Source organism: Aedes albopictus, chromosome 1 (assembly GCF_035046485.1).
Source record: "Aedes albopictus strain Foshan chromosome 1, AalbF5, whole genome shotgun sequence".
NCBI lineage: Eukaryota > Metazoa > Arthropoda > Insecta > Diptera > Culicidae > Aedes > Aedes albopictus.
Window position 1 is genome coordinate 76,591,685 of NC_085136.1, and position 65,741 is coordinate 76,657,425.

Genomic DNA, 65,741 nt, shown 5'->3' on the forward strand with positions numbered 1-65,741 from the left:
TACTCCCGGAAACAAGCTCAGTAACATGAAACCCCTCAAGCTGGGTCTCAGGGCCGGCATGCTACTCGGTAATCGGAGGGGCTTCGCGGACTACGTATGAAGACCAAAGAAGATTCACATTCTTAAAACATTTATTGGTTCCTAGTGTGTCGTGTGGGTGTTGTTCTGAGTTATACAGTGTGTTATTTGTTAAGTGTGGCCTAATCTAATTCGTACCGGTACATACCGCTGCCTTGGGTGGTTGTGGGTGCGATGGCCGACACAGTGTCTTGGATCCTACTGTGCGGCCGGAACTCTCGCCGGAATGGCGAACGATGGCGGATTTTCGGCCCGGTACTTGGCCGACGGGACCAGCGGGCATTGCTGGGTGGTGTTCGGGTGGCAGGCGTCTTCCTTCGTTGTCGGGATCGGCACGGCCCGACTGGGGCCGGAACGACCGTGCCGAGAAGGGTCCCTCCTTGGCGATTAAGGCCAACGGCCTGAGGGAATCGTCCTGAATGGGACGATGGTGGTTCCTTTGCTGTTAGGCTCGGAAGCCATCTTGACTTCCGAGCCGCCGTGTGTGACCGTTTTTTATAAACGGATATGAGGTCCTGAACGGAGGTAATCCGGATATATAGCGCCAAGCCCTTCCCAAGGGGGGGGGGATGGTTAACACAATTCTACGGAACTACACAGCACTGGAAACTTGGTCTAACCACACGGACGCCTGTTAATTATCTGACCAACCTTCTTAAAAGGAAGATGACCGCCCCCATGAGCACTCATCTCAAAACCTATTTCTTCTTTGCGCCATCCATCTTAACACCCTTTTGAGAGCAACGGTTTATTTACAGCGGTGAAGTTTCTCGCTAGGGTGCGTCCTACTGTATTTTTGCTTACATTCAAAAACGTGAATTTTCCCAAAACAATCACTAATACAAACGAAAATCTTTAAATTGGAACCAACCGGTTACATTAGGGAGGAATCTATGGAGGAATTCTTGGAGGAATTCCTAGAGGTAATCTGGGTGTAATTCTGGCAGAAATTCCTAGAGAATTTTCTGGAGAAATACCTGGAAGAATCCCTGGAGAAATTCCTGGTGGAATTACGGGAGGAACTCATTGAGGAATTTATTGAGGAATTTTTGGATAAATAATTTTGGCTTCCTGAAGGAGTTCTTGGAGGAATGTCTGGAGAAACTACTCGAGGAATTTCGGAAGCAAGTCCTGGAGAAAATGGGGAGGAATTTCTGAAGAAATTCATTAATGAATCCCTGGAAAAATTCCTGAAGAAATTCCTGGAAGAATCCCTCAAGAAATTTTTCGAGGAATTCCTGGAAGAGTTCTGGGAGAAGCTCCTTCAGGATTTTCTGGACGAATCCGTGGAGGCGTGGAAGAAATTTCTAGAAATTTTTCTGGGGTCATCCATGGGGGAATTTCAGGAGCAATCCCTGGAGGAATTCCTGGAGGTAATTCTGGAGGAATTTATCAAGGTATTTCTACTGTAACCTTTCAGGAATTCCTCGAGGAATTCCTCCAAGAATACCTCCAAAACCTCCTTCAGGAATTTATCAAGGAATTCCTCCATAAACTACTCCAAAAGTTCCTTCAGAAATTCCTGCAGAAATACAATCAGGAACTCCTCCAGGGGTTCCTCCAGAAAATTTTCTAAAACTAAATCGTCCAGTAATTCCTTCGGGATCATCTTTAAATTCTTCCAAAAGTTCCTTCAGAAACTCCTCCAGAAATTTGTCCAGGAATTCCTTCAGGTTTTCCTCCAAAAAATCCTCTAAAGATGTCTGCCAGAATCCCTTCAGAAAGCATTTGAAGGAATTTTTTGAGGGGTTTATGGAGGGTCCCGAAGAAATTACTTAACGAATTTTTTTAGAAAATTTTCTGAAGGAATCCCTGGAGGAGCTCCTGGTGGTGTTTCTGCTGGAATTTCTGAAGAATCTTTTGGAGGGGTTTATGAAGAAATTCCTTGATAAATTCCTGAAGGAGTTTTTCGAGGAATTACTAGAGGTATACCTTCCCAGGTTTATTTGGATTCGTTACGGCTCCGAACGGTAGAAACTAAACCCTCAAAGCGTCCGCTGTCTGCAGATCTTTCGATGTGCATAACCTTTGTCGTTGTATTCCTTTATTTTTCAACTCATGTTTCTTTTCAGAGCTGGCTGACGCTCCATCCTAGGTTGAAGGCACTGATGTCTTCGTAACACCGGTATAGCGCATTCCCGGCTTTATTGGCTTTCGCACAGTTCCAAGCTCGATGACGTGCATTGACATCCCCTATTACAAACAAAGGATCGTTCGTGTGAAACAATTTACGTGTGTCTCGGCGGAACAGTTCGATCTGCGGTTTTGTCGAACCTCCAGGATAGTATGATGCGTGTGAATTACAATACCAACTGCTTCAATGCATTTAACACCTAGGTTGTCAATACGTTCGTATGGGATCCATTTGCGAACCACTATCATTACCCCTACTCCACGTTGTGCTACTCTCGGGTCTCTATCAAATCCAATGCAGGAAAAAGAACCGTGGGAAAAAGACATGTTTGATTGCAGCCAAGTTTCCGTCACTTTTGCCAGGTCTATACGGTGTAGTACCATGAAATCGAACAATTCGGGTATTTTGTTACGCAGGGATATGCCGTTCCTAATCATGACATTGAGTGAAGTTAGGTTATCCATCGCACACATATTTGGCCATCAGTTCCGAAAGGGCGAGAAATTGCATAGCCTTCGAAGTGCATGCTGAAAGCCTGATGTAGAGCTCACGGGCCAGGCTTAGGAATTCGGTCATAGTGAACAGATTCGAATCTTGAGCTGCGATCTCTCCCCTAACTGCTTGCGCGAAGGAAACTCCTGGTCGTACAGGAGCTGGCGGGGGACGTCGCGGTTGAGACGATGTAGAATGACGATTACGAGCTTATTTTTTCCTTTCTACCAGTTGTTTCAAGTAGGCCAGTCTTGTGGGGCATCCACTGAAGCTAGCTGCGTGATTTCGGCTGCAATACGCGCACTTTATCAGATGGCGATCGTCGTTCTCACTTTCAAGTGTATTTCCTGGTTTCACCACTTTTTTCGGGATAGCGCAGGTTTTCGTGAAATGCAATTCCCCGCTTTTCACGCACTTTGGTTGTAGATTACAGTGGCTCATACCGTGTCCAAACTGCTGACAACGGAAACACTGTACGATATCGGCGGCTCTTTTCGCATATGGACGCCAGTTTACGACGACACTGAACAGGTAACAGCACTCCTTACACAACCTTCCGAATGAAATTTGTTCTTGCCTGGATGTCTGTTCTCTGTGGTATTACACTCCACTATGATTGCAAATGGCCTCAAGCCACCTCGCCAATTTGTATCATACTAGACTTTATTTCAAATTATAAATAACCTAATCCTAGAAAGTATTCAACCTATATTTACACGTGTCGCCATCAATGAAGAATGTTGGAAACTGTTGCCTAAACAACTACTGTTTTTCTCTAGTTGTGTTGTTATGAGAGATTTGGATGTGACTATGGGATCATCATGTTAGTCATGTTTGTGCAATGGCAAAAAATCTATCTAGCACTAACACTTCCAGTTACCAGCTGAGGTCCACACACATACATTAGAGAATATTCTGTCCCCGATACTGGGGGCTGAACAGAGGTGGGAGCTGGTTCACTGGCGGTTCGTTTACGTCCTTCGCCGGCAGGTACTGGTTGGATGGCGGCAGATAGCCGTTGGTGGGTGGCAGATAGCCATTCGTGGGACGCTCGTACGAGTACCCCGGATGTTCGGTGGTCGTGGTCGTAGTGGTCGTCGTAGCCTTCGGTTTGAACGTGAAGGGTTTGATGGGAGCTGGTGCGGCTGCGCCGGGTCTGCGGGAGATTCAGAAGTTAAAGTGACTATTTGAAATGGGAATTTTCCGAGGAAATCTTACTCCGGAATATCGATGTCCAGCTCAGTGATAGGATGATAGCCAAACTCGTCAGCAGTGTATCGGACACGATATCGCTTGCCGTTGGCTCCCGTGTAGGTGTACGATCCCATGACCACGAAAGTTTTATTGTCATTCCTCAGCTTGCCAATCTGTTCGATTTCGATGCCGTTCGCGGTTTCCACGCTGGAAATAAACATACAAAAGGACATGTAAAAGTGTTCAGATTAGAATCGACCAATGGGAGTAAACGGAGGATCCCGAAAATCCAGTGAAGATCTTTTTTTCGATACTCACGCATATTTGAACTTGCCCTTGCCCTGGTTCTTGACTTCGGCCATCAGAATCCCGGCCTTCATCACGTCCCCCTTGAAAATGGTGGGATCCTTGTTGTCCTCCACCGGGAAGGTGAACTCGTCCTCCGAGAACAGGTCATCGTTCCGGTTCTTCGACGGGATCTTTATCTTGGCGGCATACGTAACGCCCAGGAAGCCACACACGATCACCAGCACCTGTAGAGAAGGAGTAGATGGAGAAGACAGAAAAAAAAAGATCATTATCAATTAGCTGCAGGTTTTACGGGAAGCAAGTCAGCGGTCGCCCATTTGGCGCAACATCCCCAACAGGTGCCATTTGATTTTTCGGGGGGACAAGACCCCCGGCCAGGTTTTGGCTTATAATGCAATAATGTAGGTGAGTTATGCTGTTCTCGAAACCGGTTTTCGCTGCACGTTTCGTTTAATCCCACTCGAAAGTCGTGTTTGGAGCTTTTGTAGCAGATTTTCCACTCCCAAATGATGATCTTATCGGAGTCGGTCAGATGGTGGGTTCTATAATGTTTGTTTCACAGATTTTCGAGTAAAGTTTATGGTTATAAACATTTTACGACTTTTTACGACCATATGCACAGGGTATTGGAACGAATCGAATGGGGGTCGACTAATTGAAAGATTTCGGGATGGAAAAGAACAGAATCGGATTCGGATTTGTAACGCTTGAACTTTATTATTGGGCGATTTGTAGTTTTATTTTATTTATTTCTTAAATCAATGCTTTTATGTAAGAGATTTTTCGTTCTTTATGGCTTGAGAATCGTTTGGAAAAAAACATAGTTTACTATTTTAAAATTTTCCTTCCGACGACGCTATTCTTTAAGGCATAACAAAGTATCACCCTCATTCTTGTCCACACCCGATGATCATTAGATCACGTTCTACCTGATCCATCCATCTTACCCACTGCGCTTCTCGCCATCTTGTACCAACAGGATTAGTGCTGAACACAAATTTTGCAGAGTTGTTGTCCGGAATTAATACAAGATGCCCTACCCAACGTATCGTTCCAGCTCCAGCTTTGACAACATTCCGGATGCTGAACTAAAGTTGCGACTAGCTTCTAAGAACGTGTATTGAGGAATGGCAAATTACAATAAAAGGGGTATTCACTAAACAGATTAAATATCTGCGGTATGCACTTCAAACGGAATCGTTCAAGTAATTTTCGTTCAGTACATTATATTTCCGTGACCGAAATGGTCAAGAAATTTAACACAGCAAGCCCCATTTGATTTGACATTTCGTTTCAGCTCCGTACTAGGATCCGGAATAAAGCGACGCTTTCTCATTTCTTGAGCGATTCCTTGCCTGAATTTCCAACGCATCGTGATAGGCCAAGAAATTTCTTGCGATCAGCGTACTACCGTACTACCCATAAGCCATGATTATCCTAGGGACAAGACACTGTGAAAACGAGTGCAACGCAGAGAAATTCTGAGTAACTCTATCTGCTCGAATTCACAAGAATTCATTCAAATCAGTTCATTTTCATTCAGCACACGTAACACTTTACCGTTTGACATTAGTGCCAGATCACACTTTAGCATAAACGGGAGAAAATCTGAGGAATCGTGAAGAATTCTGAGCAACACTTTGAGCGTCATTCTTTGGAGAGACAGCAACGAGGACGCACGTGGTTTTTTGACTAGTTGCATTTTTTCGGAGTATTTTTCGCTTTTTTGAGTAATTTTTCGAGTTATTTCGTGTAAAGTACTTTGCAGAAGAGCGCGGTGAATAGAAGTTGCAGAGAAATGGCGGGGCCAGATAATCCGGATCCGGGAGGCGGATTGCCGAAAGTTGGAGACAGACAATGGCAGACCTACGAATATGAGGAAACGGACGCGGCACCGTACAGGGTGATCGTGCAATATAAGGAGCAACGCGACGACACTCACATCAACAAACTTGCCGTCGGGAAACTCCTGGCGAAAACAAAGGACTACAAGGCGAACGTTATTAACCTCAAAACTATGGGACGAAACAAGGTGCTGGTGCTGGTGAAAACCGCTAAAACAGCCAACAACATCCAAGCAGACAAGGCGCTTCAGGCCCAAAACTACAAGGCTTACATTCCGAAACACTTCTTGACAGTTTCCGGAGTAGTAACTGGCGTTCCCCTGGAATTTACACCTGACGAAACCCTCGAGAGCATAACGTGCAATGTCCCAATCCTGGGCGTGACTCGGCTGCACAAGTACGAAAAGGATCAACAAATTCCAACAACAAGGATCGGTGTGACATTCCGAACCAATCAACTACCGGCAGAAGTTCGAATGTTTTGTTGCACGAATGCGGTAAAGCCATTCATCAGCAAGGTAGTTTTTTGCCAAAACTGCCTACGCTACAAACATCGTACCAACAACTGTCGCTCCCGGCAGAGATGTGAAACATGCGGAAGGAATCACGAGGAGTAAGGCTACTGACAATGCAAATCCCCACCACGATGTATGCACTGCAGAGAAGAAGGACATATGTCGGGTGATGCCAAGTGCCCCGAACGTGCCCGTCAAAACAATCTCAAGGTTATTCTGGCGAAAACAAATCTGACCACACTCGAAGCGCAGGAGCAATACCCGATATACACACAGAACCGATTCAGCTTGTTGGAAAACATCGAGGAGTTCCCAACGTTGATCCAGTCATACGCGAGGACGTCACACAATACGAGCAACACGGGCAATCGAGTCAGCCAACCGGAAAGGGCGAGACTGGCCGAACGAATGAAGAAACAGCAAACACCAAAACGTACTTCGGAGGATAATGTTAGCGCAATCATCGGCAATCAAGTGGAGGTATTCAGCGATAAAAAGCGCAAAAAAGATAACGACGAAGCAGCGAACGGAGTGGCTCTTTTCAACCGCTACAAAACTGACGAGTTCGAGAAGTTTCAGTGGAAAATCAACCAAATGCGAGAGGCAGCACAGAAAGCACACGACACGACGCAGCAGCACAAAGCAACAATGGACGTCTCCAGTGACAGCGAGGACAACGGGGCATACAGTCTCGCTTGTAGTAACCTGCCAGGACCGTCACAGGTAAGCCAGTCGGTTGGGGGGAACAGTTCGAGGTCAAGAGTGGATTTCAAATAAAGTAAAATGACATGTAAGATTTTTCAGTGCAATATTCAGAGCGTAGAAAAAAACAAAGCAGAATTAGCAAGAGTTCTGAATAAAGAGGAATACACAATAGGAATAATATCAGAATGTTGGACGAAAGAGGAATTCGAAAATAGAAAATACAAAATCTCACAGTACAATAATTACTACTGCTCAAGGTTTGATGGGTACGGAGGAGCAATGATTACAGTTCATGAATCAGTGCAAAGCAGAACAATCGAGGTTGACACGACGGACACTATATTATCAATTCGTTTGGAAATCAAAAAACTTTTTTTGAGAAAAATATTTTTGCTAATTTTGAGTTGTTTACAACATACATCGGAAGTGACGTATATGATAGTGCATCATTGAACGCACACAGCGCACCCCACCCGGTACTGAAAAAAAGTGTCGCTAGTCGAAAAGTGTCGCTAGTCAAAACGTCGCTATTCGGTTTGGTGCTGGCGCCATAATACAATGTGTCGGCAGATACAGGGGATGGCCAAAATGTTTGGGATAGGCAACTTTTTTTCTCCCACAAAAAAATTCAACAAGCTGTAACTTTTCATAGAGTGCATCAAAAAATCTGAAATTTTGACTGTTTATCAACCTGTTATATGTGCATCATTGGTACAAATTTGGGCCCGATTGAATCATTTTTCGTGAAGTTAGAACCGTTCGGGTAAAACACTAATTTTTGAACAACTCATTTTTGAGCTGTCATATCTCGGAAATCAGTGAACCGAATTGAATGAATTTTTTAACGCTTATCAACATTATATTGATACTTAATACAGCGATATAAAATGTAATATTTTCTCACGGCGAATTAAATTATACCGGGTTGAAATTTTTACCCATATAGAGGAAAATAAGTCAAATTTACAATACCACACAAAAATTACTAAATGTGTTCTTCCTTTAATCTAAAAAGGCTCCAATATATCTGATTAAAGGTAACTTGAGAACAGAAGTGGAAAATCTTTGGACATCAACACTAAAATTTATTGACATTGATTTAAAAAAAATACATTTTTTCGAGCAAAATCCCAAAAGTGTCAATCCATGATAACTTTTTTCAACGTTAAAAAAATATCCATGTTTTTATAGTTTGTGAAGCATTTGTATATTGTTGGTGTACGTTCAAAATTTTATATAATTCGGTTCACTGGTTTCCGAGATATGACAGCTCAAAAATGTGTTGTCTAAAAAATAGTGTTTTACCCGAACCGTTCTAACTTTGCGAAAGATTAATCAATCGAGCCCAAATTTGTACCAATGATGCACATATAGTGGGTTGACAAACAGTCAAAATTGGAGTTTTTTTGATCCACTCTATGAAAAGTTATAGCATGTTGAACTTTTTGTGAGAGAAGAAAAAGTTGCCTATCCCAAACATTTTGGCCATCCCCTGTACGTAAGCAAGTTTGACCTAGCAGTTCTATCAGTGTATGTGTCACCAAACACGCTGGCCAATGAGTTCAAAACCTTCTTGTTGGGGATGATAAAGAGGGTTGAGGGCTTCAAAAAGGTGCTAATCGGTGGGGACATGAATTCCCACCACAGACTATGGGACCAATTCCATTCGGACGCGAGAGGTGCGGTTCTCTTCGATGTCATCAACGAAGAGGACCTCATTTTGATGAACACGGGAGAACCTACTTTTGTACCAGCGGAACTCAACAAAAAACCTTCTACGATTGATCTGGTTATGGTGTCCCCGGGACTGTATCAGGATACGAGTTTGGAGATTCTACAGTATGGGATAGGCAGCAGACACTTAGTTCTACACATCGTAATCTCGAACGTAAGTCCAACGACCCAGAAGTTCTTCGTGAACCGTAAAAAGGTGAAGGAAGAATTGGAAAAGCTGGATGGAGCACAAGTGGATGGACTGGCAACACTTCAACAGGTAACGAAAAGGATAATGAAGAAAGCTAAGCAGAAGAACCGTTTTGAACCAAAATACTAGTGGAGTGCAGAGGTCGAAGAAGCATGGAAGAATAAAAACGAAGCTAGGGCTAAATTCAACAGAAGCGGCAGGTTAGAAGATTTGATGGAGATGAAACGGCTAGAGGGATTGTTCAAAAGGAGCAGAAACGAAGCTATGAGGGAGAAGTTCCGAGAATATGTCGAAGAGATTGAGCCGAGCACGAGCAGTACGGAGTTGTGGATGAAGATTAACAATCTAACAGGAAAAAGAAGAAAGCGAAACCAGGTCACTATTGTTCACGAGGACGAAGAAGCAGCTAACAAGTTCCTGGATGCGAATTTTCCATTCGGGGATCACTACGACGGGCGAATTTGTGCGGCAGTTAACTACGATATCCTAAACGTGGAGTTGTGGAACAGCATCCTGAGTAAGAAGCGAAAATCAACAGCACCAGGACCTGATGGTATCAGCTATGAGTTGCTGAAGAGTCTGAAGCCAGAGATACGCGACAACATAATCCAGGACCTAAATCGAATGTGGAAGGCAGGGCATGTTGACACCGACATGAAGAAAATCAAGGTAATTGCAATACCAAAACCTGGAAAGAATCCAGAGGAGATTGGAAATTTGCGTCCAATATCCATGCTGAACTGTTCTCTAAAAATTGTCAATGCGGCAGTTTTGGGACAGCTAAATCGTTTTGTGCACGAAAACGCCATCCTACCAGTGACGTCGTTTGGGTTTAGAAAGCACAGTTCAACGACAACCTGTCTAAACTACGTTATCAACACCATAAATGCCACCAAACGAGAAGGAAAGATTGCCGGAGCAGTCTTCATAGACCTTTCCAGCGCATATAACACGGTTAGAACAGATACACTGGAGACGATACCACAGACAAACAGACATATTACTTTGAAGAAAATTGCTTCAAAAACATCGTTTTGCATCTCACTAGCACCCTCTATAATGCTCAGTCCGAAGCATTCATTTGCAGGTGTTGTTTCCCTCGGCTCGATGTAACAGTTTTGCAGGTGACGACTCCCCCGATGAGTCATCCATTCATAAAACATGAGTGAAGGTTCATGATTGAGTCATTTTATGTAAACATTGACCGGCGTCGCGTTCATTTCTCTCCAAAATTGAGAGGTGACGGTGGCACAGCAGCGCCACCATGACACTTGCGAGCACAGTCCGAACCACACTATATTTTCAAAATGACCGTTAAATCGTGCGATGATTTCGATTTGAGTAGTATGTCTGTTTGTCTGTGACGATACTGTGCCAGTATGGATCACCAGTAGAGTTGACAAGCTGGATTTGTAACTTTCTTCGTGAGAGGACTGTGCAAATTCAAGTAGGGGACAAGCTCGTGGAAAGGAGTATATGTGATGGATTACCTCAGGGGGACGTTCTGTCGCCCTTGCTATTCAACATTTATACTGCTCAATTACACGACATCCAAATCGATGGAGTCGTACTAGTACAATTTGCGGATGATTTCATGGCAGTTGTGGCTGGCAACAGTAGAGAACAAGTTCAATTTCGCACGCAGAGATTTCTAGATGTCTTCAAAGTTAAATCGGAAAAGCTGAACCTAAAAATAAATGAAAATAAAACAAAAGTTATGCTTTTTCAGCGAAACCAAAAAAACTCTAGATTTGAAGATTGGAGATATGGCTTTGGAGACGGTAAACACACACAAATATCTTGGACTGATTGTGGACCGCTCCCTCACTTTTGGAGCACACATCAGAGAAGTGAAGAGAAGTGCCAACGATAGAGTCAATATGCTTAAGGTCATCAGTGCTACAAAAAGTGGAGGACACCCTCAAACGTTGAGTCTGCTGTATAATGCAATCGTAAGGAGCTACATGGACTACGGTGCGTCCGTCTACGCCAACTCGTCAAAAAGCAATTTGGAAAAGCTCACGGTTACAAACAACGCGTGCCTTAGAAAGATCACTGGGTGCTCCAAAACGACACCCATCAATACGTTGTGCGCCATAGCTAGTCAGCCTCCTCTAGAGTACCGCAGGAAGCTGACTACAGCGAAGGAAATAGTCAGACATGCACAATATCAGTCACCGATTTGGACGCAACTGCAGGTGTTGAACCAGAACAATATTGTGGATGCAGAAAAACTGACCTTCCAAGAAGCAATTTTTCAAAAATACAAGCACATATTCAACAACATAGCTTGTTCAGTTCATGTTCCGAACAACTCCCCTCTCGTAAGGGTTGAGACAGAACTTGACGACCGGCCATGGCACAAAAAGATCACCGCTACGAAAACCCTCAAACAGCTTGCCTGGGAAGAATACATGGGCAATATAAAAACTGCAGAAAGATCTACACAGATGCATCGAAGGACAATGACCACTGTGGAGTGGGCATCTACGACGAGAGCAACAACTTCAAACTGAGCCTAAGACTTGAAAAAACGGTGTGCACGATGTCTGCGGAGCTGGAAGCTATTTTAATAGCACTAAAATATTTGGAGAGGAATCAAATAGAAGGAGCGGTAATCCTTACGGATTCGAAATCGGGATGTGAAGTCATCAGGAGCCAGCTACTAGAAGTGGAAAGAGACGAACCGATAGAAATTATCATAGAGAAAGCTACCTCGCAACATACCTGCATCCAGTGGATCCCGGGGCATGTAGGGCTGGCTGGTAACGAGATTGCCGACAACCTGGCCAAGGCTGGACTCCATTCAGACGAAATTGTGAGCAACCGGATTCTACCTCATGACGCCGTCAACTTGGTAAAAAACGACATTACAGGTGAAGTGCAACAGTGGTATGTCAACTATACTCAGGAGCAAGGAAAAGGCAGAAAGTTCTTTAAAATCCAAACTGGAATCAACCCAAAATCGTGGTTCCATAATCTACCCTTCAGCAACACCGAAACGAGGACACTGAATCGGCTGCTAGCCGGACATGATTTTTCGCCATTCTGGCTCAGCAAGATGAAGATCCAGGATGAGATGTACTGTGATTTTTGCGATTGCCTGAATACCTCCGAACACATAATTTTCGAATGTATCAAACATTTAATTCCTAGAGATAGTCACAACCTCGACAAATTCTACTCGATCCAACAAGCTTTCGAAGATAAAAATATCGAAACGCTGAAAAATGTGTGTAAATTCCTCAAAACAATCAAGCTAATGCCGTTTTTCTTTTTTAACCTGGGTTGGAACTGGATTGGCGGAAAATGTGTAAACAAACAACGTCAAACAAACTTTAGTACAAGCGAAACCCAAGTCGGGTTGGGGTTGAAACTGTGATCTGATCCAGTTCCAACCCAGGTTGGATCTTCAGTGCTACTGCTATTTTAACACCCGCTCCCGGTTGATTATGTGTCAAATTTTTCGTTTCAACTCCAGGAATAAAGGTGCAGCTGACGATTTGGTCAGGATGTCCGCCTCTTGTTGTTAAGAATGGATGTAAACTAGCTGGATTCGGCAACAGAATCCCAGATGAAATGGAACTTCACATCGATGTGTTTCATTCTTTTGGTTTCTTCCTTTTGGCCATTGAGATAGCTCTCTGGTTATCCTTGAATACTAGAACAGGGTAAAGATTATTGGATTTGAACCGGTCAATCATCATGCCGCCCTTCCATAGTATCTCCACAGACAAACAGACGTAACACTTGCGAAATTTCCATCGACCACGCTTTTAACGATCATTTTAAATTTTCATAGTTGTGGCTTTCACAACCAGAGGCGCGCGCGTCGTTTTTGTATGCGTTTGACGTTTCACACTAGCGCCTTCTGTTGACGATATTGCACAACACAGTGGTTCGTGCAACTTTTCCACCAGGTGATGGTAGCACAGACAAACAGACATACTACTCAAATCGAAATCATCGCACGATTTAACGGTCATTTTGAAAATATAGTGTGGTTCGGACTGTGCTCGCAAGTGTCATGGTGGCGCTGCTGTGCCACCGTCACCTCTCAATTTTGGAGAGAAATGAACGCGACGCCGGTCAATGTTTACATAAAATGACTCAATCATGAACCTTCACTCATGTTTTATGAATGGATGACTCATCGGGGGAGTCGTCACCTGCAAAACTGTTACATCGAGCCGAGGGAAACAACACCTGCAAATGAATGCTTCGGACTGAGCATTATAGAGGGTGCTAGTGAGATGCAAAACGATGTTTTTGAAGCAATTTTCTTCAAAGTAATATGTCTGTTTGTCTGTGATGGTAGTGTGAACTGGGCGATGGATTTCCATGAAAATCGTTCAAGGTGTTACGTCTGTTTGTCTGTGGTATCTCGCTGATGCAGCTACTCATTGCAATATATTCCGCACCTGTTCAAGACATTGCTACGGTTACTTACTTTTCCAAAGACCAGGTAACTGTACAGCCGAATACTTTCAAGAGATATCCCGAAACACACCTTCGATCCGATTCGTCCCCAACATAGTCCGCATCAGCGAAGCCTTCCGTATGTGCCTTGTGATGGTTCTGGATGTATAGCAGTCCATGATGCTTAGTTCCTTGCGTGTTGTCAGTGCTTAGCTCCCGCTGCGTTTTGCTACCTCGATAGACATCCAACTATGAAGCACAAGTCCGGTCGAGCTCCCATCAAAATATACATCAAGCTGCCGATTAGCTCTCTGTACGGATACCGACCGTCTTCATTTGCTCGTGTGAGCTGCAGTCGCACTTCAGCTGGTGTTTTGCAATCCTGCATTTCAAATCGCTGCAGCATCTTGTCGATGAACCCGGTTTGGGAGAGCCTCATGGTACCATTCGAACGATCTCTTTCTACCTTGATGCCCAAAAACTGATGCAATGGACCCATGTCGGCCATCTCAATTTTCGTCTTGAACATCTGCTCGATCCTGTCTACTGCCGCTTAAGTTTTTGTCGCAATCAATAGGTCGTTCACATACACCACGATATACACCGTTTCCTCTTTTTGCTGGTGCACGTACAAACAATAATCGTGTAGCAAACGGACAAACCCTTGAGCTTGAAGGAAATCATTGAATCGGTTGTTCCAGCACCTTAGAGATTGTTTCAGTCCATAGAGTGATCGTTCCAACAAGCACACTTCGCCATCGGGTTTCAACCGAACGCCTTGAGGAACCTCCATGTAGAACGTCTCTGGCAATGCTCCGTTTAAAAATGCCGTTCGAACATTTATTTGGTGGATTTCGAAATCACGAGTGTTGACCACAGCCAATGTTGTCTGGATGATACTTATGATTTGCTTCTCTTTTGTTCCGGAATCCAACAAACTGTCAAACTTCAGAATATTCGCAGCTTCTCAACATTTGGTTTTTCATCAAGCCACATCTATGCTGGTGTCTTCTGCATTCCAAGCGCTTCTGTCGGACTTCTGTTCGTAACGTAGACAGCGTGGTACAGTGTTTCACCCCAGAGATATTTAGGAGCTCCACATTCAAATAAAAGCGTTCGTATCTTTTCACTAATCGTTCAGTTAAACCACAGACAAACAGACATACTACTTAGAAGAAATTTGTTTCAAAATCATCGTTTGACATCTCACTAGCACCCTCTATAATGCTCAATCCGAAGCATTCATTTGCAGGTGTTATTTCCCTCGGTTCGATGTAACAATTTAGCCGGTGACGACTCCCTCGTGGCGTTACCCATTCATAAAACATGAATGAAAGTTCATGATTGAGTCATTTTATGTAAACATTGATCGGCGTCGCGTTCATTTCTCTCGAAAATTGAGAGGTGGTGTAGGCGCAGCAGCGCCACCATGACACTTGCGAGCACAGTCCGAACCACACTGCATTTTTAAAATGACCGTTAAATCGTGCGACGATTGCGATTTGAGTGGTATGTCTGTTTGTCTGTGGTTAAACCTTTCAGAAACTTTATTATACTGAACCGTGTAGTGACTCCACCTGGATGCCATGCTTCTCGTAGTAAGCCAATTGTTCATTGCTGAAGTATTCACGCTCAAGGTCACTCATTAAAGCTGCTATCTGGACGCCAAACTTTGCAGTGGCCATTGTTTGATAGTTCTTGAAGTGTTCAAACATCTGGTCCTTTTGCTTCATAAGGTACACAACAGTAAAATGCGTGTAGTCATCCAAGAACGTCACAAAGTACTGGTAGGTATCCATCGAATGTGTTCGGCGTAATTTTTCCACACACGTCTCCGTGGACTTCTTCCAGCGGCCTGCTGATCGGAGGCCTTGATCTATTGAAAAATGATCGTACGAGTTTGGCTTCAGCACCAGGGGACTGTTATGGTTTTCTTGTTTTCTTACCCCGCATTAAAATTATGCTGCTGTGTTGAAAGATAGGTTGTCAGCTTGAGCCCTACGCTTGAGCCGCTGTTATGCTGGCTACGAAAACATTGCATTGGTGGGATAGGGATGCCAATTCAGCACACGTCTCACATAAAGTATCCTCCAGTTTCAATCCTTTCAATCCATTGACCATTTCCGACCGATGAAGTTTCAGTAAGCTTTTAAAGTTGTGCCAAAAGTCCTGTTTGCTGGTTTCACCTTTAGACTCGTACCTCTACGAATAGTAGAGGTTACCATGCTTTATGGCTTCTCCGTTGATTTCACCACTTTTGGTCAGGATGACACGACCCAAATAACCACGCTGCTCAAGCCGTAATGCGTGCACACATATGTATTTAAATAAAGCAAGCATTACTTTGTGTTGGAAATCATAGCAATCTTTGAATGCATTTGAATTCCATCATAGTATATAAGGCAAATGTCGGTTGCTATGTACATACATAATAATAACAACTGCATGGCAACCGTTGGGGTATAAATATCGCTCTGGTTCCGTGGGAGCAATTCAGTTTCCTTTTCCAACTCAATAAACCACCAGTGCTATTATAAAACGTGTTTTTCTTAAGGTTATTGACCCAGTTGTGGTAAGGGAAATGAACTATCAAATATTAACTGAATTTACAGATTTGGCCCATTTAATTTGTTTGGCTTGCTTTGGCAGCGCCTGCCAATGAACATTTGAATTTGTGTAGACATTTCAGTCAAACCACGCCATCTGTCATTCGCTTGAAAAAGAGAAGAGAGAATGTGTGTGAAGAGCGGAAGAGCCTCCGACGCCGGTCGAGTGTTGGATGCGGCATCCAACTATGCCGCCACAGGTGAACGAAAGTAAATCGAGATGAGTCGTCAGTTAATCGGATATCGCAGAGCGTAACGGACGTGTCGGTTCACGACACCAGTCACGCCAACCTAAGAGTGTGAAAATTCTCAAGCCCGCTCCAGAAACCAGGATGCCCATTGCGAAGAAGGCAGGAATCGTGCAGTTTACCGGCGAATGCTACGACACGTGGAAATTTCGAGTGGAGGCTCAGCTTTCGGCGCACGGAGTGAAGGAAGCCATCACGAACGACCCCCCGGCGGAAGGCGCAGCGAAAGCAGCGTTTCTTGAGAAGGACGAGAAAGCGAAAGCGCTGCTGGTGGCGTACATTGCGGACAGCCACCTGGAGTATATTTGCGAAAAGCAAACCGTGAAAGCGATGAGGACGTCGTTGGCAAATATCTTCGCGAAAAAAATTTTTGCTGCCCAGACGTACATCCGGCGGTCGAGGGCGTTGCTGCGACTGGAGGAAGGAACACCACTGGCGGACCATTTCCGTCGGTTCGATGAGCTGGGACGACAGCTGAGGGAAGCCGGTGTCACGGTGACGGAGCTCGACATGATGGCCAAGGACTGTCAAAGCACGCCTTCTAGCGGAGAAGCAAAAGCGTTCTGGATGAGATTCCGACCATTCCGACGAGAGCAACGAGCGGTTCAAGTGGAGTTGGCGGCCAAATCCGGCAATCGACGGAAAACAACGAAATTCTTCCATTTTGGAGAAGTTGGACATAAGAAGTTTGCCTGTCCCAAGGTGAAAAATCATTCGGATCATGCGCAGGTAGCGAGACTCCCGATCTTGCTCCCGATCTACAAGGAAGTGACCCTTATTTCCGGAGCGACGGTGTCGCCCAAGCAGGGCGAAATCAAGTGGGTGCTGGACTCGAGTGCGAGTCAGCGAAAAAGGATATTTTCAGGAGATCCATGTGCTCGTGAACCACTCCACATCGATAGCGCGAAGGATATTAAGGTTATGGTAGGGTCCAAAGAAGGAATCGTGAAAGGCAAGTTGGAGGGCACCGATATTATGGCGCCAGCACCAAACCGAGTAGCGACGTTTTGACTAGCGACACTTTTCGACTAGCGACACTTTTTTTCAGTACCGATTAGGGAAATCTTCCCACGAGCGAGCGTGAGGTGGTTGAGAGATGGCGGCAGCATTACGATAAACATCTCAATGGCGTCGTTGCAAGCACCAAAAGTGGCGTGGTAGCAGATCTAGGAATACGTGCGCAGAACGAAAGATTTCCAGCCCGTAACCTCCAAGAGATTGAGGAGGCGGTTAGCCGGTTGAAAAATAACAAAGCCGCTTGAGCAGATCAACTACCAAGCGAGCTTCAAAAATACGGTACCCGAGCAGAGGGGAATATCAAATTAATAACAACGAAGTTACAAAACCTGTTTTTATATCTGGTTTTGTTATTATTGTATTATCAAGACATTACGTTTCCATAACATGTTTTGTTGGACAATCTTATTTTGTTATGACCAAGCTATTGGTATACAGCCATTGAATAACATTTCAATATTACATTTTGTTGTGGAACAAGTTTGATTATTATTGTATTATTGAGAGTGTACAAATACTTTATGGTATTGCTATCAAAACTAAAAAAAGTTTTGAAATAAATCTCACGTCATTCAACAACGTTATTTACAGTACTTCGCGAGTTACGCTCACGGCATCACATTTGATAAGAGGTGTGGTATATTACGTGACGTGGAGGTGCTGTAATGTGTACAAAACCAAGTCCCTGCTGGGCGCCGCGAGGTTTGAAATTGACTGAGTTGTAGCTGAAAAGTTCTCAAAATATCAGCCACTGCCCAAGTAGCGCAGCACCCTACATTAGTATGGGACAAACATCAAATTCTCGCTCCAGTTGACTTTTTCGATTCCATTTAGGTCTCATTTGAACTGTGCAAAATTTCAGCGCAATCGGTGAAACTATAATTTAGCGCAAGCGGTTCAAAGTTTTCATAGGATTTACTATGAGAAAAGTAACACTTTCAGATAAAAATTCGCAGAGGTCGCCCCTTGTCTCGTTAATTCAAATCGATCAACGCTTCTTGTAGAAAAATCATTTATGAAACTTTCCTTCGAAGACCGCAAAACAATTGGATGCTTGTGGAAAAAGTTATTGATTTATTACCGATTAGTGATCCGACGAACGGCTTTTTGTTTTGTTTTATCAGCAGCACTGCTACTGTCGTTGCTGCATGGGGTAACGGGTGGCATCACCACCCCCAGAAACAGCAGCAGCTACACGGAGAAATCAAACTACCTAATTTTTGGGTCGATTTTACTCAAAGCTGAGTATATCGAATAAACTAGTTACCCAAAATTAGGTTGTTTTCCCTCTTTCCCTCACCGATGTTGTCAAAAACAAACAGAGATGCATCTACCCAACGAGGGTCCTTGAGCCCAATAAGTCAATTTTGGGTAAATGCAGGTTTACTCAAATTTGGGTTGAAAGAGGGGGGGTCTTGGTTTGAATTTACCTACTCTTAAGTAAATGTTTTTGCTGGAGGTGAAGGCAATTTACCTAGTGTGAGTTTAATCGATTTACTCAAATTTGGCTTATTGGGCCGAACTATGGGGTTGCGTCAAAAGAACTCAATTTTGGGTAGTTTGGCGGTTCCGTGTAAGGCGCAGCTACAGTGCTGCTGATAAAACAAAACAGAAAGCCGTTCGTCGGATCACTAATCGGTAATAAATCAATAACTTTTTCCACAAGCATCCAATTGTTTTGCGGTCTTTGAAGGAAAGTTTCATAAATGATTTTTTTACAAGAAGCGTTGATCGATTTGAATTAAGGAGACAAGGGGCGACCCCTGGGATTTTTTGTTTAAAAGTGCATCTTTTCCCATAGTAAATCCTATGAAAACTTTGAACCGCTTGCGCTAAATTATAGTTTCACCGATTACGCTGAAATTTTGTACAGTTCATATGGGACCTAAATGGGATCTAAAAAGTCGACTGGAGCGAGGATTTATTTTTTCCATACAAGCGTGTCCCATACTACCCTACATACACCAAAACGAAACGGTTTGAAAGGGACGTTCCAGATTCCGCCTTGGACATGAGAATTTCAATGATAAAAATGTCAAACTTATTGAGTAAACTTGTTTGAACCAAGCTAATACACACAGCTGAATCCAAAATTGTAGATGGTTTTGAATGGGATTTTTCAGAAATATTTTATATTTTCACATGTTTTCCCTGTCGTTCCAGAGGATGAAGTAGGATCTCCCTTTTTGTGGTAAAAGATTACATGAATAGTTGAAAATACGCCTATGAGGGAAGAGAGAAACTGAAGTTCGCAATGATTGTTCCGCCATTCTCACATGCTGGTCTTAATATGTATAGCATTCTCAGTCAACACGAAGTCATATATGATGTAGAAAAGGATGCTAATGTGGAGGCGATATGCGTACATGCTTTCATTTTACCACGGGTAAAGTGTACGCATATCGCCTCCGATTGTTTGATATCATAACTAATTTTGCTTTCGGGATGTTATCAATAACTCTTTAATATCAAAATTTGTTATTGCAATATTTCCCAAATTCAATGTTATTAAGTTGTTATTGACACTAACAAAACATGTTATTAAATTGATTTTCCAGGAACAAATTTTTGTTATCTGACTTGTTATTTTGCCGCTTATGACAGACAAGTTTATAACTCAATATGTTATGTTAATAACATAAAAATAACTAATTCCATTATGCAGTTATTTTGCCAAAATAACGCATTTTGTTATGCTGTTGTTATTCTCTTCTGCTCGGGTAGAGAAGCACTGGTAAGAGCACTACCCAGATTTGGAAGGAGGAAGTATTACCGGAGGAATGGATGGAAGATATCGTATATCCCATCTACAAAAAGGGCGACAAGTTGGATTGCGGAAACTATCGCGCGATCACACTACTGAGCGCTGCCTACAAGATACTCCGCCTACAAGATGCCGCCGTCTATCACCGACTGCAAGAGAGTTCGTGGAGCAATATCAGACTGGATTCATGGGTGAACGCGCTACAACGGACCAGATGATCGCCATCCGCCAGGTGTTGCAGAAATGCCGCAAATACAACGTGCCCACACATCACTTGTTCATCGATTTCAAATTATGCAGATTATGCACGAATACGGATTCCCGGATAAACTGATACGATTGATGAAGGCGACGATGGATCGAATGATGGGCGTAGTTCGAATATCAGGGACACTCTCGAGTCCCTTCGAATCTCGCAGAGGATTACGGCAAGGTGATGGTCTTTCGTGCTAGCTGTTCAACATTGCTTTGGAGGGTGTAATAAGGAGATCGGGGATAAACACGAGTGGGGCGATTTGCACGAAGTCCGTTCAGCTGCTTGATTTCGCCGATGATATTGATATTATTGCTCGTAAATTTGAGGCGATGGCGGTAACGTATATCCGACTAAAGAGTGAAGCCAGGCGAATCGGATTAGTCATTAATGTGTCCAAGACAAAGTACATGATGGCAAAGGGCTCCAGGGAGGAATCACCGCGCCCGCCACCCCGAATTCATATCGACGGTGATGAAATCGAGGCGGTTGAAGAATTCGTGTACTTGGGCTCACTGGTGACCGCCGACAACGACACCAGCAGAGAAATTCAGAGGCGCATTGTGGCAGCAAATCGTGCTTACTTTGGACTCCGCCGAACTCTATGATCGAATAAAGTTCGCCGTAACACGGAGATAACCATCTACAAAACGCTGATTAGACCGGTCGTCCTCTATGGGCACGAAACATGGATCCTACGTGCAGAGGACCAATGCGCCCTTGGAGTTTTCGAACGGAAGGTGTTGCGTACCATCTACCGGCGGACCGCAGATGGAAGACGGGACGTGGAGAAGGCGAATGAACCACGAGCTGCATCAGCTGCTGAGAGAACCAACCGCGAAAATCGGGAAGCTACGGTGGGCGGATCACGTCATCAGGATGTCGAATAGCAACTCGATTGAAATGGTTCTCGAGAGCCATCCGACCAGTACAAGAAGACGTGGTGCGCAGCGAGCTAGATGGGTCGATCAGGTGGAGGACGATCTGCGGAACTGGAGACACAAAGTACATAATGGACCGAGTAGAATGGAGACGGCTACTATGTATAGCAGAGGCCACTCAGGTCTTAGCCTGGCCGGTAAGGTGAGTACAAGCATCCAATCATTTTGCGTTCTTCGAAGGAATGATTCGTGATTAAATTTTCTACAAGAAGCGTTGAACACATAAACATTGCGTGAAAATCATATCCCGGCTCATTACAACTTCTAGAGCGATGCGATGTTATGGGACAACTGAGATGGTAGCTCAGGGGCTTGACAACCCCCGCTCCTGCGAATCAGCCGTGTAGTTGCGATGAAGAATAGGACTACTTTCAAGCAACCCGTGCTGAGGAATGAGTGATCGAGGATCATTAACGGAGCCTGTGGAGTACCTGGGCACCCCCAAAGAATTTTGTTCGTTACTGGCTCTGGCGTGGCTACCTTTTTCCCGTGCTACTGAGATTTAAACTCATTTTAAAGTTCAAATAATAATAACAAAAATCAACAAAGAGGTAGTGGTAGTAACAAGGCTTACCCTTTCGCGAGAAGCGGGTTGGCTAGGTTTCCGTTAAGGACAAACGTCTTGACATCCCGCTTTAACCGTGCATCGAAACTTCAAACGCACAAATCTCAACAAGCAAGCTTCACACAACAAAGTTTTTTATTATTCTGTTATTGCTCACTTGAAATAAGCTTAAAATAAGAAGATTAGATGCGCTGGTTTTGTTTACGAAGAAATTTGTGCCCTCGAAATGGTGAGTAGGTGCCAAAGTCGGCCATTGTGGCGGCCATGTTGGGATTCTAACAAGTCTGTCCTTAAGGAGATGAGAGGAAGTAGGAGTAGCGAGCTGTACACGCAGTTCCAGCGTCGGAGTCATATTCCTTACCCGGCTGGCCCAGCCATCAATCTAAATCGAGACGGGCTGTCTGTGTCTGCAATTGAGGTGGCTGTGCAGCAGCTTAGTAAAATCATCGACTTTGAGTCCTTGAAGTCCAACGTAAGCAAGGACTTCTAAACGGCCCTGTTGCGTCCTCGATAGTCGATAAACGCAAGACCACGAAAGACTTGTGGAAACTGCAGCAGCGGCAGAACCAGCGAAAGCAAAGGTTACGACGTCTACCCAGATGAAGGCCTTCGCTTTCGCGGGTAGTCCAAAGGATGTGGTGGATGCGACTGTTTTTGATAAGCACTCGCAGAAGCGGGTGAGGAACTACTAGGCGGCGCCCGCAAGGCTAGGCGTTTAACTCCGAAAGCCGTCAACAATGCCGGACCTCAGTCAGGCGTCCCGGAAAAGCTGGGAAGGGGGGACCTGAAAAGACCAGCCCGTCCCAGATTAAAGGGAACGGGGGGTAGCAACCATTTTCAGATCCTCAACGAAAGAGGAGAAAGAAGAGCCCGCTGGATGTGCAGGAGCGTAAGGACACCAAACCTAGAAGACGTAGAAGGGCAGATGCCAAGCGTGAGAAGAGTGATGCGCTCGTCATCAAGACTGAAGAGTCCAAGTATCCGGAAGTATTGAAGGCGATGAGAAGCTACGCCAAGCTCGTGGATCTGGGAGATGATGTGCACAGTATTAGACGTACTCGTACGGGTAAAGAGATCCTCGAGCTTAAGCACGACAAGAAACGCAAAGGCGTCGCCTACAAAAGTCTCCCGGAAGAGGTCCTTGGCGAAGGGTTCGAGGTGAGGGCTCTTACAGTGGAGGCTACTCTGAAGGTGAAAAACCTAGACGAGATTACCTCCGGAGAGCCACCGGAGGCTTGCTTTAGATGTTTGGAACCAGGACACAAGCCATAAGGGCCCTGAAAGGAGCTAGCTTTGTAGGCTATGTGGAGGTGAAGGCCATAAAGCACAAGGTTGCACGCACGAGTGCTTGCATGTGTATGATTTGTTCCGGAAAATCTGCGAACAGCAAGCTCCTACGGTGTCCGACCTTCAGAAGTCACAGGTCACAGTCATAGTGCAGGTAATGCAGCTGAATCCGAACCACGACGACGCAGCTAAGCAACTGCATTATCAGGCAGTTTCTGAGCGAGGTACGCGATTCAGGACTGTATGACGACCGTGCTGATAGGGCGAAGGCCCATGGTGATAGCGGGTGACTCCAATGCCTGGGTTATGAAGTGGAGAAGCCGCTTCTCCAGTAAGGTTAGATCTTGCTAGCGGCACTGGCCATGCTAGATGCCGATTTGGCTAATATCGGTCATCGACGTTACTTTTTGTAGTCCTGGCCTAACAAGTAGTTAGAACTGGAGGGAAGGTTATGCCTACACTCACAGCGATCACCGGAATATTCGCTACAGTATCGACAACAACAACAGCAGGCAGCAGGTGGAGGAAGGGTCGGTTAGTTCATGGCCATAGGCTAAGCCCTGATAGCGGTGCTCTGGCATGCATGCAATGCGACCATGCCTAGGGAAGTCCACCCTTAGACCAACAATCAATACGAAACTGGCGAATTTTTTGTGACGCCAGTCGTTTCCCCAGTAAATTCGCCCAATACTGGTGATTCTGACACCACGCTTTCAATGTCAGTTTGCTCCGCCTATTTTCATCGAAGTCCGCCAATCTAGTGACCATGACAACGAGAAAAAAATGGCGCGATGGCCCACACGGCTGCTCTTGCACTACCGTGTGGCCGGAATCTCCTCGCCGGGCCAGCTCGGGATCGGTTGGTTTGGTCCCGTACTCGGCTAGTGGGAACCAGCGGGCCTAACTGGGTGGGATTCATGCATAAGGCGTCTTTCTTTATTGATGAAATCGACAAGACCCAAGTCGATGACCAACACTGACAACGGTGATGGATGGGAGAGCTTGTATACTCGATCGGTAGCGGTTATCAGTCCCTGACCGACACAGATGGCTTGGGCAAATGGGGTGATTGTATGTAGACCGAATTTTCATTCGGACCACTTCCCGATGTTGGTCGGGGCTTAGCAGGGCCCCCGAGGGTCTGAATTCCATAAAGATACCTTTTGAAAATTGATTGGGCTTGTAATGACAAATTTTTATAACATAAATTTGTAAAAAGATTTCAAAACTATGCAGACTGGAATCGATCCATGGACGTCGAGATCATTGAGATAGTGTTTAACACACAAGGCTATAAACGCTCGAGGACATCATGTAGCTAATGCCTAATGACCTAATAAATAAACAAGCAGTTCGCTCATTGTCATGGTCACTAAATTGGCGGACTCAGTTTTGCTTTGATGAGGGCGGAGCTAACTGACATTAGAAGCGTCGCGTTAAGAAAACCAGTATTGGGCGATTTTTCTGGGGGAAAGGTGGGGGAAAAACTGGCGTCACAAATCGAACTGAATTTGTTCCTGACATTTATGTCTTACTGTTAAGTCTATGCTTAGACCACCGGCGTGCTGGTGAACTTAAGCGATTGCAAGGAGGCAACTGATGCAGCGAGCTGTACTGGTGAGTAGCGAAATAAATAACGGGTGGTGTTCGCCGCTGCCGAAGTCACGCTGAAGACTGAGATAAGCGTAAGCGTAAGCAAAAATGTCTGCTTTGAGGGTCGCGAATCCGTGAAGTAATGCCTACAGGATCGTGGCCAAGACATAAGGTGCAATGGCTCCTGCAGAGCAGTCTCCGGAGATGTTGAAGGGTCTCTTTCCTTCCGCGTCAAGAAGCTAGCCCTTGGCCTCCTCTCGTAGGACAGCTGGAGACTGGTGCTGGCGATGAGCAACCTGCGAGGATTGCAAAATCTCTTAGCGTAGGTAAGGCCACAGGTCCGTTTGGAGGTCCACACCTGGCCTTAAAAGTAGCTATTGCAGATGTTCTCGGGATGTTCAGATCTGCTATGCAAATATACCTGGACGAGAAAGTTTTTCCAGAGGTTTAGAAGCGATAGAGCCTGGTAAATTGAACAATATTCTTGATCGACATGTGGCCCTTCTAGAGGATTGCTGGAGTACAGTAAAGGCAGCCATTGGGCAGCCATCAACGACGCAGTTGAGAGCACTATCGGATACGTGGAAAGAAGTCGACGGAACAAATAATTCGACGAGGAGTGCAGAGCGATTTTGGAGAAGAAGAACGCAGCACAGGCGGTAATGCTGCAGCGAGGAACCCGGTAGAACGTAACGTGGAACTATTGGGAATCTCGGTATACGTAACGAACGAATCTTTATTTGATCTAACTTGGTTGGAGGTTTAACAAGTAGTGAATTGAAAAACTATGTGTCAAACTATGTCGGGATCACCAATGTCTACTTGATCTTCAACATCCCCTTTTGATCCGACACCTTTGGACAGGTCGTAGGCTCCTCTCCGGTTGCATACACCACGCAGTTTCACGGTCGAGTTTGCATTAGTCCTCCAAGATTCAAGCAGCTGCGTATTAGCACTTTTCTTGAGGAAACCACTGCTCGATTGTTGAACACGTCGTATGCCTTTCTTGGTTTTGTCACCGGTTCCTTCGCTTTGCCAATCTTGATATTGCTGCACACGCCTATCACACTGCATCACCGGAAGCCGGGAGGAGGGCTTCAATTTATCCGGACAATCAACCATGCAGCCTTCAATCTTCTCAACTTCATCTGCATCATGCGGGACATCATTAGGAACGTTACAAATAAGGCAGAAACAGCAGACCTGCCTCTTTCGGATGAACAAAAACGCTAACTGGAAGTGTGAGCAAATGGAACTGTTGTGCTCGTCAAATCTCGTTGGATAAAGGCACTACTCGTGCTGTAAAAATCCTCATTTTTCAACTCGTTGCATAAATAATCAATGCCAATTATTTTGTTAAATTGAACTATTTATTAAATTCATGAAAAAACGTGCGGGGATCACATCTCCCCAGGGAGCAAGTTGCCTCAGTCTCCCTTAGTTATTTAGGCTTAAAACGTTCGTTATCCTGATATCGAAACAATATCAATTCTCTTGTAACGTTCGTTTCAACTCATGCTTCTATAAAATCATTAGCTCGTTATAAAAATACTCCAATAAATTATTTCAGCCAATTTGAATTCGAATTTCCGAATTTGTTCTAATTAACTCGCTGATCGCGTTCTATATAAGGAAGGTGTCTTCAAAACGGCTTAAGAATCGCTACCCTTTTATCGCCTTTTTGAGCAATTAAATAATGAAAGCCGAAAACTGGTTCGCAACTAGCCCACGAATATGTTTTATGTTAATTGAACGGAATACGAAAATAATAATATATTCAGGGAGGACAAAGAGACAAATTTACTCAATTTCGAAAACAAAGCAACAGGAACGGCGACGCCGGTTGATCTGGTACAGATCTTTCCGAGATATTGAGATATTTGAATAATTTATGACACATTTTAATGTAGCTAGTTGCTGACGTAATAATAGCTTCCAGAATAGATTTCCAATTAACCTTCTCCGGCGATGGAACTGAGAATACCGCGAATTCGCTTTCCGAATGGACATTATGGATACAAATCTTCCTTGACTAGACCGCGGCTGTAGTCCAGCCGAGTCACCGTTGAACAAAAATATGGCATTATTAAATTGGCCCATAATTCACAAATCGAAAAACTTCCTTCTTTTATGGATCGTATACGGCTACGGACGGACGGACGTAACCTGTCTGCGCACGGTTTACCGCACCGGCACACCCCATATACGCAGAGTTGATAAAACCGCGCGTGCACAATCCAAAAGCGCGATCTTGAAGACTCAGGTTGTCACCTGAACTCTCGCCGCGAGCAAACTCGACCGTGCTGATCTGCGATGATGCATTTTAAATCAGTGGCAGTAAATCAATCGCGGCAGACTATGGTATGGTCTCTGACTTTGTATTGAACACTGGTTAGATTCTGTGTGGGAATAGCCAGTTGAAAAATTCTACCATTTTCTTATGATGCCTGGTATTAAATTTCACAACAGTTTCCAACTAAATATCAGGGCATACATTGGTCCAGTCGAGAATTGATTTTCTACTGGGCATTGAATGCAATATTATCTAACAAAATAAATCACCTTAGATATACATTAGGGTGGCCAACACTTATATTAAAAAAAAAATTCGAATAATAACAAGACTTACCTCCCCAATCAGTTGTTTTGGACCCCCAGAAGCTATGTTGAAAATTTGAGCAAGTTTGTATGGGAAAACTTGGCCAAATTTAGGCGAATTTTGCTGCTAGGTGGCGCTGTAAGCGTTCAATAAATAAACCATTTGGTATTACATATTGTAGGTGACTATATGTTAAAGAACTTTGTCGAAAACCGCGAAGTGATCCGACGTCTGAAAAAGTTATACCCTAGGTAAAGTCAGGCGATGTATTGAGATTTCATTATTAATATTATTCCTTTACATGTATTTAATGGAAAAACAACAATAATGGTTCGCCTCACTTTACCTAGGGTATAATTTTTTTCACAGACGTTGGATCACTTTGCGGTCTTTAACGAAATTGTTTGGCATATAGTCACCTACAATAATACCAAAGGGCTTGATTATTGAACGCTTAAAGCGCCATCTAGCTGCAAAATTCGAAAACCTAAAATTTCTGCATGCTTTTCGCCAAGTTTTTCTATACAAACTTTAAGCGTTATAAGCGCCCACTTAGGCTTAATCAATTTTGCTCAAATTTTGAACATAGCTTCTGGGAGTGCAAAACAACTGATTCTGGAGGTAACACTTGGTATTTTTTTTTCGAAATTTTTGTTTTTCATATAAGTGTGGGCCACCTTAATATAGGGTATTGGTTCCCTTATTAAGCATGTGGCTCCAATTTTCATCCCACGAAAAACAAAGGATTGAAGTGCTGTTTGTTTTGTTTCTTATTTTTGTATTTTTTGTTAGAAGTGAGCACCCATGAAAACAAAAAGAACGGAGTCGATCGGTGCCGTAATCGCTTGTTTTCGAATAGGATGAAAATGGGAGCATGAGATTACTGATGGCACACATACCCTACATATTGGGTTTCACATCAATGTTTAGACAGACTACTGTGATAATTTGATAATCCATCATTTCCCAGTGTCATTTGCAACTAATCAAGCTTATTTTGTTTACCTGTTGTGCTTCCGACGCCCCAGTCACGTACTCAACCGAACTTGTGCACGTTAGCCGCCGCGAAATTCGACTGTGATAATAATGAATTCGGTCCGAGTCTGAATGGGTGCAAATGTCGCAATATCTGCTAGAAAAGAAGTGTTTGTTGTGGGAGCAAATCGTTTATCCGAACTCTTTTTAGCATTACACAAACTCCAAGTTGTTCTGGGTGTGATACAGCTTAAAGCTGGAATATTTTATTTTAATTAGTATATAAGAAAACATAGGGGTCATTCCATATGAAGTGACCGAGAAAAAGTGGAAACGTGTTATCGACCATCACGGATTTTGACCAAATTTTGTTGGAATGTTTGGTTAAATGGAGGAAGAAAAAATCCAAATTTTGGTGCCGATCGGATCACCCCTCGGCCCGTGGCAGCACCCCTCGTCTTTGCCAATACAAGAAAAATCCAAGTTTTCCCTTCCTTTTCTTAATTTATAGCTTTGAAAATATAACATATACACATTTGTGACCTTCGGCTTTTTTGAAGAAAATTGTTGGAGGAATCCAGGAAAAATATTATTTTTTTGATACAGTGTTGCAAAATATGTTATTTTTCAATTTTAAAATTTAAAATCGATTTTTCTTCGAATGAGTATATTTTGATTTCAAATATTTTGATTCCATCGTGTTTATCACACATTTTCCAGTCGAAAAAGCTTAACTCCCCGAGGTCTTTTTGGCCGTTCCAGAGATACAGCGTTTTTAAGCTTGAAAACCGGTTTTCTCTAATATATAAAATAAGCCCAATTTACAAGTTTCGCTAAGAAAACATTATTCGATGCAATTTAAAGGTGATTTGGGCTGATTTAAACCAAGGAGAATAGAAAACTATGGAAAAATAATAATATAACAGTGCTGCCAGTTTATCAATTATGGATTTATTAGAATGGATAACAATAAATTGCTAAAGTTTCAGTTGCTATCCATCTCTCTGCTAGTCAACACGCGTTCGGTTCTTGTGTGCTTTGTTTCGTTTTCTGCAATCATGCCAGTGACGAGAAAAAATTGTATTGTGTTGGACACATCAGTCCTTCCGAAGCGACCCAGTATTGCCGATATTAAACAGTTTTTGGATGGTGCACTGAAGCTGGATATGACGATGGTGAAGAGCATCCAGACCAACATCGTCAGGAACGTGGTTTATTTGGTCATGCACGGCGAAGAAGCAGCTGCTACAATTGCTTCGAGCCACCATTTGAAACACTTCATGTGTTTTGAAGGGAAGCCGGTCACAATTCCATTGCCGATATACATCGACAGCAGCGCCGTCGATGTTCGCCTTCATGATCTCCCGGAGGAGATTGACAATCAAACCATCACTCATCATATGCAACAGTATGGCGAAGTGATCTCGATACGCAATGACGTTTGGAAAAGTTATTTTCCGGGCCTTAGCAACGGCGTACGCATACTACGCATGAAGCCAACCAAACCCATCCCCTCGTACATCACCATATCCGACGAAATCACCTACGTGTCTCACTTCTCACAAGTGAAGACGTGTAGAACCTGTGGTGCCAAAGAACATCCAAAGCTACGGTGTTCCGAAGCCGCGACATCAACAGGAGCTGCCCAACCAACACAACCGAGGAAATTGAACAACAACCAAAACTCATCCACACTAACCGAGAAACAATGGCCCGCTCTTCCGAAGCCGGAGGCTTCTAAACAAAAAAACAAATCGAAGAGGCAAACCAACGATAACCAAACAAAACGACAACTTTCAATCGACTCGGATTCCACAAGCGCTAACGAACCCAAACGTGCTGCACCGTCTATCTCCGTCTCCAGCGAAAGCGATAGCAACGAAGCCGCTTTTGATGTCCCCATCGTTCCCCTTCGAGCAGGTTATCGACGTTGCTCATTTTCTCATATTGATGATCCTGATCTTCGTCAGCAATACATCGCAGAGGAAACTCAAAGAATAGAGGAATTGTACAAGCAGGGCTATAACATTTAACTGAAATGTAATTAGTTCTAAGTGTTTTCGGCTCCGTTATACCTAGCGTAAATGAGCCTGCAAAATAAAGATATAGTAAAAAAAAAAAAAAAAAATTTGCTAAAGTTTAAAATTTATGTATTATAATCCTTATTTCAATTGATATTCTACCTATGTAAACATTGAGGTTGAGGAAAGTGTTGCCAGACATTTTAATTTTATTGTAAAAATCTACATGAGAACTTTTGTATCAAATCAAATTATCAAGCAAGAATCAAGAATTCCTTTTTACAATTTTATTGCTATTGGCAACACTGAACCTTGATAGTTTTCGTTTGATGTGCAACTTTCTATTCTTCGAACAAACCTTTAATAAGGGCAGTGGTAAATTCAAATATTCACTGCAATTTATTCATGATTCAGAATTACACAAATTGATTCCGACTGTTCTTGGTGTATTTTTAGGATTTTTAGCTGTTCAGTCCGATTGTGAGATCAAAAACAACCTTATGTTCTCATACTCCGACGCTTCGAAACGGATCGAAACGTTGGAGTAAGAGAACATAAGGTTGTTTTTGATCTCACGGTCGGACTGAAAAGCCAAAAAATCCTAAAAATAAGTTCAGAATTACGAAAACCCATTCTGGATGACATGTTATGCCTTAACGTACAAGTTGCTATTCTTTTTTTTTCTGTTTATCCATTGTTTTGAACTTGTACGGGGAAAGGAAAGTTCCCAAAAGTGAGTTCAGTTAACTTCATTAATTCGCATACACAGGCCCGGATTAAGGATTGTGGGGGCCCGGGGCCCGAGCGGATGCGGAGGCCCCTTGGCGAAGGACTAAAACAAAATTTCTTCTTTTTCAAACAGTATTTGAGCAATATGATACAAAAAGTTGGCGTGTAATAACCAAAAAAGGTCTTTGTGGGCCCCCCCCCCGTACATCCGGCCTTGCGCATACAGACAGAGTACTTAGAGTAGAAGTTCTTTTTACCCAACAGCCAGTTCAAATTACTCAACTATCAATACTATGTCACTTACTCATTTTTTACCAATTTTAATGTTGTTTAGGAGCCTGGATAATTACACCTTGTACGCACTCCCGGGTTGCTAGACTTTTAAATGTGCCATCTAATCCTTCGCTTGGTCCTTTTTCATGTGCGAAACAATGTAACTCTACGGGAACTCAATAATCCTTCTCGTGAAACTTTTACATTTAAACTAACTTTTGAGCTCTTTTTTGCATCTTTGAGTAATTTGAACTGGCGGTTGGGTAAAAAGAACTTCTACTCAAAGTACTCTGTCTATATGCGAGTTAATGAAGTTAACTGAACTCACTTTTGGGAACTTCCCTTTCCCCGTACAAGTTCAAAACAATGGATAAACATATAAAAAAAGAATAGATACTTGTTCGTTAAGGCATAACATGTCATCCAGAATGGTTTTCGTAATTCTGAACTTATTTTTAGGATTTTTTGGCTTTTCAGTCCGATTGTGAGAACAAAAACAACCTTATGTTCTCTTACTCCAACGTTTCGATCTGTATGAGATCTTTCTCAAGATCCGATACGAAGCGTCGGAGTATGAGAACATAAGGTTGTTTTTGATCTCACAATCGGACTGAAAAGCTAAACATCCTAAAAATACACCAAGAACAGTCGGAATCAATTTGCGTAATTCTGAACCATGAATAAAAAGTTGCACATCAAACGAAAACTATCAAGGTTCAGTGTTGCCAATAGCAATAAAATTGTAAAAAAGGAGTTTATGATTCTTGCTTGATAATTTGATTTGATACAAAAGTTCTCATGTAGATTTATACAATAAAATTAAAATGTCTGGCAACACTTTCCTCAATCTCAATGTTTGCATAGGTAGAATATCAATTGAAATAAGGATTATAATACATAAATTTTAAACTTTAGCCATTTATTGTTATCCATTCTAATAAATCCATAATTGACAAACTGGCAACACTGGCATATTATTATTTTTACATAGTTTTCTAGTCCCCTTGGTCTAAACCAGCCCAAATCACCTTTAAATTGCATCGAATAATGTTTTCTTAGCGAAACTTGTAAATTGGACTTATTTTATATATTAGAGAAAACCGGTTTTCAAGCTTAAAAACGCTGTATCTCTGGAACGGCCAAAAAGACCTCGGGGAGTTAAGCTTTTTCGACTGGAACATGTGTGATAAACACGATGGAATCAAAATATTTGAAATCAAAATATACTCATTCGAAGAAAAATCGATTTTAAATTTTAAAATTGAAAAATAACATATTTGGCAACACTGTATCAAAAAAATAATATTTTTCCTGGATTCCTCCAACAATTTTCTTCAAAAAAGCCGAAGGTCACAAATGTGTATATGTTATAGTTTCAAAGCTATAAATTAAGAAAAGGAAGGGAAAACTTGGATTTTTCTTGTATTGGCAAAGACGAGGGGTGCTGCCAAAGGCCGAGGGGTGATCCGATCGGCATCAAAATTTGGATTTTTTCTTCCTCCATTTAAACAAACATTCCAACAAAATTTGGTCGAAATCCGTGATGGTCGATAACATGCGGTGTGTACACTTGGTGTGGAATGACCCATAGTTAAGGATTATTTTACACATTTCGGTTTGGAGCTTGTTTTAAACTATTTGTGCTCATCTAACGTATTTGTCCAGCAACCTGTGATATTGTCGCGCATGTTTTTTTAGAGTCCTGCGGCGGTCGTACGCTCGCAAGGCATACACTGCCCTCGGACGCATAAAAGTCACATGTTACAATAGAAAAACCCGAGAAAATCACATTTCAAGTTTCAAAATAAACTTTGACTACAGTGCGAGAAATAAGTATAAAGACAGAGCCGTTTTCCATACAAAATAATCATGTTTAGGGATCAAAATCTCTTTTTCTAGCGATTCAATAGTTATGGAATTTTTGCTGCAACCTTAAAATAGTTAGAATTTTGGCTAGAAATAAAAATCATCATCCATGAAAACGTTTATGTCGACTTTTCAGATTCAAATAAATATAAAGACACATTTTTATATGGAAATTGTGTCTTTATATTTATTTGAATCTGAAAAGTCGAAATAAATGCCTGTTAAGCGGAGAAATTTGGTTATTTGCAAGAAAATATTTTTAGATCTATGCTACTTCCATGATTTAGCAGTATTCATGGTTAAACATTGAGATAATTGCCCTGTCCAAATTATATATACCTGAGGGTGTCCAAAACATATATTCGGTGTCCAAAATGCAAATCTTACAGGCAATCGGAAATTGCGATTTTCTCAGCTTAAAACGCTTTCGTTAAGGTTTTTGTCAACAGGAACGCAGAGAACAATCATATTTTAAGCGTATAAGTCAAGGGGACGGCAACCTATTTTTTCACTATGGAGTTTGACATGTTGGATTGTGCCTCCTTACGTGGAGCATAAATTTATGCTCCAGCCAAAATATTCACCAACACAGGCGTGAAATTTGAATGTTTACCTTTTTACGAGGGATATCGGTGCAAAATGCTTACATCACATTAGATCTAATAAAAGTGTTGATCTTGAAAAAGCGGCATTGATTGATAATTTTCAATTTCAGAGTGTAGATGTTTAGGTAAAGTTCCTACAGAAAGTGAAAATTACTTGTGAAAAGACACACAACACCTCTTTTCGCAAACTTTGTTCGCCAAAGTGCGTTTTTCCTTATTTTCTCCCGCTGCTGTATTAAGTGAATGTTGGTATTAGTGAGCACTGGTTGCGCATGATAAGCGGCAACAAAATCAGATCACCGTAGCATCCCCGTGGTATAAGTAACTTTGCAAAATAATCAATTGCTTTCTAAGGAAGCTAGGGGACGATTTTTCCAACGTTGTCCTCAGCCTGTCCAAAATACATGAATTACCCCACTTATCAAAATATGACTTTTGACAGTGGTACAGTGGCAGTGACACTTGCAAGGCAAAACAAAAGGAAATATGTTCCCGCCCAAAATAGAAGCACGCGAAGTGACAGATGTTTTTGATTGTTTTTGTGATGAACGGCAAGAGTGGCTCAGTGAGATGAGTGTGCTTGTTATCAAGTCCCATATATTATGCTTTTGGTCAAAAACCGAAGTGACCGAACGTGCGAAAATTGATTTTTAACCTACTTAGAAATGTCGCAACTCAATTTCGATTAGTGCATATTGTAGCTCTTAATTAGTCTAATGATGCGCAACAGAAAAAAATAGATTCAAATTTACTTCGCAACTGCAATTTCGCATGTGCTTCAAGCGATGAATTCGATTTGGTGGTGCGACGATAATAATAGGATGGAATTCTATTGATTAGTAACTGTCCCGCTTATATCAGAAGCCGAAGGCAGACAATCGCCATATTTTGATTTTTCTCGAGAGGCATAATAATTCAGATGTAGGTTAGAACAATACAGTTTTAGAAAAATTAAATACTTACAAGTTACTTACAAGAGGGCCCATATAGCCGAGGCGGTAAACGCACGGGTATTCAGCATGACCATGCTGAGGGTGACGGGTTCGATTCCCGGTCGGTCCAGGATCTTTTCGTAAAGGAAATTTCTTTGACTTCCTTGGGCATAGAGTATCTTCGTGCCTGCCACACGATATACACATGCAAAATGGTCATTGGCAGAGGAAGCTCTCAGTTAAAAACTGTGGAAGTGCTCATAGAACACTAAGCTGAGAAGCAGGCTTTGTCCCAGTGAGGACGTTACGCCAAGAAGAGAGAGAGAGAGAGAGAGAGAAGTTTGATCGTGTAGGAATGTTCCTAGTTATAAGTTACAATTGTAGATTTAAGTTCCTTTGTCGATATAGAATAATTAATATAAGCTTTACGTTTCATAACGAATAACTTTAGGTATTCATTCCACTTGCACGTATTTTGGCTCTCAGGCCATGACAAAGACTTCTTATTTCATACTTCTCTTTTCTGCATGTCATCGTTTGGCTGTTGGCAGATTCATGTCATCACCGATGCCAAATCGGACAGTGTTTTTGAGCAGAATTGAACACGATGTGTCCTGTTGGCATAGGTAAATGAGTGCTTACTTACTAAAAGTAAGTCACAGTAACTGCTGAGCAACCAAAACCTACGCTGTCGTGACTTTTCTGTGACATGTGTGCTTGGAACGGAAATCCGTGAAGAAATACCAGGTGATATGAGGCCATATGAATAAAACTGAGTAAATACTCTTTACTCAGATCTCTGTGAAGATTCACAGAGATTTGCTCCACGGCTTCACATAGATTTAGTAAAGAGTATTTACTCATCTTTATTCATATGACCTATTGTTGGAGGAATCCATGGAGTTATCCCTTGATAAGTGACAAGAAGAATTTGTTGAGCAATCCCAGCAAATATTTTTAGAGGAATGCTTGGAGAACAGACTGGTCCAAATACAAAAATGTCGAACCAGGCACCCTCTAGAATCGTGCCTTTGGATGAGAAGAACAATCTGTGAAAGATTCAGCTCAATCGGTTGAAATCTGAGCTGGCGCCAATGAGTTGAAGGTTTGTATGGGATGTTCAGCCCAAATATATGGGAAATTGGATGACCTCCAGTCTATCATTCAGCACGCCGGTTTGGCAAGTTCGATTTGGCTCAAGATTGAAAAAATTACAGTTAATATCCTAATGAACAACATTGTAGAAGACCATATCATGATAATACTTACTTTAGTTGCGGTTTCGGTCAACGAAAGCAGGATGATGACATTTTCCCCCGTTTACTCTTGGTTGTTACATGCAGCACGTGTTTGCCGTTCGAAACTTGAACACTACATCATAGGCGGCTTTCATCGGCAAAGTTGTTTGGCTGGTCAAGGGCTTACAGTTGATGGGTCATTTGATGTGAAATTTCGCCACAAGGCAATAGTAATCACATAATTTTAAAAGCATTTAAATGATTAGAATTTCTCGAAAAGTATTCAAAATACGATAACTTTTTTCCCTTCAAACGTATTTTAATTGAATCATCGCGGAGATTATTCCAGGTACCTCGTACCACAAATTTCATGGACATTCACCCTGAATATTGTAGAGATTCTCCCAGGAACCTCGTGGAGATTCCTCCAAATATATCATAGAGATTCGTCCTGGAATCTCATGAAGATTTTCCCTGGAATCGCGTGCAGATGCCACCTGGAATCTCGTGGAGATTTCTCCTGGCATCTCGTAGAGATTTCTTCTGCAATCTCGTGGAGATTCCCCCCGGAATCTCATGTAGGTTCCCCTTGGAACCTCGTGGAGATTTCCCCAGAAATCTCATAGAAATTCTTCCTGGAATCTCGTAGAAATTCTCCCTGGAATCTCGTGGAAATTCTCCCAGGAATACCGTGGAGATTCGCCCTGAAATCTCCTGGAGATTCGCCCTGGAATCTCGTGGAGATTTGCACTGGATCTTGTGGAGATTTCCCGTGGAATCTTGTGGAGATTTCCCCAAAAATCTCATGGAAATTCTTCCTGAAATCTCGTGGAGATTCCCCCTGGAACCTCGAGAAGATTTCCCAAAAATCTCGTGGAGATTCCTCCAAATATATAATGGAGATTCTTCCTGGAATCTCGAGGAGATTTTCCCTGGAATCGCGTGCAGATGCTACCTGGAATCTCGTGGAGATTCCTCCTGGCATCTCGTAGAGATTTTTCCTGGAATCTCGTGGTCATTCCCCCAGATATCTCGTGAGGACTCCCCTAGATATCTTATAGAGATTCCCCTTGGAACCTCGTGGAGATTCCCCTGGAATCTCGTGGAGATTCTCACTGGAACCTCGTGGAGATTCCCCCAGAAATCTCGTGGAGATTTTTTCCAGAAATCTCACGGAAATTCTTCCTGGAATCTTGTGGAGATTTTCCCAGGAATCGCGTGCAGATGCCACCTGGCATCTCGTGAAGATTTCTCCTGGCATCTCGTGTAGATACCTCCCGCCCATACCAGAAATTTCGTGGACATTTCCCCTGAATATTGTAGAGATTCTCCCTGGAACCTCGTGGAGATTCCCCAAAAATCTCGTGGAGATTCCTTTAAATATATCATGGAGATTCTTCCTGGAATCTCATGGAGATTTTCCCTGGAATCGCGTGCAGATGCCACCTGGAATCTCGTGGAGATTCCTCCTGGCATCTCGTAGAGATTTCTCCTGGAATCTCGTGGAAAGTCCCCCAGAAATCTCGTGAGGACTCCCCCAGATATGTTATAGAGATTTCCCCCTGAATCTCGTGAAGATTCCCCTTGGAACCTCGTGGAGATTCCCCTGGAATCTCGTGGAAATTCTCACTGGAACCTCGTGGAGATTAGAAGCACCGCTGGAATCTCGTAGAGATTTCCCCTGGAATCTCGTGGAGATTCTCCTAGGAATATCGTGGAGATTCTCCCTAGAATCTCGTGGAGATTTATCTGGACGTTCGTGTAGATTCTCCCTGGAATCTCGTGGGGATTCCCCCTGGAATCTCGTGAAGATTCTCCCTGAAACTTCGTGGAGATTCGCCCTGGAATCTCGTTGAGATTCCACCTGGCATCCCTTGGCGATTCAACCTGGAATCTCGTGGAGATTCCCCCTGGTATCTCGTGAAAATTCCCACTGGAATCTCGTGGAGATTCTCCCAGGAATCTCGTGGAGATTCTCCCTGCAATCTCGTGGAGATTCTCCCTGCAATCTCGTGGAAATTTTTCCTGCAATCTTGTGGAGATTCTCCCTGCAATCTCGTGGAGATTATTCCTGAAATCTCGTGCCGGTTTTCCTTAGAATATCGTGGAGATTTATCTGGAAGTTCGTGTAGACTGTTGATTCATCCTGGATATCGTGGAGATTACCTCTGGAATCTCGTGAAGATTCTTCCTGGAATCTTGTGGAAATTCCCTCTGGAATATCGTTAATTTTCTCTTTGAAATCTCGTGGAGATTTGCTCTGGTATCTGGTGGAGATTTCCCTTAAATCGCTAGAATGTTGCCCCTGTAATCTCGCGGAGATTTTCCCTGGAATCTCGTGGAGATTCTCTCAGAAATCTCGTGGAGATTCCTCCTGGAATCTTGTGGAGATTCTCCTTGGATCTTGTGGAGATTCCCTCTGGAATCTCGTGGAGACTCCCTCTGGAATTTCGTGGAGATTCCCTCAGAAATCTCTTGGAGATTCCCTCTGGATTCTCGTGGAGATTCTCACAGGAATCTCGTGAAGATTTCCTAAGAAATCTTGTGGAGATTCTCATTTGAATCTCGTGGAGATTCTCCCCGGAATCTCGTGGAGATTCACCCTGGAATCTCGTGGAGATTCTCCCTGGAATCTCGTGGAGATTATCCCTGGAATCTCGTGGAGATTCTCCCTTGGAATCTCGTGGAGATTCTACCCTGGAATCTAGTGGAGATTCTCCCAAGAATATCGTGAAGATTCGCCCTGGAATCTCGTGAAGATTCGCCCTGGAACTTGTGGAGATTCCCCCTGGAATCTCGTGGAGATTCTCCCCTGGAATCTCGTGGAGATTCTCCCCTGGAATCTAGTGGAGATTCTCCTAAGAATATCGTGGAGATTCTCCCTGCAATCTCGTGGAAATTTTTTCTGCAATCTCGTGGAGATTCTACCTGCAATCTCGTGGAGATTATTCCTGAAATCTCGTGCCGGTTTTCCTTCAAATATCGTGGAGATTTATCTGGAAGTTCGTGTAGACTGTAGATTCACCCTGGATATCGTGGAGATTACCTCTGGAATCTCGTGGAGATTCCCTCCGAAATCTCGTGGAGATTACCTCTGGAATCTCGTGAAGATTCTTCCTGGAATCTTGTGGAGATTCCCTCTGGAATATCGTTCATTTTCTCTTTAAAATCTCGTGGAGATTTGCTCTGTATCTCGTGGAGATTCCCCTGAATTCACTAGAAAGTTGCCCCAGTAATCTCGCGGAGATTTTCCCTGGAATCTCGTGGAGATTCTCACAGAAATCTCGTGGAGATTCCTCCTGGAATCTTGTGGAGATTCCCTCTGAAATCTCTTGGAGATTCCCTCTGGATTCTCGTGGAGATTCTCCCTGGATCTCGTGGAGATTCCCACTGGAATCTCGGTAATTTTCTCTCTGAAATCTCAAGGAAATTTGCTCTGGTATCTCGTGGAGATTCCCTTAAATTCGCTAGAAAGTTGCCCCTGTAATCTCGGGGAGATTCTCCCAGAAATCTCGTGGAGATTTCGCCTGGAATATCGTGGGGATTCCCCCTGGAACCTCGTGGAGACTCCCTCAGAAATCTCGTGGAGATTCTCCCTGGAACCTCAAAGAGATTCTCCCTGGAATCTCGTGGAGATTCCTCCTGGAATCTCGTGGAGATTACCCCAGAAATCTCGTCAAGATTCCGTCTGGAATCTCGTGAAGCGTTTCAATAATTTATTAAGAGGAAGTGCTCAAAGAACACTAAGATGTAGAGAGGCAGGCCAAGTTGCAGTAGGGGGAGCTTTCAAACAGCTGCCCAGCTGTCAAAAGATTGATTTTAGATATCAAAATAAAGTTCTGTAAATATGAAAAAAGTGTCTTAGAAAATCAATAAATTGTTCAAAATTTAGGAACCCAATTACAGTTGACTTTCTACATCTCGATATTTAGGGGAACATCGAGATGTCTCAGATCGAGATATAGCGAGAGATCGAATTGAAAGACCTATTTATAATGCACACTAGATTGAAAAAGCCTCCGTAACTAGGAAAACCCGTCAACAAACAGATATCGCCTTACCAGAATGTTATACACCTAGTAAACATGGTCTAGCAACCTGCGAAAATGGCCATATCGACATATGGAGAGAAAATCTAGAACAAACACAAACTAGATCGTATCGAGATAGGGTATCGACATACAGAGAGGTTAAATGTATACAGATTGAAGGGACCGATCATCGAGATAAGGAGAGATATCGAAATCTAGAACATCGACATGTGGAGAGTCGACTGTATAAACAAGCGTCAGTTATTCTTTAATCATCAGAGAGCATTCATTAGAGGGCGGTATTGAAAGGTACAAAAACTCATTAAACTCCATCGAGAGGGTATTCTACTTAGAAAGTTCAAAAAGTCGGTACAAGACCATTTTCTATATTCAAAAACCAGTTTACAACTAAATATATAAAGCATTTGTGAATTCTAATGTCAAATATAGATTTAACATACCGAAATTGTCATAATCTGAAAAATTCAGCAAATTTGGGACAAGCTTGAGGTTTTGTCCGATTTTTGTATGAATTTCCGCCATTATCCTTTATCCAGCAACATAATCGTAAAACTCACCATGCACAATCAGCCTCAGAATTGGTAGTAGAAACGCTCGAAGAGAATACAAGCCACATACTGCCTATGATAGCATATCAGTCCCATATTTGCTAGGTTTCCTATTCATATGGGACAGATAAGCGATCATAGGAAGCATAACACTTTGACGTGCATAACATTAAAACATGATTGTGTGCGTGTACATGCAAATACGCACACGGAATATGTAGCATCTCACGCACATTTATTTATAATGTTGTTCCCTGGAGTCATTCGTGGCGCTAGTGTGCTTGAAGTTCCCGGAATATATGGAGCAAGAGGGTAGATATCTGTCTTGTTATTCGCCGTCTTCGATAACATTGAATTGCATTGATGATGGTAAATTCATTTTCTAGATCAACCTTGAACAAACACCAAAAACTGACCCCATCAAACTAGAAATACCAATCAGATTGAAGATGATGCTTTCCTAACCGTTACCGCTCCAAATATGATTCGAAAAATATAGCCTCAGCCGTTTGGAAAAGGTTACATTGACGTTTTAGCAATTCAAATCTGTTGTAGATCACTAGTCCATGGCCAAATTTTAGCATTTCTTTTCGCCAGTGCAAGGAAAAAAAACTTCCATTTCCAACCTTCAAAAATCCTCTGAAATTTTGAAATGTGATATGCTTGATATGGTTGGTGACCGACTATCATCGTAAAACAGGACAAAAGTTCCATTTATGGGCGGTCTCTCACATATCAGGAAAACATCATAAAATTTTCACACCAATCCGTGCTTGCAGACACCTCTATGACCTCCACTAAATGATAATTTGATTAGTTATACAAACTTATAAAGATGTATTGATACGACTACCGATTTCACGGCAACGATAGATCATTTCCGTAAGGTTTCTTCGAGACTCCGCTGTTTTTCTGTTCGTCATTAGCTATGAAACATGAGTAACTTTATTTCACTGATGACTTAAGTAACTTGCTATTTATCTGCTTTCAGTGTTCCTCATTAGACATCCCTAGCAACACATTTTCATATCTAGAGATGCTCAATTAGATATCTTTTCAAAGAAGAAAAGCAAAATAAGCAGTATTTTAAGTTTCAGAGTGTATGTGTATTAGGAGCATGAAAAAAAGTGAAAATCATCGATTGTATCTATATAAACTATGTTTCCTAAAATCTTTAAATACTTAAGAATTAGTCATTCACGTCATTTTTCGCTGAATTTTTCACATTTTCCACAAAAGTCCTTGCCATCAACTTATCCAAAAATGATCCACAATCATCAGCATTCTCACTTACAATTTTCATTTCAGCTTTCACTTTCCACCGGCACTTTTCCTCAAAATTTCAAAATCCACCAACAGACTGCAGCTGCGAAGAAGGATTTTCACTTGCTCTCCTCGCGACAAACCACTTGGACGACGTAGGACGCTAACGATCAAGCGGAAACACGCGACACTTCCCACACACGCACTAGTTTCCCGAAAAACGTGCTGCTGCTGCTGCTGTTGCTGCTATGATCGGTTCGGCTATCAAACTAAACCAGATCGACGGCAGGAGTGGCACTTTATAGAAATGATGATGTGCTCGATCCATCGATCGATCCCAGCGAGCAACGAACGATACCGAGACGAGACACACTGGGATTGGACGACAGACTGGATCTTCACGCGAAAGGCTCGGCTCGCTTGCTCGGTTCTATAACTGCCAAAATTGCCGAAAAACCTGATCCTCCTAATTCGGCGGCGCAAAATCGTCGCATCTCAGCAATCATGCAGAACAGCAAAAGGATGGAGCAGAACAGCGTGATCGAGCGCGTGTGGGATACGGACAAGCAATGATACTGGGCTGTTGATTTGTGGGTTTTGGTGGTTTTGGTCTATCTTCACTTGAGTAGCAAGCTCAACAATCGTTTTCCTCCTGGCATTACTCGAGCACTTCGATAATGATATACTTTCTGCGTGCGAGGTTTTGGTAACATTTCGCTTACATGAAAATCTCAGGAATCGCGAATCCCTCTTCTCTTAGGCTCAAATGCTTTCTCGGCGGTTTTTGTAACAGTTACAAGATAGTGACTACGGTCTAGCGTCTACGGCCGCACTGGCTACTTGAAAGATCATTTTCACCCTCGGTGTACCTCAACATTCCGTTGAGGATGGTCTTTTCGAGCACCTTCCCCGCCGTGTCGATCAAGCGTATTGGTCTATATGACGGCCGACGGGTCTCCGAATAGTTTCCCCGCCTTTGGCAATAGAACCAGGCTCTGGCTCTTCCAGACTTCTGCTAAAACTCTCTCGTCCAGGCATTTCTGCATAGCAGACCTGAACATCTCGGGAGCCTCTGCAATAGCTACTTTTAGGGCCAAGTTCAGAACTTCGTTCGGATCTGAGATTTCTCATCGGTGACCCCCTCCTCATCTGCAGCCCCAGCCTTCGGCTATCCTACGAAAGGAGGCCAAGGACTAGGATCATGACGCGGTAAAAGCCCCTCGATGATCCCCTCCAACTCTCTGGAGGTTGCTCTGTAGCAGCCATTACATCTCTCGTCTTGGTTATCACGATCCTGTAGGCATCACCCCACGGATTCGCATTGGCACTCTGGCAAAGACCCTTGAAGCAGGCCTTTTTTTGTCTTTATCTCGGTCTTCAGCGCGGCTTTTGCAGCGGCGAACACCACCCATCGTTAGTTTCGCTCTTCCTCAGATCATGCTCACGGCATCCGCCGCCTAGCCCGCAGGCAGGCGCGGCGGAGGTCCACAATCGCTTGAGTCCACCAATAAGTGGTCTCCCATTTCTAGGGTGGACTCGCCTGGCCATGGTCGCATCGCACGCACGCGAGAGTGCCGCTACCAGCTCGTCGCCGTCCTAACCAAGAAGGTTTCGTTCACGGCGGAACGCCTCCCTAAATACCGCTTAATCAAAGTATAGTGTCTTCCACCTGCGAGGACTTGGCCTTGTCCTAGCCGCTTTTTCCTCTACTCGCAGCCTGCTGTTGTTGTAGTCAATACTGTAGCGAACCACCAGATGATCGCTGTGAGTGTAGCTCCAGTTAGAACTACTTGTTAGGCCACGACTACAAAAAGTCACGTCAATAATCGATTCCGCACCGTTTCGACTATACTATAGTCTATAGGTACTCTTGGTGCCGACATTAGCAAAATCTACATCTGCTTAATATGGTTAGTGTCTCTAGCAGGATCTGACCCCGCTGGGTCGTGAACCGGCTTCTCCATTGCACGGCCCAAGCATTAAAGTCACCCGCTATTACCACCGGCCCTCGCCCCATTAGCACGGTCGTCATGCGGTTCAGCATCTACGTGAACTGCTCAACCGGCCACCGCGGAGGCGCATAACAGTACATAACATACAAAAGAAGACCCCGTTTACTTTGGCGACCACGAAGCCCTCATTGGTAGTGGACACCAACTCCTGGACAGCGGGTAAATCGTTCAAATAGCCGCCTTTTTTCTGAACCCAACCGCGACCCAATTGCCGTTGCCGGCGGGTACTCGGTATGGGTCCGCTATGATGGCGATATCCGTCCTCCACTCAGAAACCGCCTGACAAAGCAGTTGCTGAGCCGCTTCACAGTGATTCAGGTTCAGCTGCGTTACCTGCACTGTGATTTGTTCACTGCGACTTTCTTGAAGGCCGGGTACCTTGGACCACCCCTAGGATGTCTGTTGTTCACGGATTTCCCGGTATAGATCATACAGATGGGTGGACTCGTGCAGCTTCGGGCCTTATGATCTTCAGCGCCGCATCCCGATCAGAAAGGCATAACAAAAATGTAACAAATTTATATCAGCGGTTGATAGATATATCAACGTTTGTTATATTTAGATATATTTGACAAAAAGGATTTGAAACCCAGATTTAATTATATCAGAACTATAACAAAGTCAGTTATAATACAAATAAATTCATTTTGATCATCTTTATATGAACATTATAACAAATTCAGTTATAATTTTGAAAATGCAGTTTATATCAAATGAACATTTTACAAGTGGTGTTTGGTACGCAGTTACGCCGCTGTGTGGTGCTACTGTGCTTGTAAAATACAGGATTTTTGACAAGTTTGAATCATGATCCAGACCTTCAAGAAAATTCAGGTTACTCATTAAATTTATTTATTGACATACTTGTAGATTGAGGATTATCCCTTATTGGAAGTTCAAAATCGATTTCTTGATTATCTAGGTTCAAATTCAACAACACAAATTGAAATTCAAACCTTAAATAAACTAATGTAGTATTTTTGACATGTTTGAATCATGATCTAAACCTTTAAGAAAGCCCAGGTAGATATTGCCGCGTTAATCTTGGATTCTCAGCCAGCTGCGTTCGAAACGCGCAGTATTAGATCGCGCTAGATCGCGCACCTATGGTTTGTACACGATGTGCACCTTGTCTAAAACTGTTTTTGCAGCCGCCGGGTGGGAGCTGTCACGTATAATCAGCCGCCTTGTACAAATCAAACGGGCGCAATGTTTCCGCGATAAACTGCGGCTGGTTAACGTTGAACAATTCGTCATTAAAGTGTAGAATTAGCTTAGTGTTAAAATACACATTAGTAAAAACAACAAAAAAATCGTGATTGAAATCATCGTCATCATCAAATATTTGAAGGCAGTTTTTTCGATCAAAACAAAAGTCTTTGCTATGAAAATATATTCACTGTACTCTATGAAAGTTTTTATTCTGAAATTGGAAGTTTTATTATTGTTATTGAATTAACATGATACAACTGGATCAATTAGTCGTCTGCAAATGAAAATCACCTTAGTTTTTGAAGAATTGATTGATTACAAATTATTTGTGGAGCTTTGAAATTTATTTCTAGTTGAGACACGTTTCATTGCCATGCAATTAACGTCTATATTAATTCAGTAGAAATAGAGTAAGGTGGGGCAAAAGTACGACCCTAGTTGAAAATTCATTTTTTTTAAGAAATCGAAGCAGATAAAAATAGATGAATACCGTGTGGTGATTCTACAATCCATGAGCTAAAATTTTGCTGAACAAAGTTACGCCAAATGTCTTTTCAGTTTTGAGTTATAACACTTTTTGTATGTGTATGTCTAATTCGAACTCTTGCCCCACCACTGGGGCAAAAGTTCGTATCTAGTGTTTGGAGTATTTCGCTAACCGTAGCACACTATTTCGACACTTTGGTAATTGGAATACCTAAAACCAATTAATATTTGATGTTGGAACTGGAATACACTTTAAAGTTCGATCTGGATTTTACCCAAATCAGGGTTAAATTTAATTCACCAAAAATTAGTAGTTTTCCGCCAAATTCAGATAAAACAACATTTTTTTTCAACTTTGGTCGGATTTTCTCACTGATTCTATCATTTTTAGAGATAATATGTACATTTTGCGGATTTTTTGGGTTTTACCTAAATTTGCCATATGACTCGAACTTTTGCCGCACAATTCGAACTTTTGCCCCACTATGTGTAAAATATGATTTCCAATTCTTTTTTGCAAAAAGTTATACATGCATAAGCATCTTCAAAATATACCTAGTTACGCCCCAAAATAAAACATCGAATTCAATTTCATTACAATTCCATTCCATGCGTTGGAAGGACCATCGCATATTACAATTTTTTGATCAAAAACCAACATTTTGTCATAACTTTTCCAAATATTGATCAATTTTCATATTTTATGGAATGAAAGACTCTTTCTCAAAAAGGCTTCGAACAACCTTGACACCCGAAAGATATAGTTTGAATTAAGTTCAAAAACTTCAAAAGAAACTCTTGCCCCACTCGAACTTTTGCCCCACTTTACTCTACAGCTTCCTATGATCTGCAAACATGTGGTGTGGGTATTACATACTTTCAAAGATGAAAGATGGCTGTTGATAAATAAGGCTAACATCAATGGTCTTGAAACCGATCCTTGTAGCTCTCCCGATAGAGTACCGATCAGGCTTCAATGATTTCCTTTAACTTCCACAATTTGAAAGCGGTTATTCAAATAGGATTTACTCAATAGAACAGAATCTCAACTGAAATCAAATAGATGTGATAACCTGTTTAGTAGTTCAAAATTAGAAACTCTATTCAAAGCTTTTGGAAAACCAACCAATAGCAGAAGGCTATTTCTTTTTTTACCGATATGGACATCGTCATGCATCTTGAGCAAATGCCGAACAGCTGTTTTCAACTAGTGGAAGAATTTCTTGTTTAAACTCTTTTTTGCTGAAAATGAAAACATTATATGAGGTCACGAGGCAAAGCAAACGCCACAGAATTGCATCAGTATGTCAATTCTTGTACCATGTAATGTTAAAATTGTGCATTAAAAACTTTATTTTTTAATTCACAAGCCATCTAAATCTGACAATCTCACAGAAATGCACACTAACGCCACAAAGCAGTGAAATTTCCAACCACCAGACTACTGCATAACTTTGCCATAGGCAAGAAGTTCCTTGATGGTGAGGAACATTAGATAATTATTTAATAACATATGTCAAAATGTTCTAATTTATTTGCTCGCAAGCACCAAGAGAAGGTGAAATTGTATGCCACTCTTTCCACTGTTTAAGAGCCATTAACTATCTCTACAACTTTGATGAAGATACGACATTTATTACTGGTCTGAATCATGAGGTAAAGCATGACAAAATGCAGAGCAAATTCTTGAGTTACAATTATAACTAAATTATATCCACTTTTGTTATTATATCCTAAGATGACGTAATTGCGATAAAATGTATCAAGAACACTTTCATGTGACGTCATATTTTATCTCCCCTGTACGTTGGACAAATAAGTCTATTTATAGACCAGCCGCCAAAACGAAGAACCACTTGATCATATACCGCCCTTCACTTCAAGTGCTGCAATGGCCTCATTGATAAAGGCGCCGGATTGCAGGTGAAGGTTGGCGTCCTTGGTTCGATTCCCGTCTGGGTGTGGGTTTTTTATATACTACGTGGGGCAAGTTTTTTTACACAAAAAACTTTGCGCTTAAAATAAATAACACTCTCAATAAAAATTACCCAAAAAATGAGTTAAATTTTACCCAACTTAATTTTTACCCAATATATTTATATCTAATTTATAACAAAATGTGTTATAATTTATTGATCATTCCAATATTTTTTATATCTCACTTTGTTATAAATTTGTTAAAATTGTATCAACACCTGTTATAATTATGTTATGGCTAGAGCAATTTCAGTTATAATTTTTGTTATTTTAACACCTAACCGGCGATTTTTATAACTCATTCTGTTATGAAAAATCTTTGAAATAAATAACTCAATCGGTTATAATTTTGTTATGCATTTCTGATCGGGATCGCCTACACAGTTTGTGCCTGGCAGGGCCTTTGCAGTCCCACGACTTGTGTCCTGCCCTGTTTCCAGACACCTTAAGCAAACCTCTGGTGGCTCGTGGAATGTCAGGTGACATACGTGCCAACCCACCTTAATATTGCCTACTTAAACGGACTTTTTAACGTCCGCCACAGGTAGCTGAACCAAAGCTATCTGTGTCCCTACTGGCCCCTTCCGTACCCTAATGACTGCAGCGGCCACCTACACAACGCACTGTTGCCGCAGTGCCGTGACGAGTAAATCCTGTTCCCAGTTCATTTGTGGTGCCACAGCTTTGGTAGAAGGTAGCCGCTCGATGCCCGCTTTTCCACACTTTTTGTCCAGTCCAACAAAGTTCCTGCAACGCCACGATGTCGAAGTTGCGGGGATGTAGTTCGTCGTAAATTATCCTGTCACATCCTGCGAAACCTAGTGACTTGCAATTTCATGTTCCAAGTTTCCAATCGTAGTCCTTATTTCGTCGCGTAGGTTTTTGTCGATTGTATCGAGTCGTATTTCTCCTATGTTTTTCGCAATGGGGATTTTTACGTGTGGCTTATTGGGCCTACGCCAACACTCCTGTCTCGCCGGAGGGCCATCGTGCCAGTTCTGTTCAACGTCCCAACCAACACTAGGACGACCACACTGATGGGGCTACCACCTTAGATCTAGCTGGGCGTGGTGCAGCGTTTCTTACTCAGCCGCTGGATGCCAGAACAGACGCTGTTTGAGCCGCACCTCCTTGATGAACAGACGCTCGGATCGTACCTCCTCAATCTAGCTGAAGTCAGAATGACAACAGTGCTCAGGGTGCACTACCAGCTAAGCACACAACTCTTAGCTGGCGGTCTTTGTCATCGCTTGACCCGTGGAAGCATGAGGTAGGAACTTGTGAGGACCAGAGCTATGTTGGACGCTCTCCTTATCGACTCATCGTTTTGCATCCCAAGGCGGGTCCTCCCCTTGGATCGGCCTGCTCTGTGGCTGCTGAGGGCCCATCAACGGTCGCAACCCTTCTTCTTCTTCTTCTTTTTGGCGTAACGTCCTCACTGGGACAAAGCCTGCTTCTCAGCTTAGTGTTCTATGAGCACTTCCACAGTTATTAACTGAGAGCTTCCTCTGCCAATGACCATTTTGCATGTGTATATCGTGTGGCAGGCACGAAGATACTCTATGCCCAAGGAAGTCAAGGAAATTTCCTTTACGAAAAGATCCTGGACCGACCGGGAATCGAACCCGTCACCCTCAGCATGGTCATGCTGAATACCCGTGCGTTTACCGCCTCGACTATATGGGCCCGCAACCCCTTGTTCCCAGCTTTTTCAGGCCCACCCTTCCCAGCTTTTCGGGAACCCTGGCTGGGGTCCGACTTTCCAGCATTGTTGCCGACCTTCGGGGTAATTATATGCCTGGCTTTGCGGGCGCCGCCAGATAGCTCCTCACCTGACGGCTACCTCACCCGCTTCTGCGAGTGCTTGACACGCTTGTCACGAGCATTCGCATCCGCCACTTTTCTCGGACTACCTGCGAAGGAGAAGGCCTCCGTTTGGGTAAACTTTAGCACTTTCTCCTTCACAGGTTCCGCCGCTGCAGCAGTCAGCATCGAGAGTACCGCGTGCCATAAGCGTAACTAGGTCATAGCTCTAGGGGGGCCAAGGCCTTACGCCAATGCCGCGTGCTCCTGCTTGGCTTCATCCACCGACATCCGAAGTCGATACAAGGCCGTTTTCAGGTCCTTGCTTATATTCGACTTGGTGGACGCAATGTCGATGATTTTGCCAAGCTGCTGCTCAGCCACCTCGATTGCGGGCGGTCCTTTCCTTTCTTGGCTGACAGCCCTCAGCAGCCATGCTCCGTCCATTATTTCACCGGCTGGCTTGCCGGGAAGTGGACCGGAGCTCCCACGCTTGAGCTGCGTACGCAGCTTCCAGCGCCTGTCTCTTCGCTTCTCCTTGTCGGAGACCTCATCAACCCGCTCCTTGCGAAGGGGTTGATCGCACCACTACTACCTGCACCTAGATTTTGATTTTTGTTTTTAGAAGTCATGTTTTAATCCAACGAGTAGCACGGAAAAGAAGGTCCACCACGCCTCAGCCCTGCATTAACGCGTTGAAGGACAGCATTTTAGGGGGGGGGGCGTACCCCACAGGCTCCGTTGAAAATCAAGCATCTTTTTCATCCCTCGATCACTCATTCCTCGGCACGGGTCGCTTGACACCTTGAATTGGGATTAGTAGTCCTATTCTTAGCCGGCGACTACGCGGCTGACTCGCAATCGGGGGGCCCCAGAACTATAGTCCCTGTCGCCTCATAGTGTCCGGGTTTGTGTCAACGAAAACGTGCAGTTTCATGCTACGTGTGGCGCGGGTTCGATTCCCAGGCCATAGCGAGGCTAGCTCTATCGATGCCTGTTTCTTAATAATAAATAAATAGAACGCAAGACATCTTCCATCAAACTAGACGGCTGCCGACTGATACCTCAATCTGCAACCGTCACACTCTTTATTCCATTCAGGTGTATACAATTCAACAAACTTCTTCCTTAATAATATATCTCCGCCAACTCTCTAACAATTGTACCTACCAACAATACTGCCACCGTTCACGTACCGGAAGGTTCGACGCTACCCGAGCGTTCAACGCTTCAACTTCCAACACAGCGGACCTTGCTGCAGTCCAACGTTAGCTGCTCCGACGTTGTCGCTTCGAAAGCGTAGCACATTATCAGTAAACATGGAATGGACTTTGGCATAGACCTCGGGGTCCTTCCTCAGGCACTTCTTCAATGTCGGCTTTATCACCGCCATATGGTAGCTTCGTCGTCGTATTTCTTCCAAAGCAAACCCGGTACCAGATGATCGCTGATCCTCATCGTCATCTTCAAAATCTCCTTCGCTTCTCTGTTTTCTTCCGGCTCCGGAAGCAAGGCGATAGACCTGCCAAACTCCTCCGGTGTGTAGTGGCTCTTCTGAAGATCGTGTAGCTCCTGATGAGACAACCGGCTGCATGAATAATGCGTGACCATTCCGCTGATCGCGTTTTCCGCACACTTCGACCTTACTGTTATCGCACTTCCGAAATAGCAGTTTTGGTTGCGACTGTGATGGAATGTAACTTGAAAATGGCTTTCTCAGTCTCGACAAAATTCAAATACTGCTATTTAATTTTGCCCAACGTTTCGGTCGCATATAGGACCTTCATCAGGGACTCTAAAAATTATTGTTTATTTTATTTGGTGATTTTTAGCAGTATTTGAATTTTGTCGAGACTGAGAAAGCCATTTTCAAGTTACATTCCGAAATAGCTACCGTGTGGTAGCTTTGAGCTTTCCACTGTGTGAGCACTTTTGATCTGAAAACGTTGCGATGGCGAGAGGATTCCAAGATGAAGATTCGTGCACTGCGAATCTTTCTCCATTCTGGAAACTCAGGCAATCCAAGTCACGCGCAGTGGCTGTGTGCTCTTCCGACCAGCGTATACGACAAGCTTTCGTCCAGAAACGCGATAGTGTTTACGGAATATTTGCCTGTGGCTGCACAACGTGAACCTTGTAACTCAGTTCCACTGCGGCGCTGGCCTGACGAAATGAAACAGCGGATTGTGACGGTCCTAACCGTATCGTGCTCATTCAGGTACAGTTAGCATAGCTTCCATCTGCGTACTGCTTTCCATCGCTCTCCGAGCTGGAGCCTTCGAAATTTATCGCAGTTTCGGTTCTGCTGATCCACTATGCCACAAATTCAGCGGGATTCCTCTTCTTAAGGGGTGTTCTAGAACTGTTACACTATTTCACGTCGTGCGCTCTGCTTCTCGATCCTTTCTTCGATCCAGATTCTCCGCAACGGGGGGTTCCTTCTCCATACGCAGCAACTTTGCTAGCGTCCTTCACGATCCTTGACAGCAAGTTGGATAACGTTCGTAGCGTCACCACTTTGTTCTTCCTCCGATACCGTACCCATTACAGCTTCTGGATCAGCATCGGGTTAACCAAGTGCGCAGTTAGCCCTCGGCGAGCTACAGAACTACCACTCCGAAGCTAATAAAACTCGCCAGCCGATCTGCTTTCAGTGGCGCTGCGTTACTAACCCTCGACAACAGCATAGTGAGAAGTCACTCTGGCCTGCCGTACAGAATGCGGAGTGTGTCGATAATCATTGGGACGGATCTTAACAGAAGCAATCTGCTCCTCACCAAAATGCCAAATCCACGCCATGCCACGTCGGAAAAGCCGTACGCCTTCGTTGACGTCTCGTAGCAGCTGATAAACATTGGCCGTTCTTCCAACCTGTTAGAAATCGTTGGTAACTCCCGAGCAGAAGGCCATACCTTACAAATACCATGCGAAGAGCAACATGTGATCTAATGCCTAAAATTGTTATTGCTGCGTTATTCTACGAAATGTTATGAGATCATCACAATAACTGTTAGAGGTATTTGAGCAGAGTTTGGTATTGATGTGGTATTTGTTGGTTTAGCAGTGAAAATAACCGAAGAACAAGATTTGCTATTACATCATGAAGTCATCGAACATATGAAACATTTAATAACAAGAAATATTATTGGTTTGTTATTCAATAACTTTGGAATAACAAATGCAGCACTTGAAATTTTAGGTATGCACTCATTATTGAAATAATAATATGGTAAGTGGGGGCAGGATGGGTCACCTAAGAAATGGATCCCTACAACTTTCTGAATATAAATCGCATTTCTCTGTTTTCTATCACGACTTCCAGATACACTAGTCAGCTATGATATAAGAGTATAAAAAGGTAATAAAGTTTGAAACCTGCTTCTTGACAAACAATTTTCAAAACATGACCCATCTTGCCCCACCTCATTTTAACGGGGGCAAGATGGGTCAGCTATAAGAAAACTCGATTTTCCTCCAACAAAAAATACTATATCTTATAATTTTTCTCTATACATCTAAGCTTCATAGACGTACAGATCACATGAAGAAAGTGTTGGAACATATCGGTAGATTATTCTCAGAACTAGAAGATTTTTGTTCGGGTAGCCATAAACGGACTTTGAAAACCTATATTTTTTGAAGGAAAATTTAAAAAATATGTTCTCAAATTTTCAGTGCTCTCATCGCTTCGATAATGTAGGTCACAGAATAGCCTTTCCATGAAAAATAAAACATTTTCAAAAACTATGCAAACATACCGAAAAATTAGGGTGACCCATCTTGCCTCGTCTACACAATACACGTAGTTATATGGAATGTATAGCATAAGGAGTATAACGAAAAAATATTTTATTTTTTTCTGTGCGAGGAACGTATAGTATTTTTAAAACAATATATCACTTTTTTGTGTATCCCCGTCGTTCATCTGGGAAAATTATTGAAAGATCCAAAACATATATTGTGCAATTGAAAACGGTACTGACCCATCTTGCCCCCTGACCCATCTTGCCCCCACATACCATACTTGTTATTTTCTAGGTGTTATTTATACTAAATTTTGGTATTCGTTTTTGTTATTTTGCCTCTTATTACCACCTAATGAAGGGCATATCAAGATATGGTAGTATTTAAGATAAATACATTGATATGTTATTCACTAGTTATTTTCTTCTGCTCGGCCTTCCTGTACAGGAAATGTCGAGCGGACATTTGCACCTTCATCGGTTCTCCTTACCAATTCTTACGGCCATCCTTGCCTTTTCTGCTTTTTGATGAGACTTCTCTTGTTTTCTTTTTTCTTCGGAACTTTCCGAACTTTCTTCTTCGCAGACTTTCTCCACCTGCGGGCCTCCACTACGGAGCTCTCCTTTTCCTTACTGGAACTTCCTTCTTCTTAGCAGCTTTCCACTTCTTCAGCGGTATCTTTTTCTTTTTCGAAGCAAGCGCTTTTCGACTCAACAACTTCCATAACTTTCTTCGTCTTCTTGGTTTTCTTTACCTTCTCGGGTTTGGCAACCCCTGGTCGTTCAAGTGGCATCGAATCTCCGCCGGCAGACTCGATGGGCCTCCAACCGGCTTCAGTGTCAGCTTGCGAGGAACTTTCGGAGTCGAGTGCTTGTGTACGCGGATCATCGAAGTTCGCTACCGTTGTTTCTAGGCTTTTCATTCTTCGACATTTTTTTCTCCAGTCGATTCCCCAGCTTCACCTGCTCCGATCGCGTAATCTTCCGTGTTCCGCTTTTCGAGCTTCTCACTTTACAGCCTCCGGCAGCTTCCTCCAATTCCTTTTCACCATTGGCCTCTTCCGTTTTTCGCTTCAGCTTCAACTGCTTTTCTTACTTTCTCAGGTGTCTGTTGAGCAGATCGTTCAGCAACGCTACGCTTCCTGAAGAGTCTGCGCGTAGTAGGCAAAGGCAACATCCGGTTGCTTCAGTCCAGCGCTGTTATTGGTCGTGAGCTTCCCATGACGATGAACAAGTAGGCTCTTTCATCGTCACAAGACAAAACGAGCATTCATGCACTTCGTCGTGTCATTTTGCAATGATCAAGCATCATGACGGAAACTTTCATATTGTTTTAAAATTAAAATTTTCACCTGGTCCAGGCAAATTTAGGCTAGCCGTTGTATTTAACAGATAGAGAGGATATACATTTATGCTTTGAAGGATTTAAACAATGACAAAATCCAAGAATGTTGTAGTAATTGCCTTGTTTACAACCATGTTACGTTTCGTCATGACCGAAAAATGAGCGAAAATTGTTAGCCTCTCTTGTTCATTGGGTCCCGATTCGATGACATTGAGAGAGGCACTTCTGTAAAATTCGCGTGACGACCCGTGTTGACGCTGACGCTTTCCAAGCCTGCTTCAGTCACTCTATGAAGTACTGAGGCAGCCGTCGGTACCGTACGTTGTTGATGACGGAGAATTTTAGAAACAGTTTATCGAGATCAATCGTTGTAGCTTTTGAGAGAGCATGGACGTAGCCAGTTGAACGTCAAGAAAATATTATTCACTAGATATCATCGTCTGCAGCTTGGAAATTCGACACCATGTTTGCTAGGCTTCTTGAAGACCGTGGCATTATCTAACAACCTACAAGTGTACAAGTGATATATTAGCATTAGCATTAGCATTAAGCGAGTCGCACAAATTCGTAGGTGGTACAGTCCTAGACCGCTGTTATGAGGGTTGCCTCCTTCCCGTCCGAACCAAAGCATAAAGATTTGGGACTAATCTCTGACTCATAGACAAGACTGACGCAATCCTCCAATGATCGAGAACTGTCCTGGCCACGTCCTTGCGACTGCTGAGGAAAGGGAAAGGATGATTAGTTTTGGACACCTATGAAAGATGTAGACAGCTCTACGATCTCTCAGGCCTAGGTGTCACGGGAACTTGGGTGTTGTTAGTGGAAGGGTAAACTCCAAAGGATACGCTTGGTCAACGTTCAGGCGCACCGTAGTTGGTCTTCTTAGTATCAGTTGTCTGCTCGAATCCTCTTGTTTTCCTCATCATCTTGATGGCATTTGGTTGAATTACTAGATTCTTCGGTTGATATATAAAATATAAAATAATATTAACATCGTACGTCAAATAAGCTACATATTAGTGATACGCTCGCCACAGTTACATATTTTCACAATATTTTATATATCATGCGATAAATTTACCTGAATCCTGCTGAAATAAAATGTTAATTAGCAGTACATTGAAACAAAATAAACTACAAAACACAAAAAGTGCATCAAACTTTGATCTTGGAATAATTATCAAGATATCAAGATCAAAATTTGATTTGGTAGATCTTACACCGCAACGCACCATTCTAAGGTGATCTACCCACGTTACGGGGGACTGAAAAAGTGAGAAAATGTGTGAAAAATAAAAATAAATAATTTCAATGATATTTTTCCATGAAAGTACAATAAATAACCTTTGTTTTGAGGGCTTCACCTTTTATGTTTGTTATTCCATCCCTAAGATATACGTGATTTTGTCATTCCGGATTCTAAATGAACATAGCTTTATACATAAAAAACATTTACAAAAATGAAAAAAGAATTGAAACATAAACTTTACCTAATGGCATAAAAAATTTAATCTAATACAGACATGTTTTTACAGTGACGCTCAAACCTTCGCGACTCAACGTTGGATCTCGTCTCGACCCATAGTTTGAGAAATTCTAGATTATGCTGATACCGCAGAACACAAATGAAACGAAATAAACCGTCAATCCAACCATTCGGCAACACTGCATTTGGCCAAAAAGTGTTCTGCCAAAAGACGTTTGATTGAAACCTACAAGTGTACAAGTGATATATTTGCAGAAAATCTAAATTTGGTGCCGCCAGCCCAGGTCCCATAAACAAATTTACCGATCTGTTTTTTACGAACCAGTTTATTTTTTTTTTCGGTGGCATTTTTATTAACCAATATAAATGATCAAAATCTGACTGGCTACTAACGGTGTGAGCCATATCGCAATGTTTAGAAACTTGCACGAAACAGGCATCGATCGCGAAGTTGGCCAAATTGGTACCAGTGACATATTCTACAGTAGGACTAGTGGACTGACATTTATCGCGTCGACCACCCTCAAACTTTTCTACATCGAAAGATGCGGTTTCCAATTTTGAGGATTTTTTAAGAGCATGTTGCGCCTTGGAGTCATGGAGGTTAAAAGCACCATCGTCAATCGAATGCTACTACTACTTGGGGGGACATCATAAAATGTTCGCCGTTTTGAATTTGCAAAACAAAGACATCATTAGGATAACTGATCGTTCTGCTTTCGTCAAGAGCGATCATCCAGTATTCAACACGGAGACCGGCTCGATCGAGTTGATAGGATCAACGCCGCAAGGGACGCTTACGCAGATTACGTATCCAAACACGCGCGACCATTATCAACCTTAGCGGTTTCTGTGATATTCGATCGAATTTATTTGGAAAAATTATCATTTTTTCGCAAGAGCTAGACATGGGTAAATATTTACCGATTCTCGGATGGGAAGAACTCTAATGGGGTTCTCAATCCCGTTTTCGGCCACAGCGGTCACAGCAGGGATCACGTTGAACCGGTTTTGGAAACGCGTTATGCTTAGGCCTGAAATCGACTCGTTTCTACCTCCTCACTCCAGTTAGGACAGAGAAAGAGATCGCAGACTCGGGGGAAGACCGGCTTTATGCAAATTTCCTGGTGACTTTTTTCGGGACTGAATGAAATGATCTTTCGCAGTACCTTCTGGCCAAGTCTGGCGATCGCGAATGGATGGACATTAGTTTAGCCGGATAAACTGGTTACTTTGCTTCTGACGATTTTCACCTAAACGCTTGAAAGATTCGACTAGATAATAAAAATTCTTTCTCAAGAATGTTTCAAGCGGTTCATCAATCATCGTTAGATCAAACTTTTTAGAAATTCATCGTTTTATGATGCAGAAATCCCTTTTCACTTTATCCATAGACTGACCCACGAACGCCATGATCCACCGATCACCCATGATCACGAGAATATGGAAATGTGAAATCATATGATCGAACCTCTCGGCCGCAGTCCAGTGCTCGTTACCAAATTCTGTCATAAAACGGTCGCTACAGGTGCGAAAGTCGCTTTTATGGTTCCTGATCTGTAGTGGCGAGGTGATTGTCGATTGTCACCCAGCAGCCATCAGCCGACCGGCAGGGATCCACCAGAAAGGAGAAAGGAACTCCATGCTGGGCGGATATTTATTAAATAATGATCGCTGTCACACGATCTACCACGCAAGAGTGAGCCAAAAAGTCTGCCGGTTGAAATCGAAATACGGTTGATCATTTGCCGACCAGCCGACCGATCGACCGGCTGACCGGAGGTGATAATGCTAAGTCGTTGTGCGGCCATTTTTGTTGTTAGGGATTTGCGTAATAGATATAGAAGTCGATAAGTCAGACGGGACGAATAGCTGATTCTCATTCTAATCGTTTGACGGAGGAGATGCCGAAATTCTATTGGATTCGACTGTTTATTGGACTAATCTGAACGTTATCGTTACTGAAAACAAAATATAAGAAAATTTGTTTGTTTTCAAGAAAAAGAGGTGAATGAGATTTTATTCTTCTAGAGTATTTTTTATTGGATGTTGATTTTTAACACAGCTGAACAGATTGAAAAAAAATCAAATATTGGAACACCTCAATACAGTAATAACATACGTTACGCGATGGTACTATAAAATGTTGTATGTTGTATTGTATACGTTTTGAAAAATCCAACATGTAGCACAGAGAGATAGACGTCACACTCTACTCACACTCCCGCTTTTTAAGGGCAAGTTCGTTTGTTGCACTTAATTTGCAGTTATCGCACCGCCAAATGTCAAAATCCCAACTAACAATCGCCAGCCGCAAACAAGCATGCATGCTGAATTGTTGCTTTATAATAGTAAATTTAGCTGAACTAAAATTATGCTGTACACATTACTGTACAAATGCTATTTCAATTGAAAAAGTAGCCAATGTTCAACTTTTCGTATTGGTATTAACAATGATAATTTAAAACACTTTTCAAACGTTTAATAAGATTTTTATTCGACTCGCAGTAATTCCTTTACAACATAGTTTAACAAGACTTTTTTCTGCTTCTTGTTAAGTACATGTAGAAATTAGGACATGTATCTGTATCAAGATCTGTATAATGTGTTTTTCACAAGTCGCATAAGCGCTTTCGTTTCATCATACTTCGACTCAGAGTACATGATGAAAAACACGTGTTTTTTTACTGATCAACAGCTGAATTAATCTGTTGTTCAGTCGTTAACCATAATGTTGTGCTAATTCACCACTGCTGAATAGTAGTCGAAGTCTGATCATTATTAAACCACGTGAAGTTTATGTTTTGATTTGAGCGCTGCAATTCATCATCTCTAGGATGGCGCAGATAGGAAGGCATGCGGCTGGCAATCGACGGGTCTCGAGTTCGAATCTGGATTCAGGTAAATTTATGTGTAGTTATTATTTCACAATATTTGTTCACAGCATTAAGTTCCAATCATAAACTTCTCGTGGAATTGAAATTTTTTGCATTTTTTAAATTTTAATCATTTTTGTTAAAGCTGAATAACAGCTTTACTATATAGTTGTAAAACGATTAAACAACAAACAGTTCAGTCGGTACACAACACTATGCTTTAAAGTTTCTCCAAATTTGTGTGAACAAAACCCGAACAATGGTTGTGCCTGAAAATTATCCAAATGTTATTCTGCATCATGCTGAATCAATTCGTCGTAAAGGTGCTTGTAAAATGAGTGATTGTTAGTTGGGATGATGCCCAAATGAACAGGATATTAGCCCAAATGAACAGTCGGATAAAGTAAACGTTCATTTAACGTCAGTTGATGGTCTATTGACACTGTCAGGCGTTGCAGTTATAGGATTTTTGTTCGCTAAGGGGCGATTTCTTCACCCTGGCTTAAGGACAAACGTCTTGAAATCCCGTTTCAACAGTGCATCAAAACTTCAGACGCACAAATCTCAAGAAGCAAGCTTCAAACAACAATGCATTTTATTATTCTGTTCTTGCTCACTTGTAATAAGCTTAAAATAAGAAGCTCAGGTGCGCTGGTTTTGTTTACGAAGTGATTTGTGCCCTCAAAATCGTGAGTAGGTGCCAAAGTTGGCCATTGTGGCGGCCATATTGGGATTCGAACAAGTCTGTCCTTAAGCGTTAAACCAGGTTTAAGGTGAAGAAATCGGCCCTAAATGAAACATAAACATGTTGCAGTTATCGAACGTCTACTGTATTTGGTAGTTGATCGGTTAGCCACTCGCGGCACTCACATCGTTTTTGATCCTGTTTGACGTTTGCTCACTACCGCCAACTGGTGAGATTACTCGGCCAAGCACAGCATGATTATTTGTTTATTATTTATTTGTTTATTTAAGTTCATCGGACTTCTTGGTCTACATGAACTGTTCAAAATCCTTAAAACAAACAGTATAAAATTATTACTTGTTACGATACAGTACACATCACATAAACCTAAACTTAAAGCAAATTAGATCGGCGAATTCTATCTGCAAAACGATTGGACGGCTCGTCAAACTCGAACACTGTGCTAAATGTTCGTATACATGCAGCAATCGGTTCATTATAGCCATACAGAGTCCTGCTATGAAATCTATGTACCAGCAGAGTTGAATAGCGCAGTGTTCTGCTGGGAATCCGGAAATTGATCATCGCCCGCAGCTCTGGGGAATCAATTTCTCCATTGATGAGTTTAGCAATGAATACAGCTTGCTGGATTTTTCGACGACGTTGCAGTGTATCCAAACCAAGTAACTGGCATCTCTCCGGATATGGCGGCAGGTTAACTGGATCCCGCCATGGTAAATTTCGTAACGCCATTCGAACAAAACGTTTCTGAACCCTTTCAATCCGCAAACACCATGATACCTTATGCGGAAACCAAACCAAAGAGGCATTTTCCAGAATTGGACGTACGAGCGAGCAATATAACGTCTTCAGGCAATGTGGGTCTTTGAAATCTTTGGCTACTTTGAAAATAAAGCCAAGACGTTGTGTGGCCTTAGAAACTATCATCGATCGTTGGCAATCAAACGTAAGCTTTGTATCTAACTGAATCCCCAAATCACAAATTTCAGTGGCTCTTGTCAAGATGGCTCCATTAATATTATATCCAAACAGAACTGGACAATCAAGGCGACTAACCGAGATTACATGACATTTTGCTACACTGATGACTAACTTGTTTCTGTCACACCAATCAACAAACAGTTGTAGTCGATTTTGCAGATTAGTAGGTACGGTGGTTTCGTTTTCGATACGATGTTTTTAATTGAAATTCGTTCCAAAGGTTACGTCTGTTTCTCCGCACTACAGAAAGAAGGTTCAAGATGAACGATCTGTAGGTGGTAGCTCAGGCAAAATAACTCATGGGTGACCATGAAAAACCACCCTCGGCGAGCGGCGGCGCTTGAGCCAAGCTATTTAGCACTGTTCTTGGTGTAAATGTCAGTGCAGAACCCGTAGCTTGCGGGAATGAAAGCACGCCCAATATGGAGACTAGAGCTAGACGAAACCGAAGAATGCGATCGACCAAGGAGGGAGCCTCTACTGGAGCTGGTCTTGTGACGGGAGACAGAGCGAGCGGCCAGCGGCTGGAAGAAGATGTGATGCAAGAACGGCCTTCCAGACCACGATCGCAGAGCAGAAACGGCAGCAAAAGCAATCACCAAAACCATGCTGCACCCGCCAATGCTGCTGTGGCTGATCGACGTCAGTCACTCACGTTAGCAGGCGACCAACGGCAGCGGATCGCGTGGACGAGGGAGATGAATATGTACGTGATTCGCTGCTATTGTGTCTGCACGAGGATGGAGACGGACATGTCCGGCAGATCAGGGATGCTGGAATTGTTCAACGAGACATTTCCTCGCTTTGCGAATCAGCTTGACTTGAACAAGCTGTACACACGGCAGCGAGCAATTATGTCTCATAATATGCTCATAGCTGCAGAAGTGGAATGCATTAAGCTGGAAGAACAGAGGGAACTGGGTAAGGAGAGGACAAGATCGAGCAATACGTCGAGAAAGAGTTCTGGTGAGCTGGATGCATCGAACGCAAGTGAGAGTCGCGATTCAACTGCTAAAGGACCAACAGCAGATATACAACGACAGCAACTACGAGATGAACTAGCACTCCACATGGGCACAGCAGTCGCGCAGTTCCGTGGGACAGACCCCATGTCCCGACACCGAATACCAAAGCTGCGGAGTTCCTATCGGTTAACAAGTCCAGTAAGCATCCTAATCCTGAATATTTTGTCACAGTACTTGGAGACCGTACAGAACCTCGAGGATCTGCAGTTTTCTGTGTACAGGTATACCTCGATTTAGTGGACATTTCAATTTTTGAAATGTCTATAAAATCGAATTTTACATAAAATCGAAGCAAAAATTTTTATCTTATTTTTATTAAAATTTGGTACCAATATATACCAAAACATATGAGAATTACGTGAAAATTGAGTTTTCGATAAAAGGCTCGGAGTTTTTGGCATGTATGTATTAGTAATTCTCGCTAAATAACGAATAAACTACTTTCTTGCTATTTTGTTACCATCAAAATCTTTCGTCTCCAAAACTATGTATGGTTGATTCAAAAGCCAATATTTTGAGCAATGGACATGCACAATAAATTTGATTCATAAATGTCCCAAAAAAATGAAAAAGTTAAGAATTTCATTCAGGAATTTCTTTGAAACTGTCTCCGAGGATATATTCACCCTGGAATTTCTTTATGAATTGCTTCAGAAATTTCTCCAGGGATCCCATCTGAAATTCCGCAAGGAGCTTCTTCGGAAATTTAGAGATTTATGACAAGTACTTGATAGAGCGTGGTTACTAGTTGTTCTGTATTTGCCGATCGATTTTTCTGTATGAGTAGGGTTGGTTTGTACCGCTATTTGCTCGGTCGCCTTTTGTTAAGTGAATGCATAATTTTCAACTTTATTACGAAGGTTTTCGAATAAAACTTCCCACATCAAATCATCATGTTACTGAATATTTCAGAAAATCTTCCATGTGTTCCTTCAGAAGAGTCAGAAAGAATTATTTAACGAGATTTGGCAAGAAATGCTTAACCGATTCCTCCATGATTTTTCACAAATCATTTCAGAGATTGTTTGAGAAATTCCATGGATTCATTCCGAAATTTTCTTCAGAGATTTGTTCACTAATTTATTCTATTCTATAAATTTCACAAAAATTTCTTTCAAAACATTTATCATGATTTACTTCTGACTTTCCTCTACTTTTTTTCAAAAAAAAAAAAAATATTCATGAATTTAAGCAGAAATTCTTGAAGAAATTATTACAAAAAATGCGTTCAGAGATTCTTTCAGAAATTTCTTTAAACATTCAATCAGAAATTTCTACGGATATTCCTTTAATAAATGTTTCAGTGATGCCTTCAGAAACAATTTTTCAGAAAATGATTCAAAACTTCCTCCAAAAATTAGAACTGCGGTTACTTTGGAAATTTTTTCAATCGAGGATTTCACCAAAAAAAATCCTACAGCAACTTCCAATTTCTTCAGAAATTCCATTAGGGATTTCTTTAGAAGTTTCAGAAAGAGTTGTGTATGATTTTTTTTGTAGAAATTCTTCCTTTGTAGAAATTTACTTTTTTCCGAGATTTTTTTAGAATTTTTTTCCGATGAATCATTCGGAAACTCCTTAAAGCATTCTCTCAAACGCTCCCCGAAAGATTTATTCCAAAACTTTCTCCGGAGTTTGCTTTAGAAATTACTCCAGAGATTTTTTTGAATCTGAATATCTGTCAGAAAAACCTCCTGGGATTTCTCTAGAAATTCCTCCAGGGAGCCCTTAAAAAATAAGATTCATTCGGGAATTTTCTTCAGTGATTTCTATAGAAACTACCCTGGGGGTTCCTTCACAAATTTTGGCTTTTTCTTTAAAATTCAACTAAACAGTTCTTCAAAAATATCTTTAAATTTTCCTCCAGAGATTTATTTACAAATTTCTCCAAGGATTACTTTGAAAAATCTTCCACTGATTTTTCGATAATTCTTACATGGACCCTTGCTGAGATCCACCCCAGGATTCATTTAAAAAATCTTACACGAGTTCCTGAAATAATCTTCCAGGGATTCTTAAGGAGAATCATTGGAAACTGTTCGTAGATTAATTTCAAAAAATCATCCAGAAAATCCTAAGAAAATTCAGTCAGGAAATGTTTTCACAAAATCTTTTAGGGATTCCTTTAGACTTTGAACGGATAGTGTTGCATGGATTCAAAAAACCTTGCATAAATTGTGCCAGAAATTCATCTACGAATTTCTTCAGATTTCTTTAATAGAGATTCCTCCAGATTTTTTTCAAGGCGTTCATCTAAAAAATCTTCCATGAATTTTCTCAAAAATTCTCCATGATTTTTTTGATAGAATATGATTCACGAATACATTGATCGATCAACGATCAAATCTGACCATACATGTCAATGGTTGCTACTCCGTGATTGATCTGAGCTGGTACCAATTGCACTGAGATCCAAATGAATAAGGGCTGGGACACTCCACTTATTCTCAAAGTGCAATTCTAGCAGCTCATACATTTTGGATCAATAACGGCGCCGGCCACGTCCTTATAGTCAGTTGGGAAGGGAAAGGAATGTTAGAGTGTGCTGGTTGTTGCTACTAAAGACCGAGATCACCTCAGCATCCCCACAACCAGCACGGACTGGGGTATTTGTTAAACTGAAAGGATGGAAGATCTGGGAGTCACCGTTGGGTCGGTGATGCGATCCATGGATAGGGGGTTATTTATAGTGTTCGTAAGGTGATAGATTGTGTGGTGAATGAGGTGAATAAGGTCAAGCGGCACAGCACGCTTTAGTTGCATAACTAGTAGGCGTTATATACACTGTGCTGTGAGTGGAAATTGGGAGGGAGGGAAACGACTTTTTTCCAATTCCAATTTCCAATTTTAGCGATGGCTATGAACATATGAATATACATGAGTTGTATATATAGAGAAGAGAGAGAGAGGAAGTGGATAGAAAGATACAAAGTAGGATGAAAGGGACGGGCCAGGGATTGAACCCGTGACCTTCTGCATATGAATCAGAAGCGGTAGCCACTAGACCACCAAGCCTGTCTAATATGATTCACGAATACATTGAGAATCAGAAACTCAAAACTCCTTCAAATTTTTTTAGGAGTTTTCTAAAGAACTATCTCCAAGGATTGCTTTATGAATTCTGCAAGAGATTATTAAGGAATATCCTGAAATTTCCTTACAGTCCTTTAGATATTCCGTCTATACATTCCTCTTCTAAAAAATGCTTTGAGGATTACTTCAGAACTTTTTCTTCAGATTTTGCAGACTTCTTTGCAGAGGATTGCTATGGAAAGGTTGGAAGACATTCTTGTAGAGATTCCTGTAGAAATAGACACAGAGATTTCATCAAAAAATCCGCCGGGTATTCCTCTATGCATTTTCCCAAAACTTCCTTCTTAAGATTTTTTTTAATTCCTTTTAAAATTTCTTTATCCTTGGAATGTACACGTGTACACGTGAAGGGACACTGAAATCGGGGAAACTCGACTAACTAGCTCTGATTCTACCATGACAGCACTAGAAATAATTTATCACACATCTTCCCAACTAACAATCACTCATTTTACAAGCACCTTTACGACGAATTGATTCAGCATGATGCTGAATAACATTTGGATAATTTTCAGGCACAACCTTTGTTCGGGTTTTGTTCACACAAATTTGGAGAAACTATAAAGCATAGTGTTGTGTACCAACTGAACTGTTTGTTGTTAAACCGTTTCACAACTATATAGTAAAGCTGCTATTCAGCTTTAGCAAAAATGATTAAAAACTAAAAAAATGCAAAATTTTTCAATTTCCACGAGAATTTATGATTGGAACTCAAAGTTGTGAATACATATTGTGAAATAATAACTACACATAAATTTACCTAAATCCAGATTCGAACTCGAGACCCGTCAATTGCCAGCCGCATGCCTTCCTATCTGCGCCATCCTAGAGATGATGAATTGCAGCGCTCAAATCAAAACATAAACTTCCCGTGGTTTAATAATGATCAGACTTTGACTCCTATTCAGCAGTGGTGAATTAGCACAACATTATGGTTAACGACTGAACAACAAATTAATTCAGCTGTTGTTCAGTAAAAAAACACGTGTTTTTCATCATGTACT

The 65,741-nt window shown here is 42.4% G+C and overlaps 1 protein-coding gene across 1 annotated transcript; it reads right to left on the minus strand.

The window, feature by feature from the left end:
* Nucleotides 1–3,349: 3,349 nt before the first annotated feature.
* Nucleotides 3,350–42,366, minus strand: LOC134285017 (pupal cuticle protein-like). Its single transcript, XM_062844876.1, has 4 exons — nt 42,021–42,366; nt 4,217–4,431; nt 3,923–4,105; nt 3,350–3,860 (listed from the first exon to the last, which is right to left on the minus strand). The coding sequence occupies exons 1-4, from the start codon at nt 42,027–42,029 to the stop codon at nt 3,608–3,610; spliced, it is 660 nt and encodes a 219-aa protein (XP_062700860.1). The 5' UTR covers nt 42,030–42,366; the 3' UTR covers nt 3,350–3,607.
* Between the last annotated feature and the right edge of the window lie 23,375 nt (nt 42,367–65,741).

Bases quoted from the DNA above. Each gene is read 5' to 3' on its own strand.
- LOC134285017 (XM_062844876.1), bottom strand. The intron at 4,106-4,216 runs GTGAGTATCGAA...GTTTATTTCCAG, and splicing joins AAGGGCAAGTTCAAATATGC to CGTGGAAACCGCGAACGGCA. The intron at 3,861-3,922 runs GTAAGATTTCCT...AATCTCCCGCAG, and splicing joins CTGGACATCGATATTCCGGA to ACCCGGCGCAGCCGCACCAG.